Genomic DNA, 72,089 nt, shown 5'->3' on the forward strand with positions numbered 1-72,089 from the left:
CCCTTTCCCACTGTACCCGAAATTTCCCATACTGGCTTCAAAGCCAGACCCGTTGGGCCTGAATGAAGTGGCTGCATTTTTTTTTACCATGCATTACACAGCAAGCCCGCGATGGGACACATTAGCCGCCGGGCAGTATGAATCACTACTGCTGCCCAACACAAACGATAACTCCAGACTCACAAGAAGCCCGAGTGCTTGCCGAAATTACCAGGGCACCAAATGTCAGTTTGCCCGCATCATGATTGGGTGCACTTCCCAGTATAAGACCTGGATCCACGCAGAGATCCGGGCCATGCGACAAGATGCCGCAGACCCGTTGAAGTGACTGCTCCCGTTCTACAATTGGGTCATCGAAATTTCCTGAATATACAACTGTCTGTCCCAAGATGTGCAGACCGTATTACAGCTTGTGTATATGACCCACTGGGTAACCATTAGCCCTGTTATTGACATCCGCATCCGATCCTGGGATACCGCTTCAGACTGGGAAAAAGTGGTTATACAGCACCGTGAAGGATGCAATAAATGCCAGTGCAAGACGGCACGCCGATTTCGGGCTGTTATCCAATGTCTGCAGAGCAGCCAAGCACTTACTCGATGTCATTGTCCACTTTAAGGAGGTCTGTGACTCCTCGTCGGGCGTTCCATTCGCAGAGTACGAAAAGCTTGCCGTGCAGACTTTACATATGCTCACGTTTTCACGTTGCACAATCAAACGACGAGCTGGACGGACACTTTAATTGTACTTAGTAAAGTGGACAGGAATGGGTTGTTCACTACATCAAAATGGACGGGGGCGTTCAACTGGCTCGCTCAAACTGACAACCACAAGGACACCACCAGGCCAGTACAGCAAGCTCGGGAAATTCACTGCTGGAACAGTGGGAAATTGGAACACTGAGTGAGACAGTGCTGGTCCAGGCAATGTCGCCCAGAACAACTACCCTCTCCCTCTCCCCTCAGGCATGACAGCAGTCCACCAACAACAGAGGCAGCTTCAACAGGCTGCCGACACTGTGGCTGGTCCCTTCCCCCGTGCTCCAGAATCTAACTAGGGCTATCGTGAGAGGGACTTTTCACAGGCGATCTCAATTTGTCTCTCAAACGCCCCGTCTGAAATTCTGATGATGGATGTGGATGTGGTGGGGCGCTGCTCATTTCTTTTGTGGTGGATTCTGGGTCTGTCCAACCGTCTGCGGCTCCCGACTCGGAAAATTACCGGAGTTGCAAGACCCTCTGCACTGTAGGGTTTTCAGGAGGATACATGACAGACCCACTCTCCTAACCCATTAACTTCAGTATTGGACCTGCCACTGCGACTGATACTGCCATTATTTAAGACTCTTGCCCTGTCGCCCTCCTGAGCTGGCAGACCTTGTGTAAATTGAATACCAGTATGCACTGTTCCTCTGAGGGTCTCACATTAGAGAACCCAGACGTCCATTATTCCATGCTGCGGGCAGTAATTTCACACAGCCCTGAACCCTCTGACCAGTAAGCTCTTGCTACTCTTGGTCATGCTCCAATTCACCTACGTGCGCTTTTATCGACACCTACGTGCCCTTTTTCCAACGGCCCCTTTCTGTAGACAGTTCTCTGATTCGCTGCTTCCAGAAGGGTGCAAAATTGACGGTATTGACTTGTCATGCATCTCACCAGAATTAATTGAAAATGTCGATACACCACGGTGACATGTAATAACAAAGTAGATTCTTGTGAAATTTAAGGTCTTCAAGGTGAAGTCTTCACAAATGCGGGTGCTATGATGTTGTACATCTCCACTGACAGCTGAAGTGACGTCAAGCTGCTATCTGTTTTCTCCATTGGTTTTGATCATTCTGGCTCTCGTCTAATTGCCTGAAGACGACAGGGTGCCGACAACCTGAGAGATGTCTGCGCGGATTTTGGTGTAATTTTCAGAGGGGATGAGGAGCTGCTGTTGGTCACGGGAAGTGCCTGTGAGGCCCCCAACACCTACTCCCCCGAAACCCCACAACTCCCCATAATTCAGGAACTGCAGTCAGCAGCTGATCGATCCTGTCAGGGCACACTGGATCCTCCTTACCCTGACCTTTTGGAAGGACAGTGTGCTGCCATGAATTTGCCAATGGCTGGATATGACGTGTTTTGCTTTCAATTTCACTTTCATCTCTGGCCACATGTAAGTTCTTCAGTTTAACCATGTAACTCTTCCAGAAAATGTCCGCTCGCTGATCCCTTTTTGTCAGCTTAACCAGAGTCCACATACGTAGTCACCACCACAGCAATCTCTACCTGAACTTGTCCACATTGACTTATTGATCTTCTCCAGCCTTGATAAAACAGGGACTGTTCCTGTACCCAAGCAGCCTGCAGGAACATTAATGATTCAGGGAGCAACCTCAATCTAATTGATGGCAAATGTTTGTTAGTAGCGAATATCTCTCCAGAGCTGTTGTTTGAAAGTATAGATAACAGCCTTTAAATATGATTGCTGCATTCTATGAATCGGAACATCCTCTGCCCACATTGGTTGGACGATAGTTAATTGACCAGTTCTGACAATGTTGCATTCAAGACTTTTCCTACCCTGCCCACGTGGCCACACCTCCTGATTCCAATCCTGGTCCCAGTATTTTATAGCTACCAGTAATATTTTGGCACTTTTGCTCAATTCTACCACAAACCCCATTCCCGATCTATTTCTTTCTGCAATTTTGGGCAAGAAAGTTGGGACGCAGAGGTTCTGTTTTGCACCCTTATCATTTTGTTATCTCATCATTCCTGCACTTCCATTTTGTTTTCGTTCCCCCCGGTTCCCCTCTTTGTTCTTTGTCACTAAATCCTTTTAATTGCTGCATTTTTAATTTTTGACGAAAGCGGATGGAACTCAGACAAAGTAAGAGTCTACAGCAGATTGTGAGTATTTGTTAAATTGCAATATAATAAGTAACGTATGATTAGGATTCATGAAAATTTACGCTTAACACTTATTGATGTTGGAATATAAAGTACAGGTTAGCCCTTATTGAGATTTAGTGTTTTCCTCGACTTTATTTTCATATCTCAGATTCCAGTACAATCAGTTCAGTTCAAATGGCAAAAGACAGCTGGAGTCGCTGTCATCACTACAACGCAACGTGATATTGGACACGTGAGAACTTTAGCTTCTCTCTCCAGTGCTCTCTCTTTCTGAACAACTTTCTCTGATTTACCTTGCTTCCCGTTTCAGCGGCCGTGTTCCAGGGGGAAATGCAATTGGCTGTTGTTGAAACTCCAGCTCGAGCTGAGAGAGGGTTATCTCCCATTGTGAGGTCAAGAGACCAAGCCGCAGTGTGATGAGATTCAGTGGTTAGGTCCCACCGAACATCCTCTGTAGAATCCCCATGTCTCAGTGTTCCCCAATGAGAAAGGCACGACCAGGAAGGAGTCACTGTGGACCTCACTACAGACTGCACAGTGGGACACTGACAATTACACACAGAGCTTGGACAGCCAGTTCCAAGGGAACCGATGTGACACCTGTGCCCTGTGACTTTGTTTGGGAATTGAACCTGCATGTGTTTAGGACAGGAACTCTTCCACTGGGTTAGATCCAGACATTCCACAGGGTCGAATATCTACTTTACGAATACCTGATATACTGTCGAACGCCTAATTAAGAGTATCATTTACAGCAGATCCTAGTGGATTGTGCAACCAGAGAATTACACTGAAAAATATAAATAGTTCTCTGCATTAACTCTGTCAGAAAGGAACCATTCCAGTGGTCAGGTATTTGTTGGAGAAGCACAAGCTGGCGTTGCATGTCAGGCCCCTGCAAAAACCTGGACATAGACTCTGTGGTAATCAACTGGGGACCTGAAGACACTGACGGGGAGACCCTCCTAAATAATTCACTAAATTTTGACCATTTCAAGAGTTCCAAGTGGAAAGTTACTAGTTGGCCAGGAAATGCAAGCCAAGAATGCTCCAAACTAACAACATTTGGATAGTCACTTCGGCCACGTGCAGGCCTCGACACATGCCCAACATCACGCTCTGCACACCCTGCCATTTTTTCTATTCCTTCCCACTCGCCCAAATCCCCAAGCCACCAGACCCACATCCCTAACACCGCTCAGCTCCAGCTTGCCATAACCACTTTTATGACTCTCTACCTCCTGAACAAACTGCCACCTGATCCCACAATTACCTAGATACGCATTCTTTCTCAGCCGGTGTCAGGGTTTGGCTGTGGATCTGGGTGTACTAATCACAGATACTGGACACTCCTGCAAAGAATGACATGGCATGCCTTTCCCCAATACAGCTGAATTGAAGACAAATGTGTTCATTTCAATTGTACTTTGTATTTTTGACGAGACTGAAATCGAATTTCCAGCTGGACGTTTGGAGCTCTGTACAGTCAGTTCTTATATAACATGATGGGTGTGTTCCTGTTCAAACGTGCAGTATAGAAAAATTGCTCTTTCCAAACCGCTTAAAGTGTTGGCATTGTAATCGTGTGACAGTTAAGACACACCTTTTAAAACTTTGTGCTGGAGGAGTAACATCCCGAATTCGTTAATCGCTACTGCAAAATTGTGGTGACGTTAAAGCAGAATGTTATAACAGCAAGAGCTGTACAAACACCTTACAACATAAAATGATTGGACAAGCAATCACAGTCAGAATATCCAGGCCATTGGACTTAATGCAGACTCTATCACGTTGTTATTGGTGTCATTTTCAACTGAACGATGAGTTTTTATCAGCAGAAAGGGCACATGACATCTTGAGTATGTGGGATAAAGAACTGACAGGGTAAATTCTCCTGCATGCTCGAAAAATAACAAATGTTGTTGATTCAGTGTGAACTATATTGCAGTAAATGGTCAAATAGGGTCTGCATCTAAAAGACTGTGGGTATAATGCATGGCATCTGATCTTAACAGAACAAGCTTATCGGCAGATAACCAGAGTTAGGACAGTTTGATGTTCTGGGTTAGGTTCCTTATCTCATCACTCTGTTGTATTGATGCTGTTTTCATGATCTGATGACCCGACAATACATCACGTTACATCGTGCTTTATTTTACATCGCGATCAGATGTGGTTTGTCCATTTGTCTCCTTAGGCTTGTATAAGAAATGACAAAGATTCACTGTATTTATCAGTCCTCAGTCGTTACAGGATGGCAAGAGATAATCACAGTTAATCCAAGTTTCAAGAAGTTGGCCGAACAGCAACAATTCCGGGCAGTGTAGTCCAGTACAGAATGAAGCATTGAGTTCATTGTATTGGAGCAAAGTATACCACAGGAAGGGAGTGAGGCTTTGCTAGCAAGACGGTTGTCAGAAGGTCACCTGGATTTATTCATTCAGAATGTGGCTTTCACTGGCTGTGCTGTCACTTATTCCTCCCGAGAATGTGGTAGAGAGTGAGCTCACTTCCTTAACCACTACAGATTACTGGAATATTGTGTGCATTTGTTCATGGGTCAGCACCTTCAATCTTGGAGATGGATTGGAAAGAATGAAACTTTTCACATTGGGAACCTGCTGGGACTTTCAAATATCATGAGACCTCTGGGAGAAATTGTTCCCCTAATAAAAGGTTCAAGAAAGAGACAACACAGGCTGAAGTTATCTGCAAAAGTAACAGATATGTAGTAAGATATGTTTTTTGTTCACACAACGCTTGGTGTTTGTGTGGAGGGGCTTGCTGGAGTTCTAATGGGGGCTGCTCAAACTGACGCTTTTAACAGGAAACTAGGTAATTATTTGAATTTCACTGAGAGGTGGAGAATCAATGGACAGAACAGAGTGTCACAGTTATTCAGTTTCTGAATCTCAAACTCCCAGTTTGTCAATGAGAACTTGGTCACTGACATCAAGAGATGTCAGCATGCTGACGCTTGGCTTGGGAGTCTTTGTTGTGGACATCGAGCTTTACTCACTGTCAACCTCCATAAAACAGGACCTGTCTAATAATGTGCAGATGACACAAATTGACAGTGCAGTAAACAGTGAAGAGAATAGTAGCAGAATTTATGAGGGCACATGCAGTAGCTATTTCCAGTCGGTCTGAGGATGAAAGTGGTCCACAGGATTCCTGATATTCTCACAATGAACTAGTCAGAGCCAGGCTTCCTTATTGTTAGTGGCCAATTAATATGAAGCACAGAATCCCAGTGAATCAGACACGAGACATGGGAGAGCTTTCTGTTTGTTATAAAGAGCGAAACAGTCACCCAATGACCGTGGGGGAGAGACATTTCCGGTATTTAATGAAAATCAAACTCTGTCATGGCAAAGCCTCAAAGTTGCTGAGGGATTGTGATTTGTAAAGCATATTCCACGTGAAGCTTGTTCAGAATCAGTCACAGATTTTTTTAAATCTGCAATCTGACTAGATTGATCCTGAAGGCAGAGGTTTTAGAGACGCTGGAGAGAAGATTTACCACCATGCCTCCTGGACTGGAGGGTATTTCATGAAGTTAGATTGAGGGGCCGAGGGCTTTTCTCATTGGAATGAAGAAGGATGCCGGGTGAATTGATAGGGGTGTATAAGATAATAAGAGCCACAATAAGATAGAGTGGATATCCAGAGACTTCTTCCCAGTACAGAAATGTATTTTTAAGGAGGCATAATTTAAAGGTGATTGGAGGAAGGTTTCGGGGAGATGAGAGGTAAGTTCTTTCTATGCACCGACCAGACTCTGTGGCAGGTGGTAGTTGAATAAGATGGATTACGGATGTTTACACGACTCTTCGATAGGCTCATAGAAGATAGGTTATGCAGATTAGTTTGACCTTAAAGAAGATTAACCGATCAGCACATCATCGAGGGCTGAAGGACCTGTACTGAACTGTTCTGTATCAATTGTCCTCCACATCATTGACTCCACTGTCAGTTAAATTACTGATACCTTAAATCCTCCTGAATGATAATGTTTAATGACGTTTCACCACTTTCATCGGGATCATTCAGTTTCTGTTCGATTCTTCCAGCAAACGTGAACCAATTGTTGTAATTGTACTATTCTCCACCACGACCTTGGAGAGAAATTGGGAATATAGCGTTGAGACAAAGAATCAGTCATGATCACATTGAAGGGGAGAGCAAGCTGTAGGGGCTGAATGCTTCTTCCTGCTCCTGGTTTCTGTCAGCTAAATGTCCTCCTGATAATCTCATCCTTAAAAGTATCAATGATTACATTGGGGAAGCATATCAGTAGTTGGTTTCGTTCAGACAATCCTGCATCTTGAAAATTTGATTTTTCTTTGCAGTGACGAAGAACAGTCAGTCTGAGAATCAAAGTGGTCCTCAGGATTCCTGATGGCGTCTCAGTGAAAAACATCACAGGAACGCTTCTTTCCTGTTAATAGCCAATCGCGAACAATAAAGACAGACACTTCATGGAACTTCCGGATTGTTCACGGACCCTGGATGTTAATTTGCTTTGTGATTTACAGACCATATAGATGTAGATGAATTACACTGGATATCCGCAAGTAACGTGAGGATGGATATTTATAAACATTGTAAAAAATATCTTAAGGGTATCCTAAAATGTTTTAAAGGTAATTTAACTGTTTTGAAATTTATTCAGCATTGTTGAGGGAATGGGAGGTAATTTCAGAAACCGAGAGAGAGTTAGAGACACAGATAGAGAGTCACAACCACAGGTACAGGATAAGATTGCCCTGGAGATGTTTCGGAGCTCACTCTGTGGCCTACACAAGGCAAGGCAGCAGCAAATGGAATGCAGTCATTTCTGGTTATATGGACGATGTTTTGTTTTCTATTTATCACAGTATTGTCCCTGTCCTGGGAGAGTTTGATGTGGACAATACAAAGGGAATTTTACTCTTTCTCTAACTCAGTGCTGTTCCTGACCTGTGAGTCGTTGATGAGAACAGCGTAATTGGGCTTTAATCTGTACTTCACCCTATGCCAACACTTTTCTGTGAGAGATTGATGGGGACAATGTCGTGTAATTTAAACAAAACCTAATTTCATGCTCAACGTGGCCTGAGTTTCAAAGGATTCCAGTCTATTGTTAGATTACTCGACACTGAACCTACTTATAGACTCCAGAAGCAACAACGATATTTTCTCCCTATCTAATCCTGCAGTTCCTGTCATTGACTCTCAAACTTTCATCATTTAGACCATTCTGAATTCCAGGGATACAGTCCTGGGCTTGTGTCATTTCCATGGCCATTGAACCCGTACCGTCCAGCTATAGGTCTGTGAATCTACTGCATTCATTTGCACATGTACTCCCATGTCCCCAACCCGTTCTTGCCTTTCCCTGTTTATATAGTCGCTGTCAGCGCTGTGCTGACATGAATTGACTATCTGAAACAAACCTATAATGGCTAACAGACACTTTTGGAATCATTTGTCCTGGGTTGGCAGATTAAAACGCATCTTGCACTTCATACATTATCCTTGAAAGTGGAGTCGCAGGTAGATAGGATAGTGAACAACGCGTTTGGTATGCTTTCCTTTATTGGTCAGAGTATTGTGTACAGGAGTTGGGTGGTCAGGTTGCGGCTGTACAGGACATTGTTTTGACCACTGTTGGAATATTGCGTGCAATTCTGATTCCCTTCCCATTGGGAAGATGGTGTGAAACCTGAAAGGGTTCAGAAAAAATTTACAATGATATTGCCACGGTTGTAGGATCTGAGCTACAGGGAGAGGCTGAACAGGCTGGGGCTGTTTTCCCTGGAGCATCGGAAGCTGAGGGGTGTCCTTGTAGAGTTTTACAAATTTGTGATGGGCATGCATAGGATAAATGGCAAAGTCTTTTCCCTGTGGTCGGGGAGTCCCGAACTAGTGGTCATAGGTTTAGGGTGAAAGGGGAAAGATATAAAGGAGACCTAAGAATCAACTTTTTCACGCAGAGGGTGGTCCGTGTATGGAATGAGCTGCCAGAGTATGTGGTGGAGGCTGATACAATTGCAACAATTAAGAGGCATTTGGATAGGTTTATGAACAGGAAGGGTTTGGAGGGATAATGTCCGGGTGCTCGCAGGTGGGACTAGATTGGGTTAGGACATCTGGTAGGCATGGATGGGTTAGACCGAAGGGTCTGTTTCCATGCTGTGCATCTCTATGACTGTATCACTCTATCTCTCGGCCTCCTGCTGATGAAATAAACTGAGATGTGAATCGATGCATTTTCGACGTTAGAGGAGGGATAATCTAAACTAAATGAGAAAATGTTAAACTGGATGCAGGAGCAGAGAAGCTTCAATTTGTGTCTGAATTCTGTCAGCACATGTGACATTCATACATTCCTACGTTGTAGAAATGTTAATTTACAAATTTAACTGTAAAAGCAGGATATGGGCAAGTCTGTTACAAAGTTTCCATTGATTAAGATGCAGATTCCAAATCCTTTTAAAGTCCGTGCCCTGATATTTTTAAAAGTCTGTCTAACTTTCCAGACTTTAAGAGGAAAATACGATCGACATATGACAGGTCAGCTACTGAATTGTATGTGCGTGGTCTTGTTCAGAATCTGTCAGAGATTTAACGTGGAGTAAGATGAATTTTATCCAGAAAACAGGCATTTATCAAGGGCCAGCCTGAAGTAACTTGCTTTCAAATTTTGTGTTCTCTAAAAATAAAGAAATCGATTTACCATTAAGCAAGCCTCTCGGATTGTGAATCATTAGTATATATTTGTGAAAGAGTAACTGTGTATGCGAACGAGCGAGTGTGGATTAGTGGTGTCTGTGACTGATTGAATGAGAGTTGGTGGCTGAGATAGTTTGAGTGAGAGGTTGTGTTCGAGTGTGAGATTCTTAGATAGGGAGTTCGTAACGCTCTACTGTGTGTGACTGAACATGTGTGACTGCATGACAGTGTGTCTATGTATATGAGCTATGCAAGAGTTTGTGATAGACACTGTTAAGGCAACTTTACTCTGTAATCGAACACAGAGGTTCCCCTGATACTAGAGTGTTTGTGGACATATCTGTACATTGTATGTAACCCTATTCTTCCCAGACCCTGGGAGGTTAAGCTGGAGAAAGTGCACAGGGAAACATACTCTGCCTCTGAGCCAGTGACATAACTATGCCACGTGTGTTTGATAGGGACAGTGTGAGAATAGTTGTTTACTTAGTCATTATCTAACTTCATGGTTGACATGGTCTGGGAGTTAGAAAAGCTGAAGTGGAGAGACAGCTTTCTTTGAACTTAACCCCATCCTCTACCTAAATACAATGTGAAAGAACTGCAGATGCTGTCAATCAGAAACAAAAGTCACTGAAAACCTCAGCAGGTCTGGCAGCATCTGCGAAGACAAATCAGAGTTAAAGTTTCATGTTTGCTTCACATAAAGGGTGACCGGATACGAAGTGTCTGGTTTCTTTGCTTAGATGCTTCCAAAACTGCTGAGCCTTTATCAGCAATTTCTGATTATTTTTCCTATTCTCTCCCTGCTCTACGAATTGATCCCCTCAATTAGCTTAGATACTTTGTTCTGCTGTACATCAGCTCGCTGACAACACATGGAATTCCAGTCTCTAACTCAGTCTTGAGTAAATGAATATATAATCCCAGAGGTGTGAAATTCCCCTGCCCGATCACTGTACATTTCGCTGACTAATGCACCTAACATACACATGTCTGATCACTATGGGCAATTTAGCATGGCCAATATTACCTAACCTGCACATGTCGAAGTAAACCAGACCATCCGAAGGAACCCCACGCAAACACGGGGAGAACTTAAAAACTCAATATACAGTCGCCTGGAATCAAACACAAGTCCCTGGAACTCTGAGGCAGCAATGCTAACCACTGAGTCACCGTGCCACCCAAACAGTTGGGTTAAAAATTGGGACTGAGAATACAAAAAGCTGTAGTTCAATTTCTGTTACATTCAGTTTCCCCAAAAATAAAGTTTATTGAGTACACCAGTTCAACAAGACATTTCAGTACCACCTTCTCAAGGGTTGATGTGAATGAGGGATAAATGCAGAATCCAGCCAGTGATGCTCACGTCCGATGAACAAACGAAAACATCATTCCTTTGCCTTGCTAATACCTTGCTGCCCCTGCAGATTAACTCAATGTTTTTGATATCCCAGGAAACACAGATCCCTCTCTACGTCAGAGTCATATAACATCTCCCCATTTAAACTAAAGTCGCTGTCGATTCTCCCTGACAAACATTACACTCTCCACTTTATATTGTAACCGACAATGCTTTGCCCATTCACTTACCATCGCTACATTGATCTATGTGACAGCAGCTTACTTCCACTTCACAATTTATTTTAAAATCGTTTCACCAATAATATACTCAAGTTTTAAATCAAGACTGACTTGAACGGATGCCTGTTGGAAATCCCAAAATCTTACTGTCACTGTTTGTCCCTTATTCAGTGTGTCTGCCTGTTTCGCTCTGCTCGCCCAGAATATCTGTGAATTGCCACATTCATCCGTTAGCCTTTCGGAGATACTTCATGGTTTCCATATCTCCTGTAAGATGACAGTAAAAATTCCTCACTTCCCTCGGCTCATGCCCTGGTCATAATTGCCAAACCGTCCAAATATTTGGTGACGCCAACACTTAAACTCTACGATTTGTGTCCAAGGATGTGGACAACGATGTTGAATCACTTAGTAAAATCCAGCGTAAAGGAGTACTTGGCTGAAAACAAATACAGTTCTACTAAGGGACTGTAGTCAAAATAACATCGGGATTTCCAAACATCAAAGCTTCATTAAACAATCCTGAATGTCAGATAAACAGGACATTCATACACCTGGGTCAGAATCAAGACTTATTCCCCCCGACACCGAAAGGTTCCTGTATCAAACAATACACGGTATTGGAATCAAATGCAGTTGTTGTGAGCAGGACATAGCACATAGGTTGAGGAAAATTGCCCATGGGGATGATACGATTCAGGAATCTAATTGGAAATCCAATCTGTATTTTCGTTTAAAATGGGAACCCTCTTGGATAACAATTGAGAATTACTCTGTGTGTGTGTGTGTGTTTGTCTGTGTGTGTGCGCATGCGTGTGTGTGCGCGCGCACGTATGCGCCTGTGTTTCTGTGGTGATAATTGAGAGTGAGTAAAATGTCTATCACTTCTCAGATTATACCTTTCTTCAAAATGTTTGGTTCGGCATCATCGACTGACAATTACTTTGTATTTAACCCTGTGTTATCAATTGATCTCACAACTTCCTAAATACTGTTTTCAAGGCTTCATCCGTTGTCACATCTTAGATTTGCTCGTATCCTTTTCAGACTGTCCTTCAGCCACTCAGTGACATCCCAGACTCTGCAACCAGGCAGGCAGCGTGCTCCCTGGTGTCGCACCTACACTGTCACAGACATCTGCCTGATGCCCGAACAATGCAATCCCCTTATCACTATTTTTCTCCCACTTCTTTTGTTTTCTGCATTAATTAAATTCATAGAAGGTTCATTTAGACTCGGAAGCAAGAAATGTAACTTTTCGATTTGAAAATGGAGGGATGCAGAACACAGGCCCAATGCTGAAATTCTGTCCAAGCAACAGTGTTAAACCTTTTTCATCGTTCTGTGGTTCCTAACATTTATACATTTCCTGTACTAACGTATTGAAGTATTTCAGGGGGTGTGTGCTGCGTTGTTACGGAATGTTGAACTGAGAATAAACGACCTAGTTCTCCAAAAATGTCTAGTTGCTTTCATTCAGAAAGTGGTTGCTGATTCCTCTCCTGGCGGCCAGAGGGGATCGCTCTCCCTCACCGCACGGCCCTGGCACTAGTCACCTGTTGCCTCCTCTCGCTTCCTCAGTGTCAGACTTTCCCCGCTGGTTGCGGCCACCATTTTGTGAAGTCACTGTACGGCCACTTGTGCCTTTGCGTCATTCAGAACATTGTGAGACTGTCAGAAATAAACGAATGAACAGGGACAGTAGCAAAGTGTCTCAGAAAAAAATCTGCTGCTTGTACAGTGACACTGGGAGGCCAGCAGTTGGCGGTATTGTATCACTTTAAACAAAGAGAGACAGAGAGAGTCTGATACATTTATTCATCAAATTTTAATTAATTCATTTTTTGATCAACTCACGTTAACACTTCTGTTAATATCGGATCTACACCCTCACTCCCAGGCGCCCCTCCCTTGTCTTGGGTAGTTCTTGTGCAGGTGGCCCTATTCCAAACAACACTTGCTGCTCTTTGACTCCTTGTGATCCTTACTCTGATACCCTCCTCTTTGCGGTTCCTGCTGAAATTCATTTCACAGTCGGCGACCATACACCCAGAAGAACGTAAAGTCTCACACTTTCTCATTGCTAGGATGAATATTTGAATCATAAGCATTCATATTACCTGTGTGGTATTTCAAAGTCCCTTGCATTGCTGTAACCTTTAGGACAATGGTCTTATAGCCAAGAAATGGGGTTTGTGTATGTGGATCTTCATTGTCTGCCAGGGCCATTCATTAACATGTTTCCCTCTGAGCTATAAAGAACAAATGAACACAAGAAATAGCAGCATGAGTCTGGAATTCGGCTCCTCGAATCTGCTCCGATATTTAATACAATCATGGCCGATCTCATCTATGAAGTGTTTTGAGAGGTGAGAAATGGCATACATTAACGCCCAGATTGCTCAGGCCCTCGATAATTCGCCCACAATCGTAATAGATCCGTGCAGACGTCATTTCTCTGGCACTTCTCTCATCCCTGTTACATCTGGATAACACGGACACCTGCATCAGACTTCTGTATATTGGCTTTAGCTCTGCCTTGAATACCATCATGCCAACAAGACTCATCGACAGAGTCTGAGTCCTGGGACTCTTTCCTCACATCGAGAAATGGATCATTAACCTTCTGACCTGCAGATCACAATGAATGCGGATAGTTGGTAACTCCTCCTCTACAATTATCCGCAATACTGGTGCCCTTCAAGGCTGTGTACTCAGCCCACTCCAACACTTATTACCCTCCCATGACTGTACCGCCAAATTCAGCTCCAACTCCATTTACAGATTTATTAATGACACCATCTTAGTGGGTAGGTCTCAAACAACAGTGAGACAGTGTACAGGAAATAGAGCTTAGTGACATGGTGTAAAGACAACAATCTTTCCCTCAATGTCAGCAAAACAAGGGAACTGGCCATTGACTTCAGGAATTCGACCGAAGGACAGACACTGGTCTCTGTCGATGGTGCTGAGTTGGAGGAGATGGACAGCTCCAGGTTCCGAGGAATAAATATTACAAACAATCATTCTATCCATGTCAAATCTACAGCCAATAAAGCACATCAATGCATGAAGAAAATTTATCATTTTGGCAATAACACTGACAAATTTTTACATTGCACTGCAGAAAACATTCTATCCAGACCCTTCGTATGGTAACTGCTCTGCCCGTACTGAAAGAAATTACAGAGATGCGTGTACCTCACCGAATCCATCAAGCAAATCACATTTCCTTCCATTGACCCAGTCGTGACTTCCCACTGCTTCAGGAATGCAGCCAAAACAATCAATAGACAATAGACAATAGTTGCAGGAATCGGCCATTCTGCTATTCAAGCCTGCACCACCATTCAATATGATCATAGCTGATCATCCTTAATCAGTATCCTCTTCCTGCCTTATCTCCATAACACTTGATTCCACAATCCTTGAGAGCGCTATCCAACACTTTCTTAAATGAATCCAGAGACTGGGTCTCCACTAACCTCTGGGGCAGAGCAATCCACACAGCCACCACACTCTGGGTGAAGATGTTTCTCCTCATCTCTGTCCTAAATGGTCTACCCCGTATTTTTAAGCTGTGTCCTCCGGTTCGGCACTCATCCATCAGCGGAAACATGTTTCTTGCCTCCAGAGTGTCCAATTCTTTAATAATCTTGTATGTCTCAATCAGATCCCCTCTCAGTCTTCTGAACTCAATGGTATACAAGCCCAGTCGCTCCAGTCTTTCAGCGTAAGGTAGTCCCGCCATTCCAGGAATTGACCTCGGGAACCTATGCTGCACTCCCTTAATAGCCAAAATGTCTTTCCTCAAATCTGGAGACCTGAACTGCACACAGTACTCCAGGTGTGGTCTCACCAGGGCCCTGCACAGCTGCAGAAGAACCTCGTTGCTTCTACACTCAATCCCTCTTGTTATGAAGGCCGGCATGCTATTAGCCTTTTTCACTACCTGCTGTACCTGCAGGTAGTGAAGGCCCTTCCCACTACCACAATGTTCTTTTCCAACATCTTCCATTGGATAGAAGATGCAAATGTTTGAAAATGCACACCAATGGATTCAGGAACAATTTCTTCCTTGCTGTTATTAAATTTATTAATGGACCTATCATATATTAGAGTTGATCCTTCTCTGCACCTGCTCAAAAGCTGTGAAACTATATTAAACTGATGTCCTTATGTAAGGTATGATTTGTACTGTAGAGAATGCAACACAATATTCTTCACTATTTCCCAGAATGTTTGACTATCATAAAACAAGCAAAATCAATCTGCATACCATACGTTTGGGTCTGGTCTGCTCGATAACGCCTTCAGCCTATGTCTCCTGTGGTCTGTGTAAAAGACTTTCTCTATCCATTACTTCCGTGTCTGTCATAATTTCGAAAGGATCTATTTAGTCCCCCTCAGCCTCGACGTTCATGTGAAAGAAATGGTTTATTATATTGTTTCGCATCATTTGCGATGGGAGGTGGCAGGACTGCAGAGTTTATATCTGATCCGTGAGTGATGAAGTCAATTAGCTTTGTCTATCCGTTGCTTCTTATGGTTTCTGGCATGCAACTATTTCTGTGTCGTAGCTTCACCAGGTTGACACCTTACGTTTAGATATCCCCAGTGTATGCACTCTTAGAACATAGAACATAGAAAATTACAGCACAGAACAGGCCCTTTGGCCCACGAAATTTAATCCTAATGTCAAACATAGTAACCTAACGTACGCAACCCTCAACTCACTGCTATCCATGTGCATGTCCAGCAGTCGCTCTAATGTCCCCAATGACTCTGCTTCCAGCACCACAGCTGGCAACCGATTCCATGCATTCACAACTCTCTGCGTAAAGAACCGACCTCCGACGTCTCCTTTGTACCTTCCTCCTAATATCTTCAAACTATGACTTCTCATACCAGTGAATCCTGCCCTGGGGAAATTTCTCTGGCTATTGATTCTCTCTATTCCTGACATTATTTTCTATACCTCGATCAGGTCTCCTCTCTTTTTCCTTCTCTCCAGAGAGAAAAGTCAGAGCTTACTCAAACTTTCTTCATAAGGCAAGCCCTCCAGTCCAGGCAGAATCCTGGTAAACCTTCTTTGCGTTTTCTCCAAAGCTTCTGCATCTTTCTATAGTAGGGCAGCCAGAACTGGACGCAATATTCCAAGTGTGGTTTCATCAGGGACTTGTAGTGCTGCAGCAAATCCTCGCAGCTCTTAAACTCGATCCCCCATTAATGAAAGCCAAAACACCATATGCTTTCTTAATAACCCTATCCACTTGAGTGACAACTTTGAGGGATCTATGTACTTGCACACCCAGATCTCTCTGTTCCTCCACACTGCCAAAGATCCTGTCTTTAATCCTATATTCAGCATACGTGTTCCACCTTCCAAAATACATCACATCACCTTTATCCAGGTTGAACTCCATCTGCCATTTCCTAGCGCAGCTCTGCATGCTATCTATCTAGCGCTGCAGCCTGCAGTCGCAGTCTATACGGTCGACGACACCTGCAACCTTATTGCCATCTGCAAATTCACTAACCCACGCTTGAACCTCCTCATCCAAGTCATTTATAAGTACTGCAAAGAGCAGAGGCCCAAGTACAGAGTCCTGCGAGACCCCATTCAACACTGACCTCCGGGGAGAATACTTTCCATCTACAACCACATTCTGCCTACTGTCAGCCAGCCAATTCTGAATCCAAATCGCCAAATCTCACTATAACCCATACTTCCTGACTTTATGAATGAAACCCCTGTACTCTTCATTTAACCAAGTTTGATCACTGGCTCCAAATCATAAACCTCCCATTCATCTGCTTCCCCTTCCCTTCCATTTCTTCGTTGTCATGTCTTTGGATTGTATTTTCTTTCGAGCCTTGTTAAAGTTATACAGTGCATCTTGGAGGCTGTCATTGATTTATACCATGCAGAAGGACTGGTTACACTTACAACAGTCTCTACCACACTGATTAAAAGGCAGAGCTTTTCGGAACAGCTGAAACAAAAATAGACCAGGTTTCTTCAGGATTAAAGCACCTATCACTGCCGAGAACAGAGAGAACTCCTGAGCAGGTGATGACTTCTCTGTATCTTGTTCAGAGTACCATGCTGTTTAGTTGCCTGAGAAACAATGACATCGTTGCTGGCAGCAGACCGCCTATGTCATTGGTGAATTAGTGGCCAATCATCAATTAGCTCCTTGTTACAAACCAAAGTTGCATCTGTGTATAACTCCGTTCATCTCCAATCACACTTCAATTATTGTATCACTATCAGGTGAATTGCTGTCAAATCTTGCAGCCATCCTCCACTTATGATCTGTTTGTTAGGTCGCTCTTTTCACATTTTAGTCCACAATTAAATTCAATTCTTTCAAAAAATGTTTTTTTTCCATGTATTCGCCCTGAGAAAACTAAAATGCCATTTCAAAAACGCATTTTCTTGCAAAATGCATGATGCACATTTTTTAAAAAAAGTGCAGTCTATTTATTATTTTTCCCTTCTTGGAATGTTATGCAACCTTCGCATTTCTTAAAGATTTTACGTATTCACCATTTCTATTTTAGGACAATACATCTGAATTCACAATAGGTTTTCTAGTGATGTGTATAATAAAACGGTTACAGCAAACGACACCATTGAAGTATCTTGCATTGTTAATTTGAAACTTTTAAAGAAGGCCAGTGGATTACAATCTATGTAATTTTGTATTTCATTGTTCTTTGTTGGGTGGTCTTCGAAGTGCTGAAGATCTAACAACAATCCCAAAGTCCCCTTTCCTGTGGAAGAGGACATTTCCAATGATCGGTATTGATACTAATAGAAATATCCTCCAGGTTCTCAATTCCTAATTCATCATCCTGGAACAAGAAAGCAGTTCGACCCAATTCAGAAGCATCAGCGGCCATTTTGAAAAGACTGGAAAACACAGGGATGGCCAACATAGGTTCACCGATTCAAATTGCTTTCATCCTTTCAACATTAACTTCGCACTCTGATAACTAAACCACCTTTTTCTTATTTCGTTCAAAAACTTGTTAAAGGTGCAGCTGTCCAGCTAAAATTATGGTCAAATTTCCTGTAAAGTCAAACAATCCAAAAATCTATTAATTTCTCATTTAGTTTTAGGAAAGTCTACTGGTATCACTTTTGCTATCTCCATCAACATCTGTGTGCTAATGTGAGCACGTCTGTGTGACTGTACGTGCACGTGTGTCTCTCTAAGTCGATATGTGTGCTTCTATCTGTAGGAGTCTCTTCACATCTCTCTGTATATGTGATTGTGTCTGAGTGTTTGTACGGATTTCCGTCTGTCACACACACAGAGAGACAGGGACAAAACACACACACACACAGATGTACAGATAGATTGGGGTTTAAACCCCATTTCAATTGTTACAATCCCGAAGACAACAGAGAGCCCGTTGCACAGAGTACAGACACAGAGATATATAAACATGGAGACACACACTAATACACACAATGAGACACAAACACACTCACATAGGCACAGATAGTCAGACAGAGATAGATGGGTAGACACACACAGAATCACAGAGACAGGAACACACGATAATGCACACACACATTCTGAGATGCACATGCATAAATCCAAACTGAATCAGTGTGCAGTAACTGACACTGTGCTGTGTCTAACCATCTGTAGCACAATCTGTGTCCATCAGCTCGTTCCCAGTTTTATCATATGAAATATTGATGAGAAAGTGGAACAGTCGAGTGAGGTCTCTCGGCATAATATCCGTGAAAAAGTGAATCTAGTTAAAAGTTCATGGTCATTTGAGCAACTGACAGACTTGTATACCACATCTGTGTAATCACTGGATGTCCAGCTGCGAAATGGATTGATGATGATGGCAAGTACTTATGTTCTCCATAATTAGATAGAAATAACTTGCAGTGCAGCTTGCTCAGCACCACAGTCACAAACATTCTCTGTCTCCACCACCCACACTCAGTAGCAGTGGAGTGTACCACAGACAAGATGCACTGTCGAAATTGCCCAAAGTTCCTCTCAAAGCAGCTTCCAGAACCACAGCATTATGGCGTGGAGCACTGAGCACAGCAGAGACAAGGGACACCAGTTGACAATTCCACATCATGCCACTCGCCACCCTGGCTCGGAGAAACGTCTCAGTTCCACAAGTGCCGTTGGTTGGAAATCCTGGAACTCCCTCCCTTACATCATTATGGGTTTATATGGACAAAATGAATGGCAACCCTTCAAGAGGATAACTCATCGTCAACTTCGCCAGAACAATTATATCTGAGTAGTACGTGGTAACCCAGAGGCAATGAGCCAAACACATTAATGAATCACAAAAACAAGTTCACTATTTGGAACCCACTTGCTCCAGTGCTGAGCTTTTGAATAAGTTGTGTCCATATTCCAGAAAAGTGAAATACGATTTTATTTGAATGTTTCAAATTCTGAACAGGCTTCAAAGGTTAGATGGTGAGAAATTGATCCTGTGGGTCTGGATAGCTGAAACACGATAACACAGTCTCAGGACTTGCAGAAAAGCTCTGCAGTTCTGGCAGCATCTGTGAAGAGAAGTCAGTGTTTAAGTTACACCATTTGCAGATCTTTTAGTTATTATTGCCACACTCTCAGGGTAAGGTGCAGGTTATTTGGGAATGAGATGAGGAGAGCGCGATTAACTGTATGGCCTCTGAGACTTTAATAATATCTCTCCCTGACGATTGCTGATGCACCCTCACTGAATGCATTTCAGATTGGAAGAAACAGATTGCTCGTGTCGCAGGGAGTCACGCTATATGTGGATTGGACAGGAAACTGGATATGAAATCTAATTATAGCTTTGATTGGATTGAGTACTAGAACAGACTGAACATGTTAAACAGGCTGTATAGATCCCTCATTCTTTCATCAGTGTTATCCCCATTCCGACTTTTCAGTAATTTTTATTTTTATAACTTCCTACCGCTCTGCTGAATTCCCCGACTCTCATAACACATGGGCAAACCTTTCCCTTCTCTCGGCAGATGTTGCATGACCTTATCAGATTCCTCTGAATGGCCTGTGTTTATTTCAGCGAGAATTACATCTCCCTATTCCTGTTTCTGTGAGAGGAAACATACTTCAATCCGACTCCTTGATATTCTGTTTGTTCACAGAGAAAGGAGGCATTGTTCTGTCCAAATTCATAACATGCTCAGAAGGGCATCAATATATTGTGATGATTTTAAAAATAAAATATCTTAAACATAATGAAATTCATGATGAAAACACGAGACGCAATTCGATCTGTAAGGGGCAGGAATTCAGTCATGCGAGGTGAAAGTGAGGACTGTAGATGCTGCAGATCAGAGTCAAGATTAGAGTAATACAGGAAAAGCAAAGCAGGTCCGGTAGCATCCGAGGAACAGGAGAATCAATAATTTCGGGCAAAAGACAGTCATCAGCAATGAGGCTGGGAGCGTCCAGCCTAGACAGGTAAATGGGAGGGATTGGGGCTACGGACAAAGTAGCTGAGAGCGCAATAGATGTATGGAGGTGAGGGTAAAGGTGATTGGTCGGAGTGGACGGTGGAGCGGATAGGCGAGAACTGGGATAAGGTGGTCGGAGGCGGCAATCAGGCAAATAGCCACATTGATTCCCTGGGTTTCGAGGTTCCAGAGGCGGAAGATCAGACGTTTTTCCTAAAGGCGTTGGGTGGTGAGTGAGTGGTGATAGAGAAGTTCCTGGTCCTGCATGTCTCGGCAGATTCGCAGGGGGAATTCAATTCTCCCTCCACCAGTTGTTAATTTATATGATGCTCCTGACCCATCAAAACACAGATCTGAGTGAATGCACAAATAACCTCTCTCTATACATTTCACTCAGAATAATGTCAACAACAGGACGGATTAAAACAAAATGCAAACTGTGTTGAATGCAGGATGTAGGGAATCATGTTACTGTAGAGCCTTTACAGCACTGACATCAGGCTTTTGGCCCATCATTCACACGCCAGTCTGCACTCCCACTTGAAACCTATCCAATTACCCAGATTCTTGTCGGATTGAAGACTGTATGCAGTTTGCACATTCTCCCCGTGTCTGCGTGAGTTTCCTCCGGGTGCTCCAGTTTCCTCACACAGTCCAAAGATGCGCAGGTTAGGGTGGATTTGCAATGCTCAATAGTCATAAGTGTCCAGGTGAGTGTAGGTTAGGTTGGTTAGCCATGAGAAATGCGGGGTTACAGGAATAATGTAGAGGGTAGTATTGGTGGGATGCATGATGTGCCAAATGGCCTGTTTCTGCACAGTAAGAATTTTATGATCCTATGCTCTATCCCATCTTTCTCTCTCGATGACGTGAACTGTCACCTGATCAAATATCCCCTTCAATGAGTCAACGTTTGTTTTCTATTTGATAAAGAACTGCAGATGTTGCAGATCTGAGAGACAGCACAGACATTGCTGGGATACTCAGCAGATCCGGCAGCATTTGTGGGGAGTGAACCTTTTAGATCCAGTAATTGTTCTTAAGAGCTGAAGGCTTCTGATTCTGCAGCTATCAGACCTGGTGAGTTTTACTACCAATTTCTTGTTTTGCTTTCAGTCAAAATGCAGTTGGTGATGATCACGGCCTTGTTATTTGAGACATCGCTGAACAGGGTAATGTGAATGGTGCAGCGTATGTGCAATGTCAGCTGGAAAGTTACATTGGAAAATTAGGTCAGTTCTCCTTGGAGAATAGAAGGCTTAAACCAGGTCTACCCTTGCCACCGCAAGAGTTGAAAGACATTCACCTTCAACAACGACCTCACCTCGTTCCACTGCACCAAAGGATCTTTACATATCCAGTCGAGATTTTCATGCTCATGCAACCACCCCATTTACCGTGTCTGTTGTTCTCGACGTCGTCTCCATGACACTTGGGAGACAGGATGGGAAAACGCAGAGCGTTGCGGAGGACATCTCTGGGAAACAAGCACCAAACAATTCCACCGTGCTTGAGCTGACTACTTCATGTCCGCTTCCCACTCAAAGTGCATGCAAGTACTGGGCATCACCCACCATCAAATACAAGCTACTCGATGAGTGGAGGAAGAACACCTCATCTTCCTCTATGGGGCCCTCCGAACACTCGGCATCAACGTTAATTTCATCAGTTTCCTCATTTCCCCTCCATATCCTCCCATCGCAGATTAAACCCTCCAACCCGGCACCGCCCTCTTGACTGTCCTACCTGTCTATCTTCCTTCACATGAATCAGCTCCACTCTCCGCTCTGATCTATCGCCATCACCCCGCAGTCCCCCGTTTTTCTCTCATCCCCTCATTCCTACCTTCTTCAATTCATTGTCTCATCTCTGCTCAACTTGGCATTTCCCCTCCTGCTTCAAAGGTTCAGCACTAAACTTGTCTCTGGGGAGACTGATTCGAGTCTGTACGTCACAGCGTGGATTCAAGACAGAGACAACGAGAGACAAAACAATCTGCGTGAGGTAAAAACAAACATGGGCTGGATTCCATTCCCATTTTCCTGTTATTGTCCAGACTGCAGAATTACGTTGTGTGTCTCCACACACAAAATTGTTTCCTGGTGACATTGATGAGTTTGCAGTTTCTGGCATCCGACTATCCTCATCTCTGCACAATCGAAGTCTCAGCCTATATTTTGGTAAAGGAAAACTGGTGCAGGATAATTGCGGTTCAGTAACTGTAGTCTGTAGATGGACCGCGCTGACAGGAATATTAAAACAGCTTGAGGTACCGAGCATTTTACACTCTCGGCCGTCAGTATGTCTAGTACTAATCGATTTAGTATCACTGTTTCGCGTACTGCCGTTAACTCAGTATTAATGAGCGTCAGACCTTCCTCTATCTCATTTGCTGGCAGTAATGTACTGTACGCGAGACCATTCATCAAGTTTATTGCCACCGTTGCCCCTGCTCACAAGAGAATACCAACCCAATATTCGCTCCTAGTGTAGTCCAGGGGTCTGCGAGTGTGTACGCATTCCAATTCCGCGGGATGTCACTTCTTTTCGGCCGCTCCTGGCATTTGGGACGAACACTGTCGTGCTAGTAGACAGTACCACGGTGTAGCAGCACCACTTCCATCCCAGGCGTTGTTGGTGTCCGTTCTCTGCACAGGCCCATATTATACCCGCCATCATGGTCTGATTATTGATAAAGGATCAAGTAATGTGTAAAATCGTACCCCTTGCGTAGGTTGCGGAGCAAGAGTCATTGTTCAAGAACAGCGTCGTATATCACTGGGAGAACCCCAAATGTAGTCTCCCCTGATGTGTGTAAATGTAGTTTTCTCCCTTGCCTTCCACTCAAATGAAGGATGTGGTTGGAAGGGTGTCAGCATTGTGACTGCTGTTAGCCTTAAGTTCGTGTGGTTGCGCGAGATTTTTCCTCATTGCTCCCCCTATCAGGGTCAGGGTAGTCGCTGCCCTTGGAAGCAGGCAGCTGGCATTTCTTGCCAATCTCTCTGTCATTTGTTCGGCAGTCCACGTCGGGCTGTGTGCAAATATATCCAACAATGGTAGCCAACCTCTTAACACCGGTGTTGTATTAGGGCCAAGGCACACGTTCTGTTCCTTTCACATCTAGCTATAGCCCTTCACAACTCCCAACCTACTGGCATCGCATTTACGCCATTTATCTCATGAAGCGCCAATTCCACTTTCGAGTTAGACTCGCTCCTGAACCCCGACCAACTCCCTCCAGGTTCTGGCGTGACATTAATACGCTCTGCTCTGCTTGGTGTTTGGTCCATTATTTGGTTTGGATGGTTGCTGTGCCCTGGTGCTACTATTTCGTGGAATGTATTTCACGGGGGGAGAGGGCAGTTCCACTATATTCACCATATATATCGGAGAAGGGTCTGTCTATTCCACAACCAGGCTTCCTCATCCCTCTTCTGAGTCTTGGTTATTATTGCCCGTGCCATGGCACCTCCTTCCTTGATAATATAATACTTATATCCCATGTCATGTGTCCCTGCAGCCGTGGTTGCTTCTACTGAGTGCCAGTTACTGGGATTATAAGGATCCCTGCATAAATATGTATTGTCCCATTTATAGTCGTACTGGTTACGAAACGGCCATGGGTCACATGTAATGGTCAACTTTGCAACCTTGGTTAAGACTAACGTCTGCGGATGTACCCCAGACACCCCTGCCTTCACGGATATTCTTGCCAGGGCAGCCCATATTTGTATGAGTCTTCTCATCATTACTTGCACTTATTTGATTCCGGTGTTGTCCGATGTGTCTTCAAGTCCAGCTACACGTTTGCAATGACTGGCGTGTATCAACGTGGATCTTTGGGCGAACGTAACAGCTGGCTGTGTTGTAAGGAGCACTTCAAACGGTCCCTCCCACCTCTTCGCCTTCCCGCGTTTCCTCCTGAAGTCTTTCACCACGATCCATCTCCAGGTTCTAGTTCGTGCATCTTCCCTTCTGCTGATTTGAGTACTGCTGCCTTCACTTGATTCTGTATTTGAGACAGAAGTGCAGACAGTTGCCCGGTGGCACAGTGGTTAGCACTGCTGCCTCACAGCGCTAGGAGACCCGGATTCAGTTCCCACCTCAGGCAACTGTCTGTGTGGAGTTTACACATTCTCCCCGTGTCTGCATGGGTTTCCTCCGGGTGCTCCCGTTTCCTCCCACAGTCCAAAAATGTGCAGATTAGGTGAATTGGCTATGCTAAATAGCCCGTAGTGTTAGGTGTGGGGTAAATGTAGGGGAGTGGTTCTGGGTGGGTTGCTCTTCGGAGGGTCGGGGTGGACCTCTTGGGCCGAAGGGCCTGTTTCCACACTGCAAGTCATCTAATGTCATCTCATATTCACAGTGGTCTGTTATCGGTCTTACCGTAGGTCTTCGGCCAATTCCTGAATTGGGCGACTTACCAAACAAAATGTCGAACGGGTCAAGATTGGCTAATCCTCTCCTTCTAGATCTCATATACATTATCACAATTGGAAGTGCCTTTGTCCTCACAACGTTTGTCAATTTATCTTTTAAGGTAGCATTTCTCTTTCCACTGCCACCACTGGCTGGGTGGGAGGCACAGTGTTGTCTCACTGATTTACTCTCGGGCAATATTGACAAATAGTGTCACATTGTGGCTGCTAAGCCATTCAGGAAATCGCCATCTCGGAATTATTTCAGTTCGCAAAGCTTTGTATCCTGCAATGGCATCCTGTTTTGACGTGGGGAGCGATTCCACCCATTCGGAAAACATGTCAACTATTACCAGACAACGCCTTTTCCCTTCGCTTGGCATTAATTCAATAAAATACATCTGTTAATGTTCAAAGGGTCTTTGGGATTGGGGATGTTCTGCCTGACTCATCTTTATTCCCCACCCCTCATTATTAGTGGCACAGATAACACATCATTCACAATATTTTCAGGAGTAATGAGTAAAGCCCTTAGTGTACCAGTGCACCGAAATACTGTCGTACATCCCCCCTTTTGACACATGGTCCTCACTGTGTTATTTGGCGTAGAATGGGAATAATGATCGCAGTAGACAGGGTTTTCCAATGGGGCCAAACCACACCCATTCACTCATTCTGCAGCCTGCCGTTGTCAATTCACGCTTCTCTTCCGGCGTGGCCTGCGACTGTAACTCCCATAAGTCTGCTTTGCATTACAAATATTTGATATACACATGTCAACTGATCACTTGGCTGCTGCTGGGCTGCCGTCCTTACGGCTGAGTTTGCATTCGCATTGTCTTAAGAATGGGAATCATTATTTTTCGTGTGGGCCAAACACTTACAGACAGCGATTGATTGAGGCGAAAGGACCGCTTCCAGGAGTCAGGAACAGGCCACGGTGTATGTTGGGCTTTCCAGTGTCGGTCAAGAAGCCTCTGTGTTTCCACAGGGTTCCAATATTATGTACAACCCCGAATGCATATCTGCTGTCAAAGTAAATATTCACTATCCTTCTCTCAGCCAATTTACATGCCTCAGTCAACAGAATCAGCTCTGCTGCTTGAGCTGAATGATGAGAAGGGAGTGATTCCGTTTTGACTACCTCGTGGGTAGTTACGACAGCAGACCAAACACAATTCTGGCCTGTCTGTGTGCTCCGGAATCCTGACCGATCCACAAAAAATGCAATATACTGATTCTGAATTTTTGAATCTTGCACGTTTGGTCTTAGGCTGCAAATTTCATTAGTTACAGCGACACAGTCATGTGAGTCTCCGTCTCCTTCTGTGGGGAGAAGGCTCGCAGCATGAAGGACGTTGCATCTCTTTATTGTAATGTTAGGCATCTCCAATAGCACAGTATTGTATCTGAGCCAACGTGCTGCCAACATGTGTGCTGTGTTTTGCGTGAAAAGAGTAAGCATGCAGTAGGGTTAATTCACCACAGCCGACTGTGTCCCTGGACGCTACAACAAAACGTTTTCAGCTGCAGCCATGACTCGCAGGCATTTAGGCAATCCTGCCGCTACGGGGTCCAAGTTTAGCCGAAATGTAAGCTACCTACCTCAATTTTCTCACAGTATCCTGCATCAGCACAGATGTCATGCAGCCACGCATCTCATCTACCGTTTTTACAAAAGGCTTGTTTGGATTCGGAATCCCCAGTGTAGGTGAAGTTTGGAGCGCCATTTTCAATTCAACTGCAACGGTCTCTGGTTCTGCAACTCTTCGCCATGGGAAATGGGGGTGGGGGGAGGGTCTCAAGGGTTGTGTAATGTGGGATAAAAATTCTACAGTAGGAGCGCATGACCAAAAAGGATAGCAATTGCTTCTTTGTGTGAGGCTTGGGAATTTGCTGGATTGCTTGAACTGTCTTGACCAATGGCCTTACCTTGTTCAGATAAGAAGTGACCTAAGAACTTCACCTGTTGTTGCACAAATTGTAGTTTTGCGAAACTAGCTTTGTGCACATCCCTGGCTAGATGGCAGAGCAATGCAAGTGTATCTTTCTCACATTGTTCCTCTGTTGGTGCTGCTATTAAGCATTCGTCTACATACTGCGGAAGCGCTGACCTCGGTGTTAAAACAGGAGTCTCCAGACTCCTGCATAGAGCCTCATTAATTATGGTGGGGACTCACAGTAATCTTGACAAAGTCGCGTGAATGTACACGATTTGCCTTTGAATGGAAAAGTGAACCAGAAGTGACTTTCTGGGTGTACCGGTACACGAAAGAAGACATTTGCTTAACCCACAGCAGAGAACCATTTACTGTCTGGTGGAATTTGAGCTAATATAGGACAAGGGTTAGGAACATTTGGGGCGGGCGGAACAACAGCATAATTGACTACCTGTAGGTCGTGAACAAACCTCCATTTCCCCGATTCACCTGGAATGTTTGCCCTTTTGACCGGAAAAGTTTGGGCTCCCACCGGTGATTATCCACAGGGGATTATCACTCCTGTCTTCAGAAGGGATTCAAAGTCTGGAGTAATTCCTTTTACAACCTCGGGTTCTAACGAGTCTTGTGTTCTGCACGGACGATACTCAGAGTTCGGGGTTATTCTTATGGGTTCACAGCTTCGTGTGAACCCTATACACATTTGCCTTTTGCCCTGCACTCAGTAGGGACTCTTCGTAATCTTGGCTCCGAGACATCTACCATAAGCTAGACGTCAGGTTGCCCTCTTGGCGGGGGTTACCTGGACTGCCCTATCTGCCTGAGTTTGCCAATTTAGTTTCTTCATGTATGTCCTTATATCTGCATTGAAGCAGATACGCACATCGTCCCTGAAGACACAATCTTTCGTATTTTGTGCATGTAGCACCCATGATCCCAAATCCTGCCACCTGTCTCATATGATTTGTAAGAGCCATCATAGTGTATGTGTGCTGTGCAGTGCAGAAGTTCCTCAGCAATAAAATCGTTGTTAATGGGATTAACATGGTTACTTGCTCCCTGGGCGAGCGAATCTCTCACGGAACTTATGGCTCTCTGGCTTAATCGCCACTCATAGACATGCATCATGGGTCGTGAGTCGTATTGTACAGCCTGCGCTGGTAAATCTTTTTTATTACTTGCAAGCCTGTCGGGGTACTGCGCTCATCCGATTCCAATCTCTCTATGAGATCGCGAGCCATCAGAGTTAAAGGACAGAATTCCGAGTTCAGAAATGAGAATTGGAACTATTCACCATTACTGGTTTCACACAATAGGGGTACGGTTAATTTTTATCATGTCACAACTCCTGATGCATCCATTGCGTCGACTCTTTGAACTGCCTTAATTTAAGGACTGAATATGTTGTCCCTGTATCTACCAAAAAGATATCTGGCCCACCTTCCACATATAATACATTTTCCCTTGATACTAGAATTCGCTTCTTTTCATCAACATATCAATGTCAGCGACCTGAAACATTCGAGTTCCTTTCCAGATACGGAGTTGTTATTTCTCATTCCTTGACTGTTGATATGGTATTTTACTGTCCTTGTAAGTCTGCTATTAGTTCGATTTAACTTTACATTTTTTTTCGGTCTGTTTGCAATACTTGCCTCTGCAAAGTCACGTACTTACTTCTTTGTTTCCCTGTGCTTTTATCGGTTTCAAAATACATGTTAATTTTCCATTACAATGGATATCACATTATTTTTACAGGTCGCTGCAACCGCGAGGGCCGAAGTGCCTGTATTGAATTGTAACGTTCTATGTTGTAAGCTACATTTCCTGCTGACTTCCAATAGCTCTCCTCATTTGTGGAAGTTTCCAGTCACATTTTCCAGAGATTTGTCTGCACTTCATTTAATCGAGGCAACTGTATTTCCTGCTCAGAATGTGATCCCTGTACAATGGAGAGAGGAAAACAGAGTCGCTGACAAAGCTGAGATCACTTACGGTCTGTCCAGAATCAAGAAAAACTATCCCGATCTTCCAGTCTCCTATAACTTCAACATTACGCTGTTCCCACCCTTCCAGCTCTCTGTCCTGATGAAGGACTGTTGCCCAAAACGTCGATTTTACTGCTTCTCCGATGCTGCCGGAACTTCCGTGCTTTTCCAGCACCACTCTAATCTAGACTCTGGTTTCCAGCAACAGTCATTGTTTTTACCTAGTTGATTTTAACCCTACTGCGAATCGTCTTCCAAGGATGCTTGCCTTGAAGACGTTTTCCTCTTCTCTCTACGATCTCTCCACTCTTCAGGCTCTCTGCCTGTATTCCTGATGAAGGGCTGTTGCCCGTAACGTCGAATTTACTGCTATTCGGATGCTGCCTGAACTGCTGTGCTTTTCCAGCACCACTCTAATCTAGACACTGTGTTCCCAGGCTATGATTTCAGTCTCTGGTCTGCTGCAGTGCTCCTTCTCGGCACAATACAAGCTGGAAGACCGGCAACTCATTTTCTACTGACAGACCATGCAAACTTTTGGAACCAAAATCGAGTTATATCATTTTAGATATCGTCCGCCCTCTTCCACATTCTTCACCCACCCGCCCATCACATCTCTCCGAAGACAGATCATTGGACTCGAAACGTCAACTTTCCTTTCTCATCAGAGATGGACAAGAACTGCTGATTTTGTTCAGACCTTTTGGCTTTTCTTCAGAGAACTTTGCTTTTCCGTTGTAATCGCAAGACTGCTGGAAGCGCCTGATTGCAGGAGGAGAAGTTCACAGGAGATGAAAAGAATGGCAATGGTTGGACCTCTCCCATTGTGACGGTAGACGAGCTAGGCTGGGATTGTTTATCTAAGCGCAGCGAAGGCTGAGTGAGAAACCGATTAAGTGCACATTTTATGAAGAGGATAGATATGTATGACAAGGATAAGCCTATATTGGGAAGGAATAGAGTGACATAAATGAAAGACGGGAGACAAGATATTTTGAGGAGATTTGGGAAGAATGCTTTCACCGATAGCGTGTTGTTTATTTGGAAATCATTATCTGAACATGTAGTAAAGCTAACTGTCATGAGAACGTTTCAGCAGTCTGTAGCCGAACACGGAAAGAGCCAGAGCACACGTGGAAAAGAACCATCAACTGGAAAGTGTGACGAAGGCAGACAGACGCGAGATGGGTGTCCTGAACGCAATGGGTCAAAGACAAAGTTGCATGCTTAAAACTAACTCCTAGCGCGGCTCTGTGGCGCAATGGAAAGCGCGTTGGACTTCTATGCCTTTGTTTAGGTTGCGATTCAAAGGTTGTGGGTTCAAATCCCATCAGAGTCGAGTTTTAGTTTATTGTTTGGAAAGTGGTCAGACCAGACTCGGCTGTCATCTGAAAACCCAACAATATTCGTGCAGAAACCCACTGTCTCGAAACGGAACATTTTCCTCTCACAATTTACATTTTCGACGTCTATTTATGGTAGAGGCCGATAAATATCTGTTAGCCACGAGGCAACACGATGACGTGGATGGGCTGAAAAAAGACTTAACATTGTTGTATCAGCCATGATGATATCGAATGACGTGGCGGGGCAGGATCGGTGTTAAGAATGGCCTCCTTCTGCTCCTTTGTGTCTGTGCCATTTCTGGCCCAAGCTTTTAAACAATCACAATGAGGACAATATGAATTAAACACCAAGTAATATATTGGTCTCACCTCCAATTCGATTCCCTCCCAGCTGGAATAGACAGCTCTTCTTTCAGATGTAGATCAGACAGTGAAGGATTCTCACAAGTTCCCCTTTCAGGCTGAATGTTCCTTCACATAGGTTTCCAAGTGGACACATGGAGCAAGCAATTGTATGGATGCTGGGGATTCAGGGGCAGATTTCCCCTTTGCTGGTCTGGAATTCTGGTCAAGGTAATGAACGTGAATTTCTGACATTTTGAGTCTTACTCTGTATTCTTACGACTTTACTAAATAAACTGAATTTCAATTTGCCCTTGCATAACATTATTCAGTCTTCACTGTTTATAAAAAAAACATGCCACGTGCTCGTGGATGCAGTATGCTGAACATTGTTGACGTTGTGTGCAGTGTGGGTCGATGTGTCATATGAACATGCCAAAGGACGTTGGTGAAATATCAGTGAATCGAATTTTCTGACGAATTGAAGCCGATAGAAGGAAAATACCAGTACAGTGGCGACATAACATTGCCTGTGATCAACGCAGAAAACCATGGTATTCGTATGCAGTGTTCAATAAAGCCGATTTTCACCACATTTTCCTATGTCATTTTCCTGAACCTGATGCTTCATAATCGTTGATCCATGATCAGTATAACCTCCTATGCACTGTGTTTCATGTCAGATCCACAGAAAAAATGAGGAATTGGGTTGTGGATCCCAGTGGTAAGTTCAGGAGCCATTCGTCATCATCAGACGACAGGTCCAGTGGTGCAATTAGTTAGTTTGCTGTACTTGCATGGCATGACGGCAGGACATGAGCTGCCAAAGTTGCGCATTCGATTCTCGCCAGTTCTTTGCTTTACTGATAGTGACCAGAGATGATTGCAACTTCAAGCTTCAGAACAGTTCAAATCCAGAATATTACACCGCAAAAACGTACCGTTGGCCCTAATGTTGCACCGACCTATGATACCAATCTGAAGTCCATCTGAACAGCATTTTACCATTAAAAGCTGTAAGTTATCCAATGATCATTTAATTGCCCTGAAGGTTGGTGAGTCTACGACTGTTGAAGGTAAGACGTTCAGCACCCTTACTACTCTCTGAGAAAGGAATCTACCTCGGCATCTATCACCCCAAAATCACATCGATGTGCCCTTGTGCCAACCATCACCATTTGAAGAAAAAGGCCTTCACTTTCCACCTTACGTCAACCTCTGATCATCCTTTATGTCTCTATTAATTCACATCTCAAAATTCTCATCTCTATCAAAAACAGCCTCAAGTCCCTCAGCGTTTCCTCGTTAGAGCTTCGCATCGAAGAAGGCAACATCCTAGGAAATCTCATCTGTAACCTTTCCAATGCTTTCACATCCGTCCAATAATGTGGCGATCAGAACTGCACCCAACTCTACAAGTTTGGCCACAGCAGAGAAATTTCTGGAGCTGCAAAGGGATCATTTGGCCCTGAAACTCAATCCCTCTCCCAATAAAATCTAACACACTGTGCTCCTTGCAAGCAAATCGATCAACGTGGATGTTAACTTTCATAGTTTTATGTACATAGGCACCGAGACCTCTCTGCACATCTAAACTTCCAAGAATATTACAATTAGCCCAGAACTCTTTATTCTTGTTGCTCCTTCCAAAGTAAATCATCTCACACTGTTCTCTATTAACCTCCATTTGCCATCTCTGAGCTCAGACCTGCAGATTATCCATGTCCCTCTGTAACCCGCAGCAGACTTTAGCAATGTTGATAATTCCATCGAGCTTAGTGTATTCAACGAATTCACTCATCATTCATGACCCTAACCCAGGTCATTTATAAAAGTGAGAAACAGCAGTGGACCCAAAAAGGAACCTTGTGGTACACCATGAGTAACTCCAGAATGAATATATCCCATCAACTACCACACTCTGTGTTCTTTCAGCTCGCCAATTACAGATCTAAACCGCTAAATCACCGTCAATCCCATGTCTCTGTATTTTATGCCAGCTAAAGACTTCTCATGTCCCCGCTTCGCTCTAAGTAGCTCTCTCTTATGGACCTGAAGAAGGGCTTATGCCCGAAACGTCGATTCTCCTGCTCCTTGGATGCTGCCTGACCTGCTGCGCTGTTTCAGCAACACATTTTCAGCTCTGATCTCCAGCATCTGCATACCTCACCTTCTCCTCTCTTTTGGACCATCCTGGCTAGCTTTTAATTTTCAAGTGTCTTATTTCAGCCTTCATATATCATGTTTACATGCACGTCCTTCTCCCTCTTGACAAGAAATTCAACTTTTTCAGTAAAAATGGCTCACAGTCTCGACCTCATATTCCCTGCATGACGGACACATACTTATCAAGGACATGCAGGAGCTCTTCCCTGAACAAGTTCCATATTTCAGGTGTGCATAACCCCTGCGGTTACTTTCCCCATCTGGTGCATCCTAACTCTTGCCTGATCACATCATACTGGCCTTTCTCCCAGCGGTAACTCATGCTCTGTGATATATGTATCTATTCCTATCCATCATTAAATAAACATACCGAATTGTGGTCACTCTCACCAAAGTGCTCACTTTCCTCCAAATCGAACAGCTGACTTGCTTCATTACGTAGTACCAAATCCAAAGAAGATTTGATTCTTGTTGGCCTGTCTACATGCTGCGTCACGAAACCCTCCTGCACACATGGACAAAGACTGACCAATCAGAGGTAATGAAACAATCATATTTGGAAAGTTAAAGTTCCCCACTACAACTACCCTGTTACTTTCGTTCCTATTCAGAATCATCTTTGCAATCTTTTCCTCCATATCTCTAGAACATTTTGGTGGTGACCTCTACTTTCCTGACTTTAATCTCAGCCCATTCTAGTTCAGCAGATTCAGTAGAGTCCACATCAAATATCCTTTCTGCTACTGTCTTTGACGAATAACGTCATATCTCCCCCTCTGTAACGACCTTCCTGTTCTTACTGAATACGAAAACCTATTTCTGACCTCACCACTCACAACTTCCTGCACATTGCAGCTAAAATTCAGGTTCGCACTCCGCTGCTGAATTCGTTTAAACCCTTCTCAATAGCGTTAGAAAATACACCTCAAGATATTGGTACCCTTCGGGTTCAGGTGAAGACCATCCTGTTTGTAGAGGTCCAACTGACTCCAGAATGAGCCACAACTCTCCAGATATCCGGATCCCTATGACCTGTACCATCCTTACAAACACGTGTTCTCCTGCTCTCTCCCTATTCTTTCCCTTACTACTACGTGGCATGTGTAACAAATCAGAGAGAACAACTCTGTTTGATCTCGATCGAATATGTCACCCTGGATCCCTGAATTTCTGCCATACATCCACATCAATTTTCTGACCTATGTTGTTGGTGCATATGTGAACCATGACCTCGGGCTGCTTCCCCCTCCCACTGAAGGATCCTGAAAATACGATGTGAGACATCACCACCCCTGGTAACTTGGAGGGATCACATCAATCATGAGCCTGCCCTGTAACCACAGAAACTGCAATCTGTCCCCATCACTATTTAGTCCCCAGTAACTATTGCTCTCCTCCCCTCTACCCTACCCTTATGATCAACAGGGACAAACACTCTCCCAGAGACCTGTACCCCATGGCTTACCCCTAGTAAGTCATCCCCCCATAAAGCAACAAATACGGTATGCTTGTTACTAAGGGGTACGGCCATAGCGGATGCCTGGACTGACTGCCTGTTCCCTTTTCGTCTCCCGACTGTATCCCATCGATACAGTCTTGTACCTGAATTGTAACTGCCTCCATATCACTCCTCTCTTTTCCCCTCAGACTCCCGAAAGATGCAATGTCCAGCTCCAGTTCCCTCATGCAGTTGCCAAGGAGATGGAGTTGGGTGCACTTCCCGTAGATTCAAGCTCTCACATTCTACAGGACGGTCATTCAAATGGCCGACCATCCATTTCTAATGTTCTGAATTCACACACACACACACAAACACACACACACACACACAGAGATATGCGCGTATATGTACATATATATATATATATACATATACATATAAATATATGTGCACATGCATATAAGTGTGTGTGTATATATATATATGGTTACAAGTTGCAAAAGAACGTTGAGTAAAACAGCACTTATTCTAAAAAAAAAGATTTCTTGGAGTGTACTGTCCTTGGCAAAGACCTCAGTTACTTAAGACCAGCCATAAATACTCGCTGAGTGAATATCCATCACTCAATAGAGATACAGAGGCGATTTTTGAAGTCGATGGCGTTTCTCATATCGCTGAGCCTGCGCTGTGTTAAATTTTGGAAATGATGTTTAGCTCGTTTCATATTACTGATATTGCTGCAAACTCGCACATGCCATTAAAACAATCCACAAAGTAATGGATTTATCTCATTGAATATTTTGACTGATATCGAAAAAACTGGAATCAAAATGACAAAGATGTTTTTAAGTACTGCTATGAAGATTACAGAATTCAAACAAGAATATTTTTCGTGTCTTGTCATTGTATATTTTTGGGGAAGATGAGTGAGCGGCAAATGGACTCACTCCCTTCTCTGTGATACAGCCAAATTTTCCAATGCAACAGATGAAAGAAAAAAGGTGCATTACATCGGTCGGTCAGTTCTAACTCACGATAGTATAGTTTCACTTTGATTATCGCCATCGTTGAAAATATTAGCTAAGTTGGGAGATCAGGATCCTGAGGGTATGCTGAGACATTGCGACAATTAATCACACACTGTTGGCATCACTTTATATCATAAACCAGTTATCTAGCGGACTGAGCTAATCGGCTTCCCTTAAATGCTGATCTAACACAAACAGCTCAGTTCTTTTGCAAATTATAGAAGTTCACGTAGAACAAGCTGCTCAACCTTTCCTCGCAATCAGCTTATTCTATACTTAGTCGTACTCAGTTGCAGGTGTTATGAGGTTTCTTTCCAATTAACGTTAACCAATTGGAGAGTGTGCACCTAACGCGTATCCATCCTGGCTGCCCAGACTCCCTGTCCCGGTGAAATTCCCTCCTTGTGTGTCTGCACGCGTCTTTCCAAATATTTTAGAATCAGCTTCTGAATAATTTTTCCTGCGAAAAAGTAATCATTTTCGAGTTCAATAGCTGTAGAGGGAAAACGAAAACGTGCTCCAAACTTCTCTTTATCATTCATCGCTGGTTTTGAAGTTCTAAACTCGAGATGTAGATCCATCCGAATGAGGGAATTTCCCTCCTGTTTACTCTCACCAAATTCACATCGCCTGGAAACCTTCTCTATGGACACAACTCAGTTTTACCTGGTGTCACGTCACATGATGTATTCGTCTTTGCCCCTTCCCATGAAACCCCGCCTTGTCTTTTCAAATGACATTATCCCACACTACATCGTTGGCTTCCTTTCCATTTCCTAGTCTCCAAGTTAACGCAGTCCATTCTTCCTGACGTCTTTTCATTCCAGTCATCGGAATCCATGGCTTTTATTATCTCTTTATATCCCAGTATAGAAATGGTGCAGGGTCCAATGCAACACATGAAAACCCGCTCTAATGCTGTATACTGCTATTACCAATGCAGGGAAAATGGGAGCTAGTTCAGTCAAAAGGGAATCTATTGGTTGTCGCACAATCGATCAATCCCTGACTGGGAAGTGACTGCTTTTCCTCACTTTTCTCCCCTGTCTGAACATGTGCTACAGCAACACAGTAAGGGATCATAGAATGCCTACAGTTCAGAAACTGGCTATTCGATGCAACAAATGCACACCAATCCTCCAGGATTTAACCCTCATATAACAATTCCTTACCCTTTTTCTCTTCATTTGCGTCTGAATAAGGCACCTTACTGACAGTCGACTCAGTTGTCGGCAAATCATATCTCTGGCGCTGTGAGACAGCAGTGATAAACAGTGAGCCACCTTGCGGCCCTGTACAATATTGCAAGGTACATGTGAACGCGTTTGAAATGCGATTCCTGTCAAAGATGCTCTACTTTTGTTGTTGCCCTTATCAGGAACAAGAATTCCTGAATCCCTGACCAAGAAATGAACCCAAACCACAGCGGTGAAAGCGCTGCATCGTAACCTCTAGTCGTCCAGGAAGGACGGCATGTGTAATTGCATCTTCTCTTCACAGCATAGCTTTCTTTCCTTGCGATGAGAAATTTATTCCAAAAAAGAATGTTCGTGACAAGGTCTGGAGATTTATCCGCCTTTGAACATTTTCTGAGACCTTCAGCAATTATTTTCCTGTAATATGAAATATTCATCAGTATGTATTTCCATGATTTCTGCAGTCTCCTTAAGTGCACCATATCTCAAACTGAACTATTCCATCTTGCTTGCATTTGGTCTGTATCCCTCTAATCATTTCTTCTTCATCTAAATGTCCAAATGTCTTTCTAATAATGTAACAGTATCTCGACGTACCAATTGCTTCACCAGTTGATTCCATATAGAATCTGTGTGAAAAGGTTATCTTGTCATTCCGTGTAAATCTTATGGATTCTGGACTCCCGTATGCAAGGGAAAAAGACCTTTGCTGTTCACCTTATCGAGAGCACTCATGATTTTATGAATCTCTATAAAGTCATCCTTCGATCTCCGATGCTGCAGTCCGACAAGTCAAAACCGACAGTCTCTCCTCTTTATATTACAATCGAGTCCTGGGAACATGTAAACGCTTTGTTGCATGAAGCAACACAGAGTCGAATGCAATGCAGCCGGTAGAAATATCACCTAATGTCAATTTCTTTGATGATTGGTCAAATAGTTTAAGAAAAGGAATCGTCCTCTTCATACATGGTGGGTGAACATTCGGTATTGCTTTCTCCACAGTAAAAACTGACGTGAAAAATTCGTTTAATGGCTCTTCCGTCTGCTGAGCTCAAACGCAATGAAAACCTCTTTAATCTTTATGGTACTATTTCTCGAGTTGTTCTCTTGCCAGATATGTACTTGTAGACCCTCTTCCTGATTATCTTCAGTCCTGGCCGATTCGATAATTTCATATCCCCACTTTGCCTTCCTGGTCTGCATTTTATTGAAGTCCCTACAAGAAAATCATTTGAACCCTGTGACAAACAGATTTTAATCAGCAAGGGATTCGAGGGATAGCTGATATTGCAGGAAACTGTATCCGTGGATTATCAGATGAGCCATAATCTCACTGAATAGTGAGAGCAGACTGTATAGGTTGAATTGCTGACTTCTGCTCTTGCATCTTATTGTATTATTTCTGGACTTCAAAATGCTTCTGTTTTTCCTTTATCAATAAATTTCCCGGGCATTAGAAGAAGAAGATTTACAGTGCAAAGGATTAAAACCAAATATCATTTCAGCATCTGCTGATGTTGTCCAATTGATTGTTGCTTGAATATGATTCGCTTTTGAACATGGAAGGGAAAAGCATCATTCACAGTGTGGAGAAACTGTGTCTTGTACGTGTGGACAGGGATTCAACAGATAAACTGCCTTGTCAAAACATAAACGCAGTCAGACGAGGTCGAGGCCATTCGTCTGTTTCGAGTGTGGGATAGAATTCACTTGATCCACCACACTGTTTGAACAACAGCATTTCCACACAGGAAAATGTTTTTTAAATGCCCTAAAAATGGGAAGCGCCTTAAAATCTCTGAGGATCTGTTGACCCATCAACGTGTTGATACGAATGAGAAACGTTAGTTGCTCTCAAAATGGGCCTGGATTCAAGTGGTTAATTAGACTCACTGTCCACCGAAAATCTCACTGTGTGGAGAGGCTGTTCATCTGCACTGGTGTGGGAAGAGATTTGATGTAAAATCCAAACTACTGAAACAACAGCAAGTTCATAAGTGAAGGAAGTGCCTGTGTTTTACTGTGCTTCATCGTGTGCTAAAGTCTAAACTAGAAGTTTTGGTTTCAATTCCAGCTTACTGTGGAGCTGTACCAAGGAGTTGAACTGTTTCTTAATTGGTGATTGAATTATGCCCATCGTGTCTTCTTTCCGATGAAGTTAATATTCCAGAAGAAACGAAATGTGTTCCAGTTTCCTCCTGTTCTACAGCAGCTAATTCATTCAAAATAAATTCTTCAAACATCAGAGAAGTGCCTGGTTTTCTCCACATTGTCCGGACAGGAATTGCTTGTGTGAGTGAGAAGTCACAAATGGTGCTAAATAATATGCAGTCAGGTGTGGCATTTGGCGCAATAGTCACCACTCTTTTCTCAGAGGGCCAGGGCCCTTGCTTCAACTGCATCCTTGGGTGATATTTTGTGTGGAGTTTGCACAATCTCCCCATGTTTGTGTTGTTTCCATTCCACGGCCCAAAGGTGTGCAGGTTAGGAAGATTTGCAATTGCTAAATTATCCAAGGAAGTCTGGGCTAGATACTTAGCGATGGGAAATGCAGGGTTACTGAAGGAGGTTGGGGGATATTCTGGGCGGGATAGTGTTTGGAAGTCAGGTGTGAACTTGTTGGGTAAATTGGCCCGTGTCAGGCATTCCATGTTTCTGTGAGTCAAATAACCAACGCTTTCTTTTTGATTGACCAATATATATTGACACAGCTCCGAACGATTGGAACTGAGACAATAACCTGCAAAACCCCTGCAGTGATGTGCTGGCCTTGGGATGATTGACATTCAGAAATTGCAACCATTTGGGCTGGATGATTACACCAAGTGGAGAGAGTTACATTGTTGAAAGCACACATGTTCTCTTTAAAATAGTGTATTTTCTGAATGTTGAAGGAAATTAAGACTGCATGCTTTGCTCCCTGAATGAAAAGGCTGGGGGACGGGTTGTTCCAAAATAGATACAGGTAACACTTCTTGGTGAAAACCTGATTATTTTCTTGCTGTTTCGACAACAACTTCCCATTAACCAATTACATTAAATTATGTCCAGGGTCCCAGAAGCTAATAAATTTTCAATTTTTGTTTTGCTTTGGCATCTGGAATCTAATCAATTTATACAAATTAATGTGTCATTGGAGTGTATATAAAACCAATATTTTGAAAACTAGAGTGAGAGCTATTGCTGGAGAGTTACCTGCCCATCTAACACTTCTGTCTCTAAGAAATTAGAAAGCACTCTCTATCAAAAGGTACCTTTTTCTGCAAAACGTACTCTGTAAAAATGAAAGAAGTTGAAACAATTGAGATGAGCAGATAAAAGTTGGAAACAGCGGAGCACATACAAACTGTGTCGACTTGAGATGAAGTTGATGTAATGTTTAACAAATGTGTTATTGAAACAGCATTTTAATAGATTGCTTTCAGTTAAAGGAAAGAATATTTAGTTTGTTGATTGTTTGTTTAGCATTCGCAATAGATTGCAATTAAAAAATTGTTTTTCTTTAAGTGTTGGAAATTAGAATTTATGTGTCACTCACTCACGTTGGTATAGATTACGATTTGAGGAGAGGTTTTCCGAATGTTTAATTAACGAGGGATTCCACGTTCTCGTTGGAACAATGTTTCCTTTGATTCCAACTGACTCCAGTTTTGCAAAAGCTCTTCAATGACTTTGTCATTCGGACGCACTCTTAATTTCAAGGGCAGTCAGTCTCACCTTGCCTTGTGAGAGCAGTATTTTATCTATTTTGGACTATTCATGTTATGAGGACAAAAGCTAAGTGCATCTGATGGAACACGCAGTATCATAGAGCTGCTTGTTGTTAACTGAGTACAACCTGAAAGCACAGTTATTACTCACTGCCATCACTCTGCTGCTGGTTGAGCATTGGTTGACTGGACTAAGGTTTGGATTTGCTCTGCTTTTGTGGACTGGTCACAACTGAGCATTTTTATTAACCTGCATCAATATGAATGTCGTGGTTACAATGCTCTGTTGTGAAAGCTGGAGAAGGGCATTGAGTATGCTGACCATCAATCATTATATCGAAGGGAAAGACAGACTTGAAGGCCCAAATGTCCGCCTGCTATTCCGATATATCAATGCTGGGGACATTTGGGGTGGGGGAACTAGTATAGAATGTCCAGGGTCTCCGTGATTTTACACTTCTGCCTGGAGATTACTAAAATGTTTCCGTCTTACCTTGTGCACGGACTGTGCTGGACGCTCCCGTCTGCCCCATGAAAGAGACAACCTTTGAGATAAGCAGCTCATTTCCAGTCTGGCTTGTTAATAGTAAGGACCGAGTGAATTTCTCCCTTACCTGTCTACACTGGCACTCGCCTCATCCTCGTTCGCTCTGCGTTTGGTGGATTAAGCTTTCCGCCCCCTACTCTTGTTGGACAGGAGCCGCTGTCAATCACCTGTTTAGCAGACATGTGCAGTATTATGTGAAGTGTTGGTGCAGACACAAACCACGGCCTGGAGCCATACTGGCTGGAACCGGAGGCTTACTAACCCTGGGAGTGTCAGAAATACCCAATGTTGACCTAAAAGTCTATCAAGCACATCACTGATTCCAGATGCAATTTTTCAAACTAAACGCTTCATAAATAAATTATCCGTAACAGAATTTCGATCTTGTCGAAGCACGAGGAAGAATCTGGGAAACAGATTTATAAATTTTAGGTTAACAGAAAGGAAAATGTTTTGACACGAATTGGTTTCCCTGGCAAAATCCCTGTTCTATATTTGGCAGAGCTGAATTTTGTGCATTTTTTTCTATTTGATTAGAAAGAGAGTATTTGCTGATGGGAAAATTAAACAAGACACTATACTGAGATCTGAAAGAGCCCCTCGTTTCATCAGCAACTGAACGCTACCTCTCAATGTGTTAATGTGACAATTTACTAACATTAGCATTATTGATTCCCGATGTGGGTAAATGGGCCATTCGGCTTAAAATGTCCACACCAACTTACTGCATAGCATTCATACGAGAGTCACCCCTCTCCCCACCAACAGTGCACTTCCCAAGACCAGCCAATATAAACCTGAACACTGTGGGCAATCCACTTCACCAGCACACATTTTCACTGTAGGAGGAAATACGCACACTCAAGTGGAGATTGTGAACATTCCACACAGACTATCACCCAAGGCCGTGGTTGAACCCAGATCCTTGGCGTTGTGAGTCAGCAGTGCAATCCACCGTGACAGCCTATTGGTATAAAATTGCAATAGTACATAGAAACTGAGTTGGTGTTCCAGTGAACAGACTGTGGAAAGATTAAGAGTCAGTTACGCAGCTATAAAATCATTTGCTTCCAAAATTTGTATGTTTTCCCTGAAACCAATTCTGTGATTGTTTGATGTTTGCAAAGACCAGCCTGCCTCAGCAGCGAATTGATTCAAATATAAGGAAATTTCTCACCGTTATCCAGGGCATCCTTCTTTCAGTTAGGGTAAGGATTGTGGATGTTACTGATAGAGAGGTCGGAGTAAACTCATATTATTTTCGGCTGAGCGCCATCACTATCATTCTCACTTTCCTCCTCTTAGGTATCACAGTAAAATCTATGACCGCTGTCTGTTAATGTATTTCCGTTATTCATGGGAACACTTTGATTTTTCACACAGTACTAATTCTCATTAATGGTCTCTGCCTCCAGAGATTCAATTTTAGTTGGACAGGGACTTGGGAGAGGTAGGGAGCTCCTCCCTGACAATGGTGGATAGATCTCCACCATTCCTTGAAATCCCTAATTTTGTCTGTTCTCTGCCCTGATCACCTGTGATCGCACACATACGTACTCCATTCTCACATCCGGGGGGCAGATTAGATACGAATCCAATCCGTTTGTTGATGTGGAACAGTTTCTTTTGATTCTTGTAGCATTTGGCCATTCTAATTCCGTGATTGATTCACTTATTGGTGTCAGGACATGAGCAGAAGCGGTCAAATTTAAAGTGCCGCCGCTCAGCCAACTTTAAGCCACATATACAAACGTGTCTCTCATTCACCCCTAATTGTCACTTTGTACCAGCAACAAAGGCATTAATATTCAGAACAGCAGATAAACTCGCTTCGAGTGTGTTTACACTGACAGTGGAATGAAAAGTCAATGTTCAGCTCAGAAAACAAATATTCAATGAAAGATTATGCAATGGGGGTGTCAAACGTATGACCTGATATTTAACATCGCTTATTCTCCTAACATTGGCAAGTGGACAACACTAACAAGCTACAATCACATCTCTTATCAAGGCCAGGTAACTTTTTAAAAGCCATTCACTGAATTAAATTAACCATTGGAGGCCAACGACATTAATGCTTCCTCATTAAAAATTCAGTGGAATCTTTAAGATATATGATAAGGAAGCAGTAAAGATTGGAGGAACTTTGTAACAGGTGTAGACCATTGAGCCCTTCGATGTCATTTCAACATTTAAAGAAACCATGGCTGATCGGAGGCCAAAATCCATTTTCCAACCTTTTGCCTTTTGTTGTTGGAAGTGTTTCTGAACATGCATCTTGAATGGTCTGGCCCTAATTTTAGATTATGAGCCCTATCAACGCAGAAGTATTTTTGTGAACAGCCGAACATGCTGACTGAATGCAAAACAGAGTCTGAGGTGTAATAAATATGTAGGATTCCGAAAAATGTGTCGTCGAGTTCCAGCTTTCGATTGCATTTCCTGAAATAGCAGTTGTCCTCGATCAGTGTTCCACTTCCAAAGTATAGGCTGGGACTTTCATTGCCGAAAGATGGGGGCAGTCTTGTCGCAGCCATTGCATACCCATCTATGTCATGAGGAATCATTCTTGTGTGCGGATACATGCAAAGTAATTTTGTAGTTTGTCTGCCATTGTCTTCCTTTCAATTACGGTGTCACCTGTGTCGCTCTTCATAAACATGGACAGACCAAACCGAATGCAATCTTTCTCGATGTAACGACACCGTGGTAAACCTTTCTGCTAACGAAACCAAACACATAGAAAATCTCACCTCGTCTCATAACCTGTTCATGTAAAAGTGACAAAGAGCGACTCACATTCCACTAATCAACAAAAATATATCAATTTGATTCTGTAACTCTAAAACTGAACATTAAACAACAAATATTGAAAACTCTAAGACTTCTTCGATTGGGTTTTAATAATTGGGACATAATTTAAACTAATTGGTTAAATTGGGACTGATGTTAAATAGTCGTTCTGGATTGCTATTAGACAGAGGGAGAACTGGTGGTGATCGACACTGAGGGAAATCACACAACAGATGAAGAGAGGTTTTGAAAGGAGAGTCTTTCCTCGTAAGCTGATGCATTTAAACCCACACTTTTGGCGGCATAAGGAAAACAGGCAATCGTTTCTGAGAAAGTGTTTGGTTTTCAGAAACCTCTTCAAGGACGAAGACTGAGAGTGCATGTTCCAACAAACAACTACGCTCACTGTTATTGGTTAAAGAAGCTGTTTTTGTTTGCTCCTCTGCAGCCTTCAAGACATGGAATTACTATTTGGATGAACATTTAAAACGTCTTTGAACACGCAAGGTCAAGTTTTGGGATCTTGGTTCAGAAGTACCATGTGTGACGACTGCATTGATATAATGGGACGAAGGGACTGTGTCATTGCTTTTAAAATTCAGTGATTGTCTCTCATTTTGCAACTGACCGAAAAATCACAAGCAGTGTTAAGAAGTAAAGTTGTAAGCATAGAGTGCGCCTTCTCTGGTGCTCTAGTTGTTGGGAATCAGCACTCGCACTGTTATTTCCTGAGTTTAATTCTCAGAGAGGAATGCGGACTGAGCATTCTTGTAAGAAGTGTGAGAAATGAACATGAATTCCTGACATTAAAAACTGCAAATGGTGCAGCTCTGAAAGAATCAATGACCGTTTTACTGTAGAGAAAAAAATAAATGGGAGGAAGCGGTGATATCCATTGACTGGGCCTGCTCAGACACACTACTGCAACAAGAAAAGTACTCCTTACTTCAGCATGCACGTTCGTTTAAGATTTAACTTCGTGCATGCAGAAAGTTTGGTTTCCTTCTTGGACAGCCGAGGATCAGAGTGCCTCATATCAGAATGGGGTTTGCAGGTTTAACACAGACATGAGAAATAATTTCGGAGCAAATGACTGCTCCGGAATTTGTACTGATAACAAAAAAAACTTGGAAATTGCAGCTGATCAGGAAGCATCCATGCAGAGAATGGAAGTCAGTGCTTCCAGTTTGGAATCATCGTCATCAGAGCTGATGTGAAGTGTGGAGGTGGCAGTGGTTATGCAATAGTGGGGAGAGGGGGTGGCCTGCTGTGTGAGGAACGATCTTAATCGTTCGGGTAAGTGATTGGAATTTGAGTATGGCAGAACAATGGCGTAATGGTGAAACCACGCCCACTCCTTCCCTTTCCTTTAGTTTTCACTGTTACATTCTCTCTCACCATGACTTCGCCATTCTCCCACTCCAGTGGGACTGACTGTTATGTCCTATTTGGCAAGTTTACTCACTACTGTTCTGTATTTGGTGGAATTCTGTACAGCATAGGCTGTCGGGTCTAGATCATTAAATATATTCAAGTCGAAGAGAGACAAAGTTGTAAAGTTATGAAGAGTTATGAAGAAAGTTATCAAATCAGACATGAGCTGAGTTCATGGTGGAACAGACTTGGCTTGAATGGTCTCTTTCTGCTTCTAAAAATAGCTGTGTTAATATGAATCTGCAAAGATGATCTGAGTAAAGTTCGCCAAGTTAAAAATGTGGATCCACTTGGGGCACTGAACTGATGTGAGACCTGCAAAGTTCGACACACAAAGAAGAGTCAATTGGGTGATTGATCCGGAGTGGTCACTACACCAGGATAAACAGGAAAACTAACCTTCAGAGCACACATTGATCCTGGCTCCAGTTAGTCTATAATCGGTTCTAACAAACCACCATCGGTCTTCCTTATTCTGATGGACTCCTCTGTTCTTGTTTTGAGCCGGATGCACGTCTGGCAATAGCAGCAAACATTACGGATGTGTATCTGTGACATGGAGGAAATGATTCTGACTGTTTCACGCATAATTCTGCTTCTAAAGTTCAGTCAGCATTTCCTATTAATTACTATAATTGGTAACACTTAACAGACCATGACATTGGAATTCCTGAATCCTAATGACCGACTACCATGGAAGATCTCTGTTTATACCACCCTCAACACTGTGTGTTTTAGCATTACATCCTGCTATCTTTTCGCACATGCTCCCTTCGGCTCTGTCTGGGTTGTTTTACACTGACTTCCTACATGTTATACAGGCTATCAGTGCATCTATTAGTTTGCAGGTTCTCTCTCACATGGCAATGCATTGGTTCTGTAGCTCAGTGGTTAGACCGTTGGCCTTGTCAAGGAAAAATGCACATGAAATATCCCATTCCTCTTTGTCTTTTCAGGAAATTGAGGAAGACCATTCGGAAGGATAGTAAGATGCTGACGTAAGCAATATTCTAGTGAGGCAGAAAGAGCCAGTCGAGGCTGCATAAAGTGCAGAGTTACATGGAATTAATGTGGAATGTGCACGGACAGGGAGTGACCGTTTGCTTCCTTCACTACGCTAAACAGAGTCTGGTGTTGAAGTCTGACATGGGACGCTATCAACCAAGTGGGTGAAATCCTGTTTTTTGGGGGTTCGTCTCTCACCTTACATCTGTCACTCTCGGGTGAATGGATTTTCATTTTTCGCTCTGTGGGTCAAAATGAGGTTCAATTGCTCAAGGTAATGTTCACAAAATTGAACCATCTCAAACTTCACCCCATTATTTGTGTCGTTTAGTTGAAAATGGTAGGGAGAAAACATCATTAACATGAAAGTTGGGAACGTGAGTGCACATAAGGCCATTTTCCAGGGTTGAAAAATGGAATGATGTGCTTTTTAGATTAGATTAGATTACTTACAGTCTGGAAACAGGCCCTTCGGCCCAACAAGTCCACACCACCCCGCCGAAGCACAACCCACCCATACACCTACATCTACCCCTTTCCTAACACTACGGGCAATTTAGCATGGCCAATTCACCTGACCTGCACATCTTTGGACTGTGGGAGGAAACCGGAGCACCCGGAGGAAACCCACGCAGACACGGGGAGAATGTGCAAACTCCACACAGTCAGTCGCCTGAGGCGGGAATTGAACCCGGGTCTCTGGCGCTGTGAGGCAACAGTGCTAACCACTGTGTCACCATGCCGCCCGCTTGTTTACTTGCTGATTACCCTCGAGGACTCAATCATTTTAGAGGAGAAACTTATCTCCAGTGAAATAAAGCCAAAAACTGTGTCATTAAGAAACAATGCAACGATGTCTGTTGTCATCCCTGGTGATGCATTGGTTGTGATTCAGCACTTTCAGCGCCGCAGTCCGAGCTCAATTGCCGCTCAAAACCGAGACCGAACTTTGATCCTGACATGCAGTAGGTATAACGAAAACATTTATCAATGATCGGGTGCTTGAATCGGGAACTCACTGTCAGGGTTCGCAGGGGCAGGAATCCACATAACCTTCAAAAGTATTCAGATGTGAACTTTTGATGTAAAGGCAAAAAAAGTGCTGGAAAATGGGATGAGGATCGGCAAGCCGTTGTTTCTGACAAGAGCACGGAAAGGTGATTGATGGCTGATGACCAAACAGTACATCCCCGTTCTACAGGCATCCTTGGTGGTCTATTGGTTCGATTTTACACTTTTACCACCGCGTCCCGTCTTCGATTCCCTGCCAGTGAATGAGAACTTTATTGTTCCTGACAACGGCAACAGCAAACGCACAGCATCTGTGACAGGATTCCTTGCAAAGCCTTGGATCAATTAATCGCCCCGAGAACATCAGAGTCAATGTACTAGCCTCTGACAGAAGGGGCAGATGCCTGGATAATCCCTGTTCCGTCGGTCAGGTCAACGATAATTCCCCTCAGATTCCGCTTCCCAGTGAATGTCTGAGGATTTTAGAACCTGAGATTGGGTATTCTTTTCGTTTCATTGCCATTCCCTGCAGCCACAGCAATTGGATGGCTGGGACTGGAAAGTTGAGCGTGAGCAGCGTTTGGGACTAATCCAGCTTCCACCTCTGTGATGACCCTGGGTCATTGAATCGGATATCCTCAGGGACATTTATGGAAAGGAATTTTGCTTTTGCCAATCTAGAATTGAATTCTTATCTCAGCTTCACAACAACACTTCATAAGTTTGTGAGATCCATAAGCCCTTGCTGCTGAGTCCAGCAGTATTCGAACCTGCAATTGCCCAATCTGTAGATAGGCGCATTACCCATTGCGCCACTGGAAACGGCTTGGAAAAAGCCTACAAGCCTTGCTGTTGATTCGTAGTCAGGCGCGTTACCCTTTGCGCCACTGGCCCCGAGCATACTTTGGGCGTGCATGCTGCAAATTAGTGTTGTCAACACAGATATGAACAAGAGCATTCATGTTTACAAGTTAAACAACTAGCAAAGATAATCACCGTCAATGCTCCACGCCAATGTCCCCAACTTTTTGAAGCAGCGAGTTTCGCAAAGAAAACACATCTGTCCTGATGTTGCTGGCATTCACTCTATGTCAGATCAAACATTCAATGGGATCATTGTTGATCTGATAAATTTAAACTCTAGTTTTCTCCGTTTCGTCGTTAACTCAAGATAAACTCGAGTGTAATCACAACAATGGATGTTCCCCTTAATTTTCGGAGCTTTAGAGTATTTTAATGACCTGTGCGTTTTCGCAAGAAATTGACTAAGATGAAACGAGCTAAAATTCGCTTCTGTAAATTTAGCTCAGTGCAGAGTCAGCCATATGAGAAAGGACACAGGGAGAAAACATTGCCTCCGCTTCTCTCTGCATAGAGTAGATCTCCTACAGAGTGGAAACAGGCATTTGGCATAACAAGTGCCCACCGACAGTTCAAAGAGTAACCCAGAAGACTCAACGTCCTCTGACTAATACACCTAACAGTATCAGCAATTTTTGTATGGCCAATACAACTGACAATATTTGAATAGAGAGAGAAAATCTTAGATCCCGGAGGAAACCCACTCATATTCAACGATTATGTTCAAACGTCACAGAGACAGTCGTTCGGTGCTGGAATCAAACCCGATCCATGCCTCTGGTAAGGTGCAATGACAACCATTGAACAATTCCACGAGTTGAAACTTGGCAGTATTTCTCTTTACAACAGATACATATACCTTGGGAAACATATTCCCTCAATCTTCAAAGATGTGCACTGCTAAGATCTATTTCACTTCAGATTAAATAGCTTAGCATCCTTTCCCTCAGCCAGATGTCAAAATGCTCCCTGCTCCCGGTGCGGTTGGACCTCACAGCCTGTTGTTCCAATGCTCCCTTCTCAATGTCAATAGAAACTGCTGCAGGTGAGGTTGGAGCTCCCAGCCTGATATTACAATAATCCCTGCTGCTCCATGTCAAAAGAAATTGCTCCACGTGAGGCTCAAACTCCCAGCCACGTGTCACAATGCTCCCTGCTCCACAACAATAGAAGCTGCTCCCGGTGACGTTAGAGCTTCCAGCCTCGGCATTTCACGCACCTCTGTACCGTCATAGATGGACCACGCCCTCATCGATTACATCACTGTTGCCACAGGTGCGTGCTCTTCTCCATCACAATTTCCATTTGGATCTTCGGGACTGTATCACTCAGTTTCTCTGATTCTGGGCCTGTGAACTGGGATTACATGATATTTCGCAGCAGTGTTTACTTGATTTTGTGAGCAAACTGGAGAAGAAAACCGATGTTAAACTACATTCCTATTGGGAAATACATTTCAACAATACCCTGCAGTATCACCTAAGCCTTTGAAGTTTTGTAGAAATCCATCAGTCTCAGCATTCAACAACTCCAAGTTAAAAATTCACCCCACCCTGAGTGCCCACATCTCAGACACTGTTTGGCAACTATTTCTGTTGTGCCTGTTAAGCTGTTCCTGATATATCCTCTGTCACTATCCTTACTGCTTTTGAATAGCATTTTTGCATGTGGCACGGGAAACGTGCTTTGCCTTGTGGCTACCGCAAGTTCAGCGCCAGTCTGAGCTATGGCAAAATACATCTTTCACGTTGTATGCTACGTAATGCCTGATGTCCCAATGATCCCTTCTCAATGTCAGTAAAAACTGCTGTAGGTGAGGTTGGAGCTCCCAGCTTGATATTGCAAAAATTCCTGCTGCTCCGTGCTTAGCAAACGGGGGGAGGAATCAGTAACATACGCCATGAAAATACGCTTCGAGGCGATGATTTCGCGCCTTCAAACACCCACTTTCTGTCATCTCAGAGTTTCAGATATCAGGATTCAAACCCATCCTTTCTTGGAGATTTCTCTCCCTCTACAATCACGAACCAACATTTACGCTGCTCCTGCGAATTCACTGATGCATTCCACAATCTAACACTTACATTACACCGTGCAGTCTGTGTTGCTGGGGTGCTGCAGCTGGGCGAACGTGCCTCTAACCAGCATCGGGACCTTCAAACCAGTCGTTACATTCAGCTTCCGCGGTTGTGAGATTAATCATCATATAGCAGCATTTACTGACATAGACCAGAAATTATTGGAGCATCAGGCTCAGGAAGATGATGCAGCGCAGTATTGAGCAAAAGAGAATTTATTGCAAAAGAACATTTTGTGTAGCTTTCTGCGTCATTTATTCCATTTGTTCATTCCGCTGTCGTCTAAGTATTGTGTGCAGTTCTGCAATTCACATTAGATCAGGGATAATGTAGCACTTGGAACGGTGCAGAAGAGATTCAAAAGGATATTGGCTGATTGAAGATTTTGAGTTATGAAGAGAGAATGGACAGACTGGGGTTATTTTTCTTACAGAAGAGTAGATTTTGTAAAGGCCTGATTGAGATATAAAATAATGAGGGGCATGCGTGGGGTCGACTGAAAGAAATGTTTACATTTTATCGATCACCGCAGGAGATAGATTTAAGGTAAAAGGCGGAAAGAGTTGGAGAGATATGCAGTAAAACATAAACAGCCAACGAGTGTTTCAATCTGGATCTCACTCTGTGGAAGGGTCAGAAAAGCAGACACCCTCATAACCTTCACCGGTATTTCGATGTGATTTTGTGATGCTGAGCCACACAAGGCCTAGTAATGGAAAGTCAGATGAGGATAATCAAGTTGTTGTTTCTGACAAGAGCGCTTACAAGGGGCTTGATAGTTGTCACACCAGCCATGTGCTTGATTCTTATATTTGCTGGGGAGTATGTAATATGCAGGATTCAATGATTTCACCACTTTGGTCGGGTTTCGATTCCTAACCAGGGAGACCGGAATTTATTTTACTCCCAACATCACCAGCAACAAAAGTGGAGCATCTGTTATGTTCAATGCCTGCGATGAATTTATGTTCTCGAGAACATCAGAGACAATCTTTCATCCTGTTTAAGAAGGGGAAGGTGCCTCGGAAATCCCTGATCAATCCGACAGTTCATTCTTCATTTTCCTATGAAACCGCTTCACAAGGAGTTTCTCAAGATTCTCAAAACTGCAACTTGGCTACTCATTTTATTTCCTTGCCATTTCAAGGAGGCGCAGTGATTGGGTCAGTGCGTTATGGAAATGGAAAATTACCCATGAGCAGTGTGTTTAACTATTTCTGCTTCCACTTCTCTGATGATGTTGGGGCATTGACTGAAGATTCCTGCAAATCAGGAATTCAAACGTCGACTTGGCTTCAGTTCAAAGGGCACGATTGGTTTGTCAGTTTAATAAAACCCTGCATTGCTCTCGAGCCAGGTACGAGTCGAACCGACACTCTTCTGACACGTACTCAGGCGGGTTATCCTGGGAGACAGCATCACCACACAGACACATTTCCTCAATGTTAGGACATGTGTAACCGATTATGAATAGTCTCAGAGAGATTCACGTGGGAAAGATTCGCCATGGATTGGATGGACTGTCCGGCTTCTGTCTGCGTGGGAATTACGCCACGTGTTTAAGCCGTACCTCGCCCTATCGCTGGGACAGAGGGTAAAACAATGGCTCATTTTTAACTCTAGATTCTGCGATGGGCTGTCAGCAGCAACGCAGCTCCGGGCCGTTTTGATGACTGTCAGTGAGTGAACATTTCTCTTGGATCCTCTTCATCTGCGACAGTGGTGGCTCAGATATCGCAGCAAAGAAACGGACGCCAGTTTTGCATTGGATATTCGGCAGGTTTGCTGCGAGAAGAATTCTGAACACCACACAGACCGCACTCAAGAGAACTCATATTATTTACCAGAAGGAAGAATCTTCAGTGTCACTTTTTCCCTTTCCCGCCGGCTCAGCATCTTTCTATTTCTCGGATAAGAGACATTTGGAGAAAATCCACAAATCAGGTTGCAAATTTCCTGTCGTGTAATTGACTCATTCCGTCGCAAGTGATTGACACTGAGCAGAAGAGCGAATGGACTCTGCCCTCACCCAGCACAGCTTACACATAGAAACAAAGTTATCCACCAGTGGAGACAGCCCGGTTGTTTATTATGAGACAAACAGCAGCATCAGGAAGCAGGGAGACAGAATGGGAAGCAGATTCTCTGGAAACACTTTGATGTTTGGAATTCTGGAGCAATGTGGAATGGAATTTAAACTGATAAAAAGTCAGCTTCTCGCAGAGTGGGCAGTGCAACCAGGCTGTGGCTCATTGCTTAAAGGATGTATTTTTCTTTCGAGTTTTCAGTGGTTTAGATATACCGTTCAAATTCCGGAAGGATCCATGTGTCCTGTCTGCACTTCCGCAAAAATGTTCGCTCGATAATCTCAAAAAGTAGATTCTCTAAATAACGTCGGACAGCCTGAAGTCAGGATAGGCAAGATCGAGCATTGCAGTAAATGCGACAAAGGGAAGCACAGGGAAAGTTGAAACATGTGTTTAGGATTGCTCGCTGTGTCAATCCGACTCTAAATGAATCTTTCAGCTGCATTATTGTTCAGTTCTGCACGTGAAACTTCAGTTAGTGGGAAAGTGAAGTGATTGGCGACAGCGCTGAACAGAGTGATGTGAATGGTGGAGTGCATGTGCAATGTCAGCTGTGAAGGTAGATTGGAAAATTGGGTCAGGTCCTGGAGAACAGAAAGTTGAAAGCTGGACTTCCCTTACCACCGCAAGAGGTGAAAAGTCTGCACCCTCACCACCTCCCTCACCTCTGTGCATCACCCCATAGGTACCTTCCACATCCGGCAGAGTTTACTGCATATGCCAACATTTGTTCTACTGTGTCCGTTGTTCTTAGATTACTTACAGTGTGGAAACAGGCCCTTCGGCCCAACACGTCCACACCGCCCCGCCGAAGCGCAACCCACCTATACTCCTACATTTACCCCTTACCTAACACTACGGGCAATTTAGCATGGCCAATTCACCTGACCTGCACATCTTTGGACTGTGGGAGGAAACCGGAGCACCCGGAGGAAACCCACGCAGACACGGGGAGAACGTGCAAACTCCACACAGTCAGTCGCCTGAGGCGGGAATTGAACCCGGGTCTCTGGCGCTGTGAGGCAGCAGTGCTAACCACTGTGCCACCGTGCCGCCCATAAACGTTCTCGTCGTGGTCTCCTTGACTTTGGGGAGACAGGATGCTATTATGCAGAGCATTGCAAAGGATATCTCTGGAAAACACGCACCAAACAGTCCACCGTACTGTAGTCGACTATTTCATCTTCCGCTCCCATTCTGTCAGGGCATGCAAGTCGTGGGCCTCCTCCACCATCAAATGCAAGTTGCACGATGAGTGGAGGAAGACCACCTCAACTATCTCTTTGGGACCATTCAACAACTCAGCAGCAACATTAACTTCTCCAGTTTCTTCATCTTCCCTCCCCTCCCCCCATCGCAGGTCAAAACCTCCAACTCGGCACCGCCCTCTTGAACTGACCTACCTGTACATCTTCGTTCTCCCACCTATCGTTTCTACAATCTGCTCTGACCTATCACTGTCTCCCCTCAACCTGCATCTACTGATTGACTTCCCAGTTCCTTGGTACCAACCTCACTCTTACTCTAAGCCCACGCACCTTCCAAATTGTCTCTCAATCCAGTTCCACCCCCACCCGCCCCATTCCTGATGAAGGGCTAATGTCTGAAATGTCGATTTTCCTGCTCCCGACGTTGCCTGACCAGCTGTGGTACTCCAGCCCTCCACTATTTTAATCTGCTTGACCTTTTCTATGTCAAGAATGCTCTCGACAGAGAAAATAATGACGTGAAAATTCCCCAATGCCAGAAACGATCCAGACCGACTTGGCAGAAATGGAAAGTCACGAGGAAAATAATTATAAATGACACGAGGAAAAATGTGTTCGCAAAGGGAGTGGTGCATGTCCGTAACTCATTGTCTGAGATTGACAAGGAGTGAGACTCCGTGGATGCAAAATGGAATTCAATGTTAACCTCAAAAGGAACAATGTTCAGAGTTACATGGAGAGAGCAATAATATGACAGCAGATACAAGGTTGGCTGCCCAGCCTCCTTCTGCGCTGTGACACACTTTGCGATTCTGAATGAAATCGCATTTGGTACTACAGAATTTGGGACATTTGACAACGCGTGTATTCTGCCCAAAAGCAATGAAAGAATTATGACTACATTCTCAAAGTTACATGCTACATGAAGATGGAAAACTAAGTATTTCTCTGAATGACTGAGAGCTTTCTTTGCAGTTATTAAGCTCAGGTGAGCGGAGTGGCGCATTTGGAGCTTAAAGGTGTGCAACCCCGCGGTCAGTGTATCAAAGCCGTCTCCTCCTGTGTGGTAATTCCGCGAGCAATACAATTTGATGTGCTTCCAGTAATTAGATGAGATGTGCACAGGGGAGGTGATACGCCTGTGAATGCCTTAATACCATTCTTTTGTTCTCCGTTGGTCTGCTATGATCTAAATTATGCAACCTCTCTTCACTGAGATCGGGATAAAGTCGTGAAATTGTAAAAAAAATCAGTTGTGATGTGTTTCACGCCCGGCTGTAATTTCCCACTCTGTTTCACACTGCGACATCCTCCCAGCCGATTGAATTTAACAAATATAAGACTGAACCAAATCAATGCCTGCAATTGGATTTTACCAACACAGTGTGACATTCAGTCTCACCGTTAACATGGAGAAATCCTTTTTGGATGTAGATTTGCTCGCTGAGCTGGAAGGCTCATTTCCAGACATTTCGTTAACTTACTAGCCAACATCTTCAGTGAACCTCATACGAAGTAATGCAGAAAATTCCTGCTTTCTATTTATATGTTTGGGTTTCTTTAGGAGAAAGCCGTCAGACTACTTGCCCTTCTGTTGAATAAAGATCACTTTTACTGTGTCCAGTGAGTGGAAATATTTGCTGTTGCTGGGAAACATTGCTTTCTGAAACATAAAATTGGCTGTCCCTAAATTATGTAACAAAATATCAGTATATAAATCTAAACACTACACTGTCACCAACTGAACGAAGCGGCTACCCAAAGGGAGGCGGTTGTGTGTTTATACCCCTCGCTGAACAGTTTTATTAAGATTCTCACACTGGGTGAAGTGAGCATTCATTAAAATGATGGGCATTCCAACTCCCTGAAATAGTATTCACAAATAAAACTGACAGCAGCACTTCTCGTGTGATCCAAAGGAGCTGGAAAGAACATTTTGACCAATGAATATCCGCACACAGCACGTTTGTTGACACGGAAAACTCAGGGAGGGAAAACAGCCGCAACACACCACGAGCCTGACGTGATTTGAACACTCAGCTTTCCGATCTGCAGTCAGATGTGGCACAAGCCCACAGCCACACACTTATTACTGCGCTCCATAAAGTAACGCTATTTTGCTGCGACAATTTTACGTTATGATTAGCAACACAGGCCAAAGATTAATGCCTTTTTTGTCTCGCTCGATTCTCTACTCCTCTGCCTCTCGAAACAACGCCTCCTTCTGTCTGTCTGTGTTTTTTTTTCACTCTCACACTCACACATTTCCCCCCTTCTGCAATTCATTGTTTCAACCTCTCTTTCCTCGGCCATGCACCTCCTGCCTCATTGAATCGGCTCTAAACTTGTCTCTGGGGAGTGTGATTCGAGTCTGTACGTCACAGGGTGGATTCAGGGCAGAGTCAACAACCGAGACAACGAGAGACAAAGAATGTGTGAGAGGTAAAATAGATGCGGACTAGGTTTCGTTAACATTTTCCCGATATCGACCAGTACATTCGGCCATTTATGCACAATAGTTCTTGAAATTCACCAAGGAAATTCATCATGTATATCAGAAATAAAAATATCCCATCAGAACAGTTGATGAACCGTAAGCCAGTCCCGGAATCACGTATGATTGACATGTACAACTGTAAATTCCTGTCGTTGGAAAAACATTCCATTGAATGGTCCAGTACCACGTGACCCGTGGCCAAGCATATTCATGTCCCAGGGGCCAGCTCATGCCCTATGAGGTCACGTTGAAGCTGGAAGCCCTGGGGACAGTTTATGAAATAAATTTCCCTGAGGTTCAGACAGGCCTGCAACGGGAAGCATTGATTGTTCAGCTCACATCGGTACATATCTCGACATTAAACAGACTGGAGGCAAACTTGCCTTCCTTCTATTTAAAATGGAAAATCCATCACCCGAAATCCCTCAGGTAGGTTTGGGAGCATTTATTCCAGATGTTGGCTAATGATTTCTGTGGACACTTGCATAAAGTTTTGAGAAACAATGCTGGCAAGATGGATAACCATTGGAAGTTTAGCCCAGAGCCTGAAATGCTGGACCAATACTTAAAGCAGTGTTTTAAATCTAGCCTGATTACAGTAGAGAAAGACTCCATAAGGCGAGGTTTGTCCGTGTTTCTAATAAAGACAGATGTTTGATGACAATTGAAACGAAGGAAATGACAGATAGATTGCAGAATTGCTTTGAATGTAATAACAGAAAAGGTCGTTTCCTGGTGACATGGATGAGTTTGCTGGGACTAGGATCAAGCTGTCTCAATCTCACCACTATGGAAGTCTCAGCCTTCATTTTGGTACAGTAAAGTTGATAGAGGAGAATTGCTACTTCAGTAACTGCAGTCTGAAGCTGAAAATTGCTGACACCCAGGCTTCAGAATCTTACAGAACATTTTTACACCTCAGACTCTATGGTGCATTTCGTCTGCACGTTAAGCTGTACACCAAAATATTAGTGACTTAATATGATTCCTTATCTAAGAATTAGGATTAGACCACTCAAGGTGCATGTTCAGAATGACTTCAAAACACTGAGTTTGTCAGATGTTTGGAGCTCTTTTGGATATTCAGCAGTGTAAAATGAATGATTTGTTATCTTTAAATCTGAGATAGGCAGTTTTTATTGCAGAGCAGACAGTCATACTCCGTTGATTAACTATTTCAAATCAGTCAGTGGTCAAGGACAGAAGGGTGTGACTGTGAGTGAGGCTGATATAGCGAACCAGTGGGTAGTACTGAAAGTGTCTCAGCCCTTCAGCTTAACAGGTTTGAGGTACTTGCTCCCTGTGTGTGTTTAACATAGCAAATGGAACAGTACAGTGCAGAACAAGCCCTTCGGCCCTCAATGTTGCTCCGACTTGTGAACTGATTCATGCTCATCCGCCTACACTATCCCAGCATCGTCGATATGCTTATCCAAGGATTGCCGAAATGCCCCTAATGTGGCTGAGTTGACTATATTAGCGGGCAGGTCATTCCACGCACTTACAATTCTCTGAGTAATGAACTTGCGGCTGACAAGTGCCTGAAGTCTCTCACCGGTCAATTTGCAACTGTGCCCTCTCGTACTAGCTGACGTCATCATACTCCTAAAAAAGTTTATCGCTTTCTTTCTACTTAATCCTCAGGTCATCTTATATGCCTCTAACAAATTCCCTCTGAGCCTTCTTCTCTCCAGTGAGAACACAATCAAGTCTCTCTGCCTTTCCCCATAAGATCTTCCCTCCAGATCAGGCAACATCCTGGGAAATCTCCTCTGCACATTTTCCAATGCTTCCACATCCTTCCTGTAATGCGGGTTCAGAAGTATACACAATATCCCAAGTGTGGCCGCATTAGCGTTTTGTAGAGTTGCAGAATGACATTATGGCTCCAGAACTCAATCCTTCTAGCAATAAAACATAACACGTTATATGCCTTCTTATCAGCACCATCGACTTGTATGCCAAGTTTCAGGGATCTATGTACATAGACTCCAAAATTACTCTGTCCACCAACACTACCAAGAATATTTTCATTGACCCAATATTCTGCTTTCCTGTTATTATTCCCAAAGTGGGTCACTCAGATTTATCTGCATTGAACTCCATTTGCCACCCTTCAGTCCAAACCTGCAGTTTATCCAAGTCCCCCCGCAACCTGCATCATTCTTCCACACTGTACACAACTCCACCGATATTCGTGTAATCGAACATAGAACACAATGCAGCGCAGAACACGCGCTTTGGCCCTCAATGTTGCGCCGAGCTTTGAACTAATCTAACCTCAGCTCCCTACACAATCTCATCATCATCGATATGCTTACCCAAGGATTATTTAAATTTCCGTAATGTGGCTGAATTAACTACCGTGGCAGGCAGAGCATTCCAAGTCCTTCACTCTCTGAGTTAAGAACCTGCGTCTGACATCCGTCTTAAATCTATCAACTCTCAGTTTGTATTTATTCACCCTCGTGCAATCTGAGGTCATCATCCTAGGAAAACTACTTTCACTGTCTACCCAATATCATCCTCTGATCATCTTTTATGTCTCTATCAAATCCATTTTAGCCTTCTTCTTTCCCATGAGAACAGAACGCAATCACTCAGCCATTCCTCATGAGACCTTCCCTTCAAACCACGCAACACCCTGGTAAACCTCCTGTGCACATTTTCCATTGCTTCCATATCCTTCTGGAAATGGGACGAACAGAATTGTACACAATGTTCCAAGTGCAGCTGCACTTGCGTTTTGTATAGTTGTAGCACGACATTATGGCTCTGGAAATGAATCCCTCTAGTAATAAAACCGAACACAATATATGCCATCTTAACAGAACTATCAACCTGGGTTGCAACTTTCAGGAAGCTATGTACATGGACTCCAAGATCACTGTACCCATTCACACTCCAAATAATATTTCCATTGATCCAGTTTTCAGCTTTCTTCTTAGTTTTCCCAAAGTGAATCACCTTAACTTTAGCTGCATTGAACTCGAATTGCACCTCTCAGACCAATTCTACAGTTTATGCAAGTTCCCCTGAGCTTGCAAACATCTTCCACACTGTTCACTACTCCACTGACTTTACCGTCATCTGCAATCTTTCTAACCCATCCACGTATGCCTGCGTCAAAGTCATTATAGAAATGACACACAGCAGTGGTCCCAAAAGCGATCCTGTATTTATTCCAACAGCCTACAATGTGGAATGTTATCAAAAGCTTTACTGAAGTCCATGTACACTACTTCAACTGGTCTACCCTCATCCACATACTTCGTCACATTCTCCAAATTCTCCATGAGTTTTGTGAGAAATGACTTACCCTTGCCAATACCATGTTGACTATCTGCAATCAACTTATTGCTTGCAAGATGATTATAAATCCCACCTCTTACAATCCTTTCCAAACTTTTTTCCTCCAACAGTTGTCAGGCTCACTGGTCTATAATTACCTGAGTCATCTCTACTGCTTTTTTGAACAAGGGCACAATGTTAGAAATACTCCACTAATCTCGTACTAAAAATATAAACAATGACTGCTCAAAGAGCAATGCTAAAGTCTATAACGTCTCCCCCAGCTTCTCTCAGAATCCTCAGATCAATCCCATCTGGCCCAGGGGACTAGTCTACGTCCACTACTTCCAGAATTGATAACAACTGCTCCTTACTCAACTCGATCCTTTCTAGTCTAACATCCCACATCACACTTTTCTCCACTACAATATTCTCCTTTTTCCTGATTAAAAACAATTGGGGAATATTCGTTTAGCACGTCTCCAGTCTCCAAAGTGTACGCACAAAACTTCTTAATTCTGTCTTTGACTGGCCCTATCCCTACCCGAGTCATCCTTTTATTACTCAAATACCTATAGAAAGCTTTCGGGATCTCCGTTATTGTACCTGGCAAAGACTGCTCACCTGAGCTCATTGTTCCTCTTATGCCTGTCTTTAAATACTTAAAAGCCAATCTGCAACACTCCATCGCTTCATATGAACCACCTCGTCTCAATGTCACATAAGCCTCCTTCTTCCGCTGAACAAGACATGTAATTTATTTTGTAAGCAACGGTTCCCATACATTATCACTTTCTCCCTGCCTTATAGGGTCATAACTACCAAGGACACACAGTATATGTTTCTTGAACCTACGCCACATTTCGATTGTCCCATCCCCTTAATTTTGCTACCCCATTCTATGCATCCGAAGTCCTACCTAATCGCATTATAGTTGCCCTTACCTCATCTACTACCCTTGCCCTGTGGTATGTACCTATGGCTTTCTATTGCTAAACTAACCGCAATTGAATTATGGTCACTTTCTCCAAAGTGCTCGTCCATCACTAACTCAAACATTTCGTCTGGTACATTATTAAGCACCAGATCCAGTGGAGCCGCCACTCTTGTCGGTTCTTCGACATACTGTGTCAGGAAACCCTCCTCCACACATGAGACGAAAACCAATCCATCTGACGTACCAGAGTTATAGCGTTTCCATCCAATCTGAGGACGTTAGAGTCCCCAGAATGACCAAACTGTTCCTTTCACTCCTACCCAGAATCGTTTGGCCGAACCTCTCCTCTGCATCCCTGGAAGTCTGTGGAGGTCTAAAGAAAACTTCCAGCGGTGTGGTCTCGACTGTCCTGTTCCTTATCTTATCCCATACCACCTCAGTAGATTATCCTTGTCAAGATTACTTTCAGCTACCGTTATGCTGTCCTTGACTTAACAAAGCCACACCTCCCCATATTTAAACACCTCCCCTGTTCTCAATGAAGATTCCAATTCCTGGAAACTGTAACTCCAATTCCTGACCCTGTCTATCCATGTCCCCGAAATTACCACATCATCGAAGTCCCAGTTACCTATCCATGCTGCAAGTTTGCACACCTGATTTCGGGTTGTTCTGGCTTTGAAGCAGGCACACTTTTAACCAGCTTGCTGTCAGTCAGCACATTATAATCACCGTGAATTCCTCTCCATGCCCTGCCTACTCTCATCCTCGTTTGCACTCGAACGACACCTCAGGAGCCCATTCCCCTGCTGAGCTCGTTTATCCGAAAACCACCAGCAAATTTCCCACCCAGGACAATCATACCCCTCTGGTTCAAGTGATTCCCGTCCTGCTTGTGGAGTTCCCACCTTTCGCAGAATGATCCCCAATTATCCGTGTTCCTGAAGCATTCTCGGCTGCACCATCCCTTTAGCAACGTTTTCAATTTATATGTCTCCCTATTCCTTCCCTCACGATCACGGTAAGAATCCAAAGATAACCACACTGTTTGTTCTAGCTCTGAGCTTCCAACCGAGCTCCCTGAAATTCTGCCTTACATTCATATCCCTCTTTCAATCTAAGCCTTTCGTACTTACATGGAACGGATTTGGAGCTGGTCACTCTCATCCCTGAGGACCGCAAAGACACGATCTGAGACAACACGGACCATTGCACCAGACACAACACACAAAGCATAAGTCTCGTTCCTCCCAAACAAACCTTCTCACTGGCCCGCTCACTATTGTGTCCCCAATTACTAAAACTCTCCTCCTTTCCCACCTTCGTTTCTATACAATAGGGGCAGACACTGTGCCAGAGCCCTGCGACTTAGTACATGCCCCTGATAAGTCGTCCCCGAACACTAACCAAAACGGTATTCTTGTTTTTGTTTTCAGCGGAAAGACCACAGGAGACCCATGCATTGACTGTTTCCCGCCATTCGAACAGTTATCCAGCTTTCTTCGTGGCTGTGAGAACGGTGGCTGTAGGGATGATGAACAAACTGAGGACACAAATGTGGTAGAGTGGGCGATTCAAGAGGATGGATTGACGGAAAATGTCGGTATAATGGAGGATAGCAGATGCCAGGAAACAGAGACTCTTTCCCATTGCCTCAATCAAATGTCCTGATGGCTGTGTTGCCTGTCTTAAGCCCGGTTTCAGGATATTATTCTGGGCTGCATAGGGACTTTGTTTCGGTGAGGAACGAAACCGTTGTTGACATTGGTAGAAAGAGTAACGAGTTTCTGCTGATGGAATTTAGTTTGTGCTAAATTAGAAAACAGATACAAATCGGTATAACCTCAGGATCCATAAATAAATCAGCACAAGGTCATGAAGGTTAGCGAGGTAAATGTGTGATTGAAAGACTGGTGTGGGAGAAATACATTTTATTTCTTTAGATATTGGGGTCAGAACTGACGACGAATGCAACTGTTGGGATGGGACAGTTTCCACCTGCATGATGTTGCGACCAAAGAACTTGAGAATTTGATAACTGGGGTCGATTTTTAGCCCTGTAAAGTGAACTTTGTGTGTTGGTTTCAAATGCATCGAAAATTATGTGAAAAACTTCAAGAAGTGGAGGGCTTTGCACGGGTTAAGGTTTCCAAAACAAGTAATAGGACAGAAGCTATTGAAAGGGGAAGGAGTCTACATCCAGAACAGCAATTCAGGGTACAATTCTGAGAAGAGGAGCAGTCACGGCATGCGTGATGGTGTTGTACCGAAACAGACACAGTATACGAAAAAAGGTAAACGAGTTTGAAGCACAGTTTGAAATTGGCATGTGTGTTATTATTGTGTGTATCACAGAGACGTGGTTGCAAGGGGATCATCTAGGAGAAAGTGAGGACTGCAGATGCTGGAGATGCTGCAAGGGGATCAGGCCTGGGAGACCACTACCAGTGCAACGGATCGAGTAGATAACATTTGTTGATCACGATGTGGCCTCCCGAACATCGGCAAACAGAACACCAAATTGTGGATCGTTACAGGGAAAACTCTGGGACACCTGCACTAACCACACCACCCTTTTACTGATCAATTCAAATCCCCTTTCCACTTCACCAAGGACATGAAGAGTCTGGGCCTACTCCATCGCCAAACACTAACGACCTGACACTTGGACGAAAGAAGCCTCCCCTTCCGCTGCTCCATCCTGCAACCCCAAGTGATTAATGTTTTCTCAATTTCATTCCCTGCAACTTATCCCAAGCCTCCAACTCGACACCGCCGTTTTCACCTGTTCATCATCTTTCACATCTATCCGCTCCACACTCCTCTCCACCCATCACTTTCTCCCGCACCTTCATCTACTTTCTGCATTCTCAGCTATTTTTCCCACAGCCCCACTCGTCTCATAATTATCTCTCAGCTCCCCTGCCCACAAGCTTTATTCGTGATGAAGGGCTTATGAATGAAAAGTCGACTCTCCTGATATTCGGATGCTGTCTGACCTGCTGCACCTTTTCAGAGCCACACTTTTGATTTTGATCTCTCGGATCTGCAGTCCTCACTTTCCTCCTAAGATTTGCAAAGTGCAACACACAATGGACAGTCATTGTAGCTGATCTATTCGGAGTGATGTGTGTACCAATTTAAACAGGAAAACCCGTCTTCAGCACCAACATTGAGCTTGGCTCCACTTGGCCACCGTCACCTCTGACAAACCGCCAATGACTTTCCCTTTTCCTGATGTCTGCTCTGTTCTTGTCTCAAGCCGATTGCACATCAGGTAATTGTTGCTGACACTGATGATGTCGGACTTTAACATGCAGGCAAGTCATTCCGGTGCTTTCCTTTAATGGTCAGGGCAGTAAGTATAGAATAAATAGATTAACTTGCAGCAGTGCAGCGAGTATAGAGTAAAGTGGTCGTTTTGCGGCAGTACATGATGTAGGTTTGACTGCATTGTAACATTATGTGCAACTCCAGTCTGCCTCCTGTAGAAAAAATGAGCAAACGTTGAAAGAGTTCCAATAAGATTTGGAAGGATGTTTCCAGTGTTGAAGGGTTTGAGCGATAGGGAGAGGATGACTATGCTGTGGCTGCTTTTCCTGGAGAGCTTAGAGGCTGAGGGATGCACTTGCAGATATGCATAAAATCATGAGGTGCAAAGACGGGGTAAGTAGATAAGTTCTTATCCCTGGGGTAGGGCTAGTCGAGAATTAGAGGCCAGAGATTTAAGGAAACATTTAAAAGGGATCTAAGGGGCAACATTTTCACGCAGAGGGTGGTAATTGTATGGGACTAGCAGTCAGAGAAAATGTTGGAGTCTGGTACAATTACGCCAAACAAAATAAAAACTCATCTCAATAGTTACATGAGTGGGTGGGTTTGGCGAAATATGGTTCTGGATCAGTGGTGCTGGAAGAGCACAGCAATTCAGGCAGCATCCGAAGACAGGCAAAATCGACGTTTCGGGCAAAAGCCCTTCATCAGGAATAAAGGCAGAGAGCCTGAATGCTTTTGCCCGAAACGTCGATTTTGCCTGTCTTCGGATGCTGCCTGAATTGCTGTGCTCTTCCAGCACCACTGATCCAGAATCTGGTTTCCAGCATCTGCAGTCATTGTTTTTACCACTTTGGCGAAATATGGGCCAAGTGCTGGCAAATGAGACGAGATTAAGTTAGGATATCTGGTCGGCATTGACAAGTTGATCCGAAGGATACGTTTCTGTTGTGTAAATCTCTATGACTCTGTGACTAATCCACTGCGTCATTCTGCTTCAAAATATCAGGCAGTATTTCACAATGATTACTGTAATCCTTAGCCATTAACATTCCATGGCACAGATACCGCTAAATCTTAGTTACTAGACAACCAGGGAAGTTCTCTGTTGATATCAGATTGGGCAATATCTGATTCAATATTGCATTCCCCCATCTTTCAGTACATGATTCATTCAGCTCTGTTACAGCTTGTTTGAAATACAGAGACAATTCAGTCATCTATTAGACTGCAGTATTTGTGCCATGAGACCCCACCTTACAGCTATGCTGCTGTATCACAGTGGTTGACTCATTGCTTTTGTCAGCCTGTGGTTGTGAGTTTGTGCCACTCTGAGCCACGTGTAAAATTTGACAAACCTGCCGCATCTAACATCCAAAGGAGCACTTTGCAGCAAACGGATTCTGCTGTTCAAGCCTGAAAAGGGACAAGTATGCCAAGCCGGTCAAATCCTACTTCCTGGATTTGGTCAGTTCTGAGGACGATGTCACTCTTGGAGGGATGTCACTGCATGATTTTCTCTGTCGGTGAAAATGAGTCTCAGTTCCACGAGGGAGCAAGAACACATTTTATCAATCTCAGGCAAAAGCATACGTTGCTGAAAGACCTGGTTTGGAGGAATTGCCACCGAACCCGTAACTTTATCTCTGATTTAACCTCACAGATACTACCAGAACTGGTGAGCTTTTTCAGCAACTTCTACTTTTGTTTCCCATCTCACATTTCAGTCCTAATTGTTGTGTCGTTGAAGTGCAAAATATTCCAGTGAAATTATCATTGAGATGACCAGTGGAAACTTCAGTGCAAATAAGGTGAAAGGCCAAGTGCTGAAAACTGGGATGATGGGCCCCTAATGGTGAAGTAAAATACTCGCTGACTCCATCAGACTAGAAGAGAAAGTTGTCTCCAAAGACCAAAAACAACGATTAAAGCTGTTCTGGAACAAATGAGAAACGTGCTCTTGCTTATATCCCTGGTTGCAGAGAGAGTAGGAATCGGTGCTTCTCCCACTTTTGCTCGGCTTCCGGTTCCTAATCTGAAAATTCGAATTTTTTGTTGCAGACTGTTGCAACAGCAAAATCAGAGCAAGTATGACGGGAATCAATCAATGCCGTCGAGAACATCAGAGCTCTTTCTGAAAGAAGGGGACATTACCAGACTGTCTCTGTTCAGCTGGACAGTTCACTCTTCATTCTCCTGATTCCGCTTCGGAAAGAGTTCTGAAAGGTTCACAAAGTTGAAATCTGAGATTTCAGATGGTGAAAAGATCCGCTGCTCGCGCAGTGAGCTATGCCACCAGGCTTTCACTTATGACTCATCGAGTGTCGTGGCATTCAAGGGTTTAGTTACGTGGTTCAAATCCCGGACAGGTGCATATGTCCTGCCTGCACTTAAACAAAAATATTCGATCTAGTTTCTCAAAAAATAGTCTATGTAAATGACTTTGAACAGCCTGAAGTCGAGATGGAGAAGAGCTGCTATTGCAGCAAACACAAAAAAGGGAAACTATTTGTCAAAGTGAAAACCTGTGTTTCAGATTCTACACTGAGTCAATCCAACTCTGAATGAAACTACCATCTGCATTATTTGTAAATTCAGCTCGTGAAACTTCAGGAATTGGGGAAATTACGTGATTCAAGAAAGCAATCAACAGGATAATGTGAATGGTGCAGCGTATGTGCAATTTCAGCTGTGAAGGTAGATTGGAAAGTTGGGGCAGTTTTCCTAAGAGAACAAAAGTCTGAAAGCTGGTCTTCCCTTGCCACTGCAGCGGGTGAAAAATCTGCGCCCTCAGCACTCACCTCACCTCTGTCTGTCGCACCGAAGGATCCTTCCATATCCAGCAGAGATTTTCTTGCAAATGCAAACACCTTGTCTACAGTGTCCGTTGTTCTTGACGTGGTCTCCTTGACACTGGTGAGGCAGGGCACTAATACCTAGAGCCTTGCAGAGAACATCTCTGGGATACACGCACTAAACAATCCCATAGTACTGTTGCAGACTACTTCATCTCCCCCTCCCAAAGGCATGCAAGTCCTGGGCCTCCTCCACCTTCAAATACAAGCTAAATGATGAGTGTAGGAAGAACACCTCGTCTTCCTGTATGGGACCGTCCAACCACTCGGCATCAACGTTAACTTTAACAGTTTCCTCATCTGCCCTCCCTAAACCCTCATCGCAGGTCTAACGTTCCAACTCGATATCTATCCCTTGACTGTCCTATCTGCCCATCTTCCAGCCCACCAGCAGCTCCATACCCCGCTCTGACCTATCACCATCAACCTGCAGCCTGCATCGACTGATTAACTTCCAACTCCAGTCCCACTCCTGTTCACCACACACCTATTTATCTCTCAGCACTTTAAACCTCCCCTCATTCCTAATGAAGCGCGAACGTCTGCAACGTAGATTTTCCTGCTCCTGATGTTGCCTTACCAGCTGTGCTTTTCCAGACCCAAACATTTAGCATCTGCTTGACCTTTCCAAAGTCATGAAAGTTCTCGTCAGGAGAAATAAGGGAGTGAAAATGCTCCAATGCATGAATGGAACTAGAATGACTCGGCAGAGACTGAAGGTCATCAGGAAAAGAAGTACAACTGATATGAGGAATAATACGTTTGCACAGGGAGTGACACATGTCCGCAATTCACTGTCTGACAGTGACAAAGATTCAAATTCGATGGACAAAAAGGGGAACTCGATGTTTACATGAAAAGAAACAATTTTCAGAATTACATGGAGAGAGCAAAAGAGTGGCACTGGAGAGCCAGCAGAGCGAAGGTGGGCTCTCTGGCCTCCAACTGCACTATGACACACGTTGTGATTCTGAGTGAAATCGGCTTTAGTACAACAGAATGTGGGACATTTGACAATGTGTATATTTGCCCAACAGCACATTACACAACAGCAATGAAGGAGTTATAACATCATTATCAACGTTACATGCTACATGCCAGATGGAAAACTAGTATTTCTCTCCATCATTGAGATTTGTCTTTACAGATATTGACCTCAGGTGTGTGGCATGGCGCATTCGGAGCTAAAGGTGTGAAACCCAGTGATCGTTGAATCAACGCCGTCTCCTCCTGTGTGGCAGTTCCACCAGCACTGCAATTTGCTGTGCTTCCAGTAATAGATACAAACATATATTACGTAAAACATTGGTGAAGTTGGCACAGAGGAGTTGATACGCTTGTGAAGGTCTGAATGGCCTTATCCTGTTCTCAGTCGGTCTGCTGTGATCTACATCATACCGTCTCTCTTCTGTGAGATGGGAATAAGCTCGTGAATTTGTAAAAACAATTATCAGTTGTGATGTGTTTCATGCACAGGACTCCGCACAGTAATTCCCCATGCTGTTTTACACAGCCACGTCCTGGCGGCCAATTAACTTTATTGCGGACTGAACCAAGTAAATGTCCGTAATTGGATTTTACCAACACTGTGTAAATTTCAGAATCACCGTTAATGTGGAGAGGGTCCGTTAGACTTCGGTTTTCGCTCCTATTGTTGAGATAAACATCACTTTAACTGTGCCCAGTGAGAGGAAAAAATTGCTGTTGCTGCGAAACATTTCTTTGCGAAACCTCAGTCACTCTTCTGTAACGGGAGAAGGTGGAAGTTCCTGATGGATTGAAGCATAAAATTGGGTAGATTAAGTAACAAAATATCATTACATGTTATTAACACCATGCTGTCTCCAACTGAAAGAGGCGGCTGCCCAGAGGGATGTGATTGCGTGTTACCCAATGATGAACACTTTGTGCTTTACATATCACACTGGGGGAACTGAGCATTTAACCAAACAATGGGTAATCCACTTCCCTGAACCATTGTTCACAGATACAAATGCCACGAAAACATCTCGTCTGATTGAAAGTAGCTGGAACAAAAACACTTTGCCCAGTGAATATCATATACAGCAAAATCTGTTGCCAGGTAAAACTCACGGAGGTAATTCCTCAAAACGCACTGCGAGCCTGAGGTGGTTTGAACACGCAACTTTCTGATCTGGAGTCAGACGCTCCACAAGCCAACACCCACACTCTTGCTATTGCGTTCGATTAAGGGAAGTTGTCGTACTGTGATAATCTTACATTATGACCAGCAGTAGAGGGCAAAAACGAATGCCTGTTCTATATCATTCGCGCTCTGTCCCTTTGTCTCTCGAATCACCGTACCCTTCTGTCTGCCTGTTTCGTTTTTACTCTGCCTCCCCCATTCCTCCCTTCTACAATTTATTGTCTCAACTCCGCTCAACTTGGCCATTCCCCTCCTGCTTCATAGATTCGGCTCTAAACTTGTCTCTGGAAGCCTGATTCGAGTCTGTACGTCACAGGGTGGATTCAGGACAGAGACAACGAGAGACAAAGAATCTGCGTGGGGTTCAAAAAAGCACGGACTGGGTTCCATTCTGATTTTCCTTTTATTGTCCAGGCTGCTGAACTACGTTTTGTGTATCCACAAGCAAAATCGTTTCCTGGTGACATGGATGAATTTGCAGTGACTGGGATCAGGCTGTCCTCGTCTCTGCACAATGAAAGTCTCAGCCTGCATTTTGGCAAAGTAAAACTGGTCGAGGATAAGTGCGGTTTCAGTAACTGCAGTCTGAAGGTAGAACTCGCTGACACACAGGTTTCTTTACACCTCAGACTATGTGGTGCATTTAGTCAGCACGTTCGACTGTTCACCAAAATATTAGTGAGTTACTATGGCTCATTCTCGAAGCAATCGAGGTGCATCTTCCAAAGCATGCAACACACTGTGTTTGTCAGACGTTTGGAACACACTTGTGCAAGCAGAAGCGGATACAGGATTATTTGTTAATTATAAATCTGAGACAGCCATTTTGGTATTGCAGAGGAGACAGTCACACTCCTTAGATTAACTACCTCATATCGGTCAGTGATCAATGACAGAATGGGGTGACTGGGAATGAGGCAGGTAGAGGGAAACAGAGGGTAGTAATGAAGGACTCTCAGCCCTTCAGCCACTCCAACATGTTTGAGTTACTTCCTCCCTGTGTGGATGAAAATGCTGGCTGTAGGGAGGATGAGCAAAGAGAGGACAAAAATGTGGATGAGGTGGTAATTCAAGAGGAGGAAGAAAAGAGAAATATTGGTATAATCGGGGACAGCAACTGCCAGGAAATAGAGACTGTTCCCTATGGCCCGACTCAAGGGTCCTGAAGGCTCTATTGTCTGCTTGGTGCGCATTTTCAGGTTACTCATCTGGGCTGTAGATGAACTTGGAGTGGGAGAGGAATGATCCAGAGGTTGATGTAGGTGGAAAGAGGAAGGAATTTCTGTTGATGGAATTTAGGTTGGTGCGAAATTAGAAAACATGCACAAAAAGTAATAAACTTTTGATTACTACCTGGTCCATAAGCAAATCGGCACAAGATCAGCAAGAATAACGAGGTAACTGTGTGGTTGAAAGACTGGTGTGGGAGAAATGCATGCTATTTCATTGGATTTTGGGCTCAGACCTGGCGAAGGATTTAACTGTCCCGTGGGACAGTCTCCACCTGAATGATGCTGGAGCCAAAGTCCTTGGAAAAGCTGAAAGCTTTGGTCTATCGATAGAACTTTAAAGTAAATAATTTGTGTTTGTTTTCGTTACATAGAAAATTTTGGAAAATGTCAAAGAAGTAGAAGGCTCTGCACAGTTTAAAATGTCCGCAACAAGTAATTGAACAGAACGTGTGTAGATGAAAAGGAATCTACTTCAGGCACAGCAGGTAAGGGGACATCTCTGAGAAGAGGTGAAGTCTCTGCAGGAGTGAGATTGTTGCACCTAAATAGAAGCAGTGTACGAATAAAGGTAAACGAGCTTGAAATTGGCAGGTACTTTATTGTGGGTATCACGGAGACGTGCCTGCAAGTGGATCAGGGTTGGGAGACCACAATCAATCCAACGGATGCTGTGATTATATTTGTCCATCCTTTGCACCTTTGCAAAAGTCATCCACTGTGTCCGTTGCATCTGATGATGTCTCCTCCATATCGGCAGATAGGAGGCCAACTTGCTAATCATTTGAGGGAAAATACCTGGGCCACCAAACCAATCCCACTGTCGGTTAGCTGAACACTCCAATGTAGGTTCTGGGTCCTCCGTCGCCAAACCCTAGCCAGCTGAATCCTGGAGGAGTGAAGCCTCATCATCCGCCTTGGCACCGTGCAAACACACGGGATTAACGTGGATTTCACCTTTGGCCAAAAATCCCTTGACCCACCTCATGCCAGTTCCAAGCCTCAAGTGGAGACCGCCCTCTATCCCTGTTCAAAATCTTTCGCATCTATCAGCTCAACCCTCCTCTCCAATCTAACACCTTCTCGCCTCTTTTATCTACCTGTTGTATTCTCAGCAACCTTGCACCTAGGCCCAAACTGCCTGCTATTTATCTCTCAGCTCCCCAGCCCACCAGCTTCATTTCTGATGAAGGGCTTACGTCCGAAACGTCAATGCTCCTGCTCCTCGGATGTTGCCTGGCCTGCTGTGATTTTGTCGTGCCACACTCTTGACTCTGATCTTCAGGATCTGTGATTTTCACTTTCCCCTTAGGTTTGAAAAGGTCAACACAGAATAGGCAGTCATTGTGGTTGATACATCTGGAGTGATGTGTATACCAAAATAAACAGGAAGGCACGTCTTCAGCACCAATATGGAGCCTGGCACCAACGGGCTCACCGCCATCTCTCACAAAAAATGAATGTCTTTCTTGTTCCCTGATGTCCCACCTGTTCTCGTTTCACCCTAATTTCACATCAGGAAATTGCACCTGACACTGCTGATGTGGGACTTTAACATGCAGGGAAGACATTCTGATGCTTTCATTTATTGGTCACACCATTGAGTATCGAATTTGGGAGGGAATGTTGCGGCTGTGCAGGAAAAAGGTTCAGTCAGTTGTTGGAATATTGTGTGCAATTCTGGTCTCCTCGTCTGGAATGGATGTTGTAAAACAGGAAAATGTTCAGAAAAGATTAACAAGGATGTTGACAGAATTAGAGGATTCGAGCTGCCAGGTGAGACCTAAGAGAAAGTCACTGTTTTCTCTGGAGCGTCAGGGGCTGAGGGATGAAATTATAGATGTTCATAAAGTCATGAGGAGCGTGGATAGGGTAAATAGATAGGTTCTTATCCCTGGTTTGGAGCTTGTCCAGAACTAGAGGCTGCAGAGTTACTTCTCTCGCTGTCGCTGAAAACAAGGCTCAGTTCCTCGAGGGCGCATGAGCCCTTTTTCTTCAATCTCAGACAAAATCAGATGTTGATGGACGACCTGGTTCTGAGGAAGGGTCACCGAATCCATAACGTTAGCTCTGATTTCTCCACACAGATGCAGCCAGAACTAGTTAGTTTTTCATCAACTTCTGCTTTGTTTCCCAACTCAAAGTTCAGTCCAATTTGTTGTGTCATGTGAGTTTAAAATGTTCCAGGGAAAATAGTATTGAAATTACCAATCAGAACTGCAGAGCACTCAAGTATGCAGGCCAAGTGCTGGAAACCGGGATGATGGGTTGCTGTCAGTATTTTATAACCTCGATGACTCTAAAACATTGGAGGAGAAACATGTCATCATTGAATATAATAAAAGTCTAACGCTGTTTCCTTATCTAACGATGGAGGCGGTTTTGCCTCCATCCCTGGTCATACAGTCCGTAGGATTCGGCGCTCTACCACGACTTCCCGGGTTCCGAATTATTTATTGTTCCTGACTTTCACAACTGCAAAATCCGAGTAGGTCTGACGGGAATCAATATCTGGGAACAATACCAATATCAGCTACAAGGAGAGGCACAAGAGGCTGTGA

The 72,089-nt window shown here is 43.8% G+C and overlaps 1 non-coding gene across 1 annotated transcript; it reads left to right on the plus strand.

The window, feature by feature from the left end:
* The first annotated feature begins 30,270 nt into the window (after positions 1-30,270).
* Positions 30,271-30,362, plus strand: trnar-ucu (transfer RNA arginine (anticodon UCU)). The gene is given in 2 exon segments: positions 30,271-30,307; positions 30,327-30,362. It is a non-coding gene; the product is annotated as a tRNA-Arg (tRNA).
* The last annotated feature ends 41,727 nt before the right edge of the window (positions 30,363-72,089 follow it).

The sequence above is a fragment of the Chiloscyllium plagiosum genome, unplaced genomic scaffold (assembly GCF_037043375.1).
Source record: "Chiloscyllium plagiosum isolate Xiang-an unplaced genomic scaffold, Cpla_swu_hap1 HiC_scaffold_46, whole genome shotgun sequence".
In the NCBI taxonomy this organism is placed as follows: Eukaryota; Metazoa; Chordata; class Chondrichthyes; order Orectolobiformes; family Hemiscylliidae; genus Chiloscyllium; species Chiloscyllium plagiosum.